Source organism: Malus domestica, chromosome 03 (genome assembly GCF_042453785.1).
Source record: "Malus domestica chromosome 03, GDT2T_hap1".
Classification (NCBI taxonomy): domain Eukaryota; kingdom Viridiplantae; phylum Streptophyta; class Magnoliopsida; order Rosales; family Rosaceae; genus Malus; species Malus domestica.
The window spans coordinates 9,551,428-9,613,607 of record NC_091663.1 but is presented as its reverse complement, the minus strand read 5'-3'; the positions used below and the strand labels follow the sequence as shown (position 1 = coordinate 9,613,607).

General features: G+C 36.3%; 4 protein-coding genes, 1 long non-coding RNA gene and 1 pseudogene across 10 annotated transcripts; 2 read left to right on the top strand and 4 right to left on the bottom strand.

Annotated features, from left to right (window-relative positions):
- Positions 1-2,057: 2,057 nt before the first annotated feature.
- On the bottom strand, positions 2,058-2,867 carry LOC103422647 (zinc finger protein ZAT3-like). Its single transcript, XM_008360705.3, has one exon. It carries the CDS (start codon positions 2,865-2,867, stop codon positions 2,058-2,060), a length of 810 nt encoding a protein of 269 aa, XP_008358927.3.
- Positions 2,868-10,475: 7,608 nt separating this feature from the next.
- LOC103413727 (diaboline synthase-like) lies at positions 10,476-11,855 on the bottom strand. Its single transcript, XM_008352166.3, has one exon. The coding sequence runs from the start codon at positions 11,853-11,855 to the stop codon at positions 10,476-10,478; it is 1,380 nt and encodes a 459-aa protein (XP_008350388.3).
- An 11,973-nt stretch (positions 11,856-23,828) lies between these two features.
- On the top strand, positions 23,829-26,828 carry LOC108169591 (F-box protein At1g30790-like). 2 transcript variants are annotated; one of them, XM_070818937.1, is made up of 4 exons: positions 23,829-23,952; positions 24,114-24,231; positions 24,391-24,503; positions 24,701-26,828. In XM_070818937.1, exon 4 carries the CDS (start codon positions 25,501-25,503, stop codon positions 26,692-26,694), a length of 1,194 nt encoding a protein of 397 aa, XP_070675038.1. In that variant the 5' UTR covers positions 23,829-23,952; positions 24,114-24,231; positions 24,391-24,503; positions 24,701-25,500; the 3' UTR covers positions 26,695-26,828. The 2 variants fall into 2 exon arrangements, with proteins under 2 accessions (XP_070675038.1, XP_070675037.1); XM_070818936.1 differs by having other exon boundaries at positions 24,391-26,828.
- Positions 26,829-31,129: 4,301 nt separating this feature from the next.
- Positions 31,130-35,187, bottom strand: LOC103423524 (uncharacterized). 5 transcript variants are annotated; one of them, XR_003772027.2, is made up of 8 exons: positions 34,768-35,187; positions 34,528-34,660; positions 33,936-34,059; positions 33,680-33,808; positions 33,052-33,229; positions 32,218-32,281; positions 31,981-32,029; positions 31,130-31,418 (listed from the first exon to the last, which is right to left on the bottom strand). It is a non-coding gene; the product is annotated as an uncharacterized lncRNA (long non-coding RNA). The 5 variants fall into 5 exon arrangements; XR_003772028.2 differs by having other exon boundaries at positions 33,052-33,119; XR_011579244.1 differs by having other exon boundaries at positions 31,254-31,418; positions 33,052-33,112.
- A 12,657-nt stretch (positions 35,188-47,844) lies between these two features.
- On the top strand, positions 47,845-48,681 carry LOC108170181 (tRNA-splicing endonuclease subunit Sen2-1-like; annotated as a pseudogene).
- A 260-nt stretch (positions 48,682-48,941) lies between these two features.
- On the bottom strand, positions 48,942-53,228 carry LOC103427184 (tetraspanin-3-like). The gene is made up of 2 exons (XM_008365255.4): positions 52,505-53,228; positions 48,942-49,449 (listed from the first exon to the last, which is right to left on the bottom strand). Exons 1-2 carry the CDS (start codon positions 53,189-53,191, stop codon positions 49,105-49,107), a joined length of 1,032 nt encoding a protein of 343 aa, XP_008363477.3. The 5' UTR covers positions 53,192-53,228; the 3' UTR covers positions 48,942-49,104.
- Positions 53,229-62,180: the final 8,952 nt, after the last annotated feature.

Below are 62,180 nucleotides of genomic sequence, written 5' to 3'. Positions count from 1 at the left end.
CAAAGTATTTAACATATTTATATATTGACAGAGCTTCTACTATTTTACAACATTATAAAATGGAAGGGACAAGGAAAATAGGCACCTAGAGCAATATGGATTACTATGCCTAATTGCATAGCTAAGCAAAAACAACGTCGTTATAATCTTTGGGCTAATTTGGTTATATGGAAATCAGATTATGATGATTTATTTTTAAAACAAATAGTTATGTTGCCAAATAGTCAATCCTTTGTGAAATTGATCCCATTCTCCAATCTCCAGAGTCCAGGGGTGATTTTTGTAATATTGATCATCGATGAGTTTATCTCCAGATTCTGAAATAGGTAATTGTTTCCTTTCTTTCTGGTCATGGTTTAGGTAGTAGATACTTGTAAACTCGTAGTTTAATTGATTAAGAGCGTTCATTCTCACACCCAAGATATTCTGTTGTAATTTAAATGAATTTAGTGTAAATTATCTTGAAAAAACAAATTGACACCTAATGCATCTTTGATTGTTTGGTTGATATAGCAGCACTCAATTATAGGATTAAATTGAAGTCATGATGATTCGCAGAATAGTAATTGCTGGTATCTTTTTTTTTTTCATTAATAGAATTGCCGGTATCTTATTAACCATTGAGTTTTTTTCCTAGAACATGGTTATTCTAAACTAATTATATATTAATAAAGTCATTTTTGTTAACTAAAAAAGAGTAAAAAGATAACTCAGTTTCTTTCACAAAATAAAATCATGGACAATGAATTTAATACACACAAACTAAATTTTATAGTTCTTTTTTAAAGTCTCACCCAAAGGTGATCCTAACATCCTCTATTTAAAAAAAAAAAATGAAAATTTCTCTCGCAACCACAATTAACCTTAAGCATTGGTGGGGTACCGACCAAAGGCTATCATACGGTCAAGTTAGTAAGCAATATAAGACTCGTGAACAAGAAAATAATGAGTATGCGATGATTGCGTAACCAGAGATGAACTCTAGATAAGTATATTTATATTAATTAGATGAGAGACCTTTTGGATATAGAATCCGTATTAAACAAGGAAAATCCAAGGGAATGTTTAGTATTAGATATTGTGTCCTCTTAGGAGTGATTAGTTAAGGAGCACGCTAATCTCTAAATTGTAGGAATATATGAGAATATACGAAACTAGTTTGATCCCCAATCGGATTAGGTTTTCGTGTCTTTTGGATCCTAGATTGTAGGAATCTCCAAGAATATACGAAACTAGTTTGATCCCCAATCGGATCAGGTTTTCGTGTCTTTTGGATCCTAGATTGAAGGAATCTCCAAGAATATAAGAAACTAGTCTGATCCCCAATCGATTCAAGTCTTCATGTCTTGCTGAAAAAGAATGGTCAATCTCATCGAGTTTGGTGAACTTCGCCTATATACCTTTTCCGTAGCACAACAGCACGTGGTGGCATTACTGACCCATTTGAGCAGCTCAACTCGATTGAAGATATTTAGTTCATGACTTGACTTCTGAGGTACACCTGTTCTGATCCGCCTAACTATGGGCTTAGAAAATTATGATCCTACAATAACTCCTTATAAAACGTTGTAAAAATTGCTATTTAAGTTTGTTGTGGGCCATTGATTTAACGAAAGTTACAAGTTAAAGGTATACATCACAAATGTTCACCCTTAGATAGTATTCTAGTATATCCGAAGTTTGAGAGAAGCTCTTGAATTTCGATTAATAACGATGATAAGATGATAGTGCTTAAAAGGTTTCAGAATAGCAATCCTAACTCAAAGGGAAAACAAATAAGAAATTCTTTAGTGAAGCGATTTGTTAGTGATTTATAGATAGTTAATTGTTAGGGAGGAGGGGAACCGGAAAATAACAAACTAACATCAGGATGCATAGACATGATTGTTTCCCGCAACTACGAGAAAAAATTAGTTATTTACTCTTTCTTTTTGTTTGAAAAAATACAGTTAGTGAATTACCAAAGAAAATTAATTGGGAGCGCAGTTGCGCTCCCCTAAAATCTAACTAATCAATTAGTAAATCAAGCTATCTATCTACACATATAGACATACAATCTAATTCGAACCGTCATCATCCTCCTTAGGAGGTTTGTTGAGATCCAAGTCTAATAATATTCTACGACTTGCAACGTGAATTGTTTCATCAGTCCAATGTTGACTTCCTGGATCTATGATCACACAATCTTCACGATCATCGGCCGATGCAACTTTGATTTTAGCTGAATCTTCAAGTCCATTGGTCGATGCAACTTTGTTTTTAGCTGCTGCTGCAGCTTTTAGAACTGGTCCTCCTTTATAGTAGTGAGATCTTTTATGGCCGCCAAGTGCCTGCCCTGTTGGGAACGTCTTTAAGCAAATAGGGCATACATGATGGCCTTTGTAGCCATCTAAGAATTTTCCTTTCTTTGATTTGGCATACTTGTAGTGCTTGCTTGCAGAATCAATATAACTATCACCGTCCGAGTACTGATCAGCTGAAGATAAGGAAGAAGATGGAGGAGGAGACTGGGCTCTTTGGCGATGCGATCCCATGTGGCCACACAAGGATTTCATTGATGGGAAAGTCTTGTTGCAAACTTGGCATGAGAGCCTACTGTTATTCCAAGAAGGGTATTCTAATAACAATTGTTGTTGCTTCACCTTAAACTTCTTGTTGTTCTTCGGACCTAGATGGCGTTGAAAGTGGATGCTTATGTGACCTCCCAAAGCTTGTCCATTCCGAAATCTCATACCGCACTCGCTACATGTTCGACTTCGATCTACTGCCTGGGTTTTATGACCATTATATAGTACTAGTTCTTTACCCTTGGTATCATCAGCACCATTCAGATATTCTATCAAGATTTTCCGTTGAAAGGTCTTCATGACGAAAAGAATAGGTTCGAATAAGTCGAACCTAAACAAAGTATGCAACTGATTGAAGGCGCAGATGTAGAAATATAGAGAGCATAGAGAAGAATTTGAACCTTGACTTTGAGGTACGATTTGAATCGTTTTCTGAAAGTATTACTTGATCTCTGCTCGAATGAGTTTTGCTAAAAAGTTTGGGAGATGATGGCTATTTATAAGGGAAGGCTACTAGAGTAACGGCCAAATAAACGGCAATCCGTTTTGTATTTGGACTGGGATTCGGTGGGTCCATCCATCGATTTTCAAGTTTCCAACTTAAAATAGGAGTCGTAGAGTGAGAAAGACAAAAGGTTAAGTTCGGAGAAGACGAACCCGGTTATGTTATGTTATATACAACGTGTTTGACCAGATAAAGTCAAAAGGATATTTATAGTAGCTACTATCTTTTGGGTACGTCTTTGTGTAGGGGGTTTGCTTGGATACTTGGGGTAGGAAAGAAATATTTGAGGATCCAACAATAAATGTTTAATGTGGTTGTGGGTCACGTGTGGGATATTTGAGATTTTTTAATGTGTTTGAAACACAAGAATGATACATCATGTATCATTATAACGAGTTGCTTGCATATGCTGGGCTAATCCGACACAGAATGAGGCCTCATGCAAAGTTATAAAATTGCCAAATTTTCTTCTATGATCTATATAAAATTACCAATTAATCGTAACAAAGATGTTCTCGAGGTCATCAGATGACCAAAGAATGTATGATCATCACTCACCATTGGATTTGATATCAAGGACGGAGAATGAATAAATACGATTTTAGTGTTTTAATCTTATCCCTTGATGTCAAATTCAAGGATGAGTGACTATGATATCAAGCAAGCTAAATATACGTAAATGCAAATAACCTCATTTTTCCTTTTTCCTTTTTCTTTCATGTCCCTTTCCTTTCCTTTCCTTTCCTTTCCTGCTTACTTGATGAATATTCATGTGTTTTGATGCCTGTGGCATTCACTAATTGCAGGACCGTTTGATAATTATTTGAATCTAATTTTTAGTACTTTTTTATTTTTTAAGTTTTTGTTATGTCTTTGTTTCTCCCTCCTCTTTCTCACGAACACCAATCTAACATTCTTTATAGAGTAGTTAGGCCGGTACTATACCGACGCTGACAGGTTTCTTTTCTCTTTTTTTTTTCTGTGTTGGACGTCGAATTGGCACCTGACATTTTTTACACAAGGAAAAAACCCAAATCTTTTCTGCTACCAGATTCCTATACACACACAAACAGGGACAAGTAAAAATGTGCCGTTCTCCAAAAATCGTTGCCTTCTTTTAACAAACACCTTCTCCCTACCCAAACCCTAACCCTAGCCCTATTTTCTCACTATCAAAACCCATATGTTCCTCCTTTTCTACACCACCATTCATTCCATACTTCTTACGCACGCACCATCAAACACAACCACAATTCCTACATTCTCACCACTGTCTACCCCCTCAATGTTAATGTGTAAATTGATGAATTGATCAAAGAGGTTTACAAGTTTGATTAGTGTTGTGTCTTAGCTCATAGGCTGAGATTGAGTGATAAAATTGTAATGTGCTAGTTAAGTCTCATAGGACTTGATAGTGGACAAGTTTCCTAATCTAAGCAATGTAAATGGATGGTTGAGATTGAATTGAGGATCTGTCTCTCTCTCTCTCTCTCTCTTTACCAACGGTTATTTTGTTGGTATGTGAGCTCATATGTTTAGTGCGCTCACTCTCAGAAATATGAAAGAAGTTGCAGAGTAACTTCCTTTGAATTTTCTTAGCTCGAAATTCCTTGTTTCGGCTCTTCTTCTAGTCTAACAAATCTGCATTTTTTCTTCTCTAATCGCTAACATGGCCTCAGAGCCAGGTTGGGTCTAAATTTATGGGCGTCATGTTTGTTAAGGTTAAGCTCAAATTCACAGGAACAAGCTCATTGCAGTGATTCAAGCTCATATCTGTGATTGGGTCTAACATGGCTGGATCTGGAGGAGGAGAACTCAGAGCGCCAGTCTTCAATGGTGATAATTTTGATTTCTGGTTAATCAAAATGAAGACCATTTTCTGTTCACACGAATTATGGGATCTGGTTGAAAGTGGGTACGAAACTCCGGCGAAGAAGGAGGAAGAGCTCACGGAGATGGAGAAGAAGCTAATGCGTGAGAATGTGGTCAAGGATGCTAGAGCACTCGGAATCATCCAAGGTGCCGGTGTGGGACATTCTGAAACAAGAATTTGTGGGTGATAAGCAAGTAAGATCTGTGAAACTTCAATGTCTTAGGCGAGATTTTGAATATACTCGCATGAATGATAATGATTCTCTCTCCGTGTATATTGCTAAACTGTTTGAACTGATTAATAAAATGAAAAGCTATGGTGAAGATTTGAGTAATCAAAGAATTGTTCAGAAGTTGTTAATCAGTCTACATAAGTCTTATGATAGTATTGCAGCTGTGATAGAGAATACTAAGGACTTAGACACCATAGATGCACAGGATGTTGTTGCTATCCTAAAGGGTTATGAACAATGGCTTGATAGACATGGGGAAAGTAGTATGGAGAAAGCATTTGCTAGTTTGAATATTGCACCAAAATCAAATAGGTTTAATAGTCAGTCAAACAGTAGCAAACACCAGAAGAATTTTAAGCCAAAAGGGAAACAGTGGGGAAACAAGGCTGAATGGGGAAATAAGGCTAGTTTTCCTGTGAAGAATGATGCTAATAATATTGGAGATAAGTGTAAATTTTGTGATAGATTACACTATGGAGAATGTTGGGTTAAGAACAAAGTCAAGTGTCACAAGTGTAACAAAATTGGTCATATTGCAAGATACTGCAATACAAACAAGGCTGTGCAACAAGTGAATTTTGCTAATCAAGTAGAGGAAACTGGAAATCTATTTTATGCTAATCCTTCAGGGGAAATGAAGAAGAAAAGTGATGAATGGTACATAGATAGCGGATGTAGTAATCATATGACATCCAGGGAAGATTTGCCTGTTAACATTAACATAAATGTGAAAGCCAAGGTTCAAGTAGGCACTAGAAACTTGGTTGAAGTGGCTGGAAAAGGGACACTGATCATTGAAACAATGAAGGGCAGAAGTTACATAAGAGAAGTAATGCTTGTACCTGTCATTACAGAGAACTTGCTCAGTGTAGGACAAATGACAGAACACGGTTATTTTCTTTTGTTTGGAGATTATAAAGTGGATGTGTTTGATGACAAGTCCCTTAGAAATCTGGTGGTTAGTGTGAAACATAAGGGAAATAGATGTTTTCCTTTGATTCTCAATATCAACCAAGAACTAGCATTGAGAACAAATGTGCAGGGAGATGCAAAGATGTGGCACAGAAGATATGGACATGTAAATTTCAGGAGCCTCAAGCTATTACAAAGTCAAGGAATGGTATTAGGGCTGCCTGAAATTCAAGATAGTAATGATGTGTGTCAAGGCTGTGTACTTAGGAAACACCATAGGGAGCCATTTTCAAAGGAGATCACATGGAGAGCACATGAACCATTGGACCTGATACATTCGGATGTATATGGACCTATGAAGGTTCCAACCACAAGTGGGAATAGATACTTTCTCACGTTCATTAATGATTATTCACGAATGTGTTGGGTCTATTTTATGAGGAATAAATCAGAAGTATTTGGGATATTCAAGAAGTTTAGAGCACTGGTTGAACTGCAATGTGGTTACTCTTTGAAGAAATTGAGAAGTGATAGAGGTGGAGAGTTCACCTCCATTGAATTTAATGCATTTTGTGAATCAATTGGGATGGAAAGACAACTCACTATGTCCTATACTCCACAGCAAAATGGAGTGGCAGAAAGGAAGAACATGACAATAGTGGAAATGGCCAAAAGCATGCTGCATGAGAAACATTTACCCTACAAACTATGGGGAGAGGCTGTCAACACTGCAGTCTACTTGTTAAACAGGTGTCCTACAAGTGCATTAAACGGTGTCACACCATTTGAAGCCTATAGTGGAAGAAGACCAGGGATTAAACATCTCAAGGTATTTGAAGCTGTATGCTATTCTCTAATACCTAGATATTTGAGACATAAACTTGAAGCATCAAGTGTAAAAGGAGTTTTTATTGGATATGGAGCTTGTGATAAGGGATATAGAATTCTAAATCCAACCACAATGAAGGTGATTGTGTCTAGGGATGTAGTGTTTGATGATAATGGAAAGTGGGATTGGGTAGAAAACAAAGTGAGGGAAATCTGTGTTCCTCTAATCCTATATGAGTTTAAAGAAACAAATGTTAGTGAAGTTGAAGAGTCTACCAGGATATCATCTCCTGTTTCTTGTGAAAGATCAAAAGCTCAAGGTGCAAGTGTACAAATACATCCGGTGGACATTGAAGCATTTGATTCAACACCTTTGAAATGGAGAAATCTGAGTGAGGTATATGAACACTGGAATCTGTGCATTGTTGAACCTGAAAGCTTTGATGAGGCTGCACAAGATGAAGCTTGGAAGGCTGCAATCCAAGATGAAACTAATATGATAGAGAAAAATCAAACCTGGAACTTGGTGGATAGACCATTTGACAAGCCAGTGATTGGAGTAAAATGGATATACAAGACAAAGCTTAACTTAGATGGATCTATGCAGAAACACAAAGCAAGGTTGGTAGCCAAGAGATATGCACAAAAGCCTAGTGTGGATTATAATGAGACATTTGCTCATGTTACAAGGTTGGATACAATAAGAACATTGATTGCTCTAGCTGCAAAGAACAATTGGCAGCTATTTCAACTAGATGTTAAGTTTACTTTCTTGAATGGTGTACTCCAAGAAAAGGTGTATGTGGATCAACCAGATGAGTTTATTTTAAAAGGATAAGAAGACAAGGTGTACAAGTTGCATAAAGCCTTGTATGGACTGAAACAAGCACCAAGAGCTTGGTACAGTGAAATTGATGCTTATTTTGAAGCGTGTGGTTTCAAGAAGAGTGATAGTGAAGCAACTTTGTATACAAAAGGGGAGAAGGGTAAAGGAATACTCATTGTGTCGGTTTATGTGGATGATATCATTTATACAGGCAGTAGCATTGAAATGATAGAAAAATTCAAGGTTGATATGATGCGTAAGTATGAAATGACAGATTTGGGTTTGTTGCACCATTTCCTTGGAATGGAGGTTATGCAAACTGAACACAACATTGTCATTCATCAAAAGAAGTATGCTACTTCTTTACTGAAAAATTTGGATTACAAGATTGTAAACCTGTCAGTACTCCACTTGTTCCAGGAGATAAACTGCGAAAGGATGATGATAGTGGAGCTATTGATGCGACTCAGTTCAGGAAAATTGTTGGTAGTTTGTTGTATCTTACTGTACTAGGTCGGATATAATGTATGCTTCTTGCTTATTAGCAAGGTTTATGCACTGCTCAACTAATAAGCACTATGGAACTGCTAAAAGGGTGTTGAGATACATACAAGGAACCTTAGACTATGGGTTGGAGTACAAGAAAGGTCAAGGTGCAATGCTGTTTGGATTCTGTGACACTGACTGGAGTGGATCCAAAGATGATATGAGAAGCATTTCAGGATATGCATTCACGTTCGGAAGTGGGGTATTTTCTTGGTCCTTAGTCAAGCAACATTGTGTTGCATTATCCACAGCTGAAGCAGAATACATTAGTGCAGCAGAAGCTACTGCACAAGCAACTTGGCTAAGGTTTGTGTTGGAAGATTTTGGTGAAACACAGACTGTGGCAACACCTTTAAATTGTGACAGCACTTCTGCTATTGCAATCACCAAGAATCCTGTCTTTCACCAGAAAACTAAGCACATCAACCAAAGGTATCATTTTATCAAGGAGGCTTTGCAAAATGGAATCATCAACTTAGTGTACTGTCCAACCAAAGATCAAGTAGCAAATATATTCACAAAGGCACTGGCCAAGGAACAGTTTTGTCATCTCAAAGAGCAATTGGGAGTAAGATCAGTTCACAATTTAGGAGGAGAGTTAATGTGTAAATTGATGAATTGATCAAAGAGGTTTACAAGTTTGATTAGTGTTGTGTCTTAGCTCATAGGCTGAGATTGAGTGATAAAATTGTATTGTGCTAGTTAAGTCTCATAGGACTTGATAGTGGACAAGTGTCATAATCTAAGCAATGCAAATGGATGGTTGAGATTGAATTGAGGATCTGTCTCTCTCTCTCTCTCTTTACCAACGGTTATTTTGTTGGTATGTGAGCTCATATGTTTAGTGCGCTCACTCTCAGAAATATGAAAGAAGTTGCAGAGTAACTTCCTTTGAATTTTCTTAGCTCGAAATTTCTTATTTCGGCTCTTCTTCTTGTCTAACAAATCTGCATTTTTTCTTCTCTAATCGCTAACACTCAAACCCGGCAACCCATCCCAATTTCGCATATCACAACACCCCAGACGCTATAATCAGGCAAGGGATAAAATGTTGAAATATCTCTCATCGACCATATCTCTAAGAAAAGAAGAGTTTAAATATCTCAACCTCATTCCAACTACATATCATAATTGAAAAGAAATTACATAATCATGCTAAGGCTTGTGGCTTTGCCCTAGCAAAGAGAATTAGTTTTGCATATTCATAATTGAAAAGCAAAATATTATTAAGATGAAAGTTAAAGGAGAAACACCCCTTTAGAACCTAAAAGCTCTATCCAAGATCTCCAATACAATACTATGTGAGAGACCCTAGCAAAACTCGGCTAAATATAACTTGGGTAATCTGGGTAGCTAAAGATTCCCCACGTTTTATGATCAAATCAGCACCAAATTAGGCTCACAAGTTGGCGTTGGAAAAAAAAAAAACCGTACCCTACAATTTTGCAGAAGGAACTTTCTCAATAAAATCTTCAATGACTTATGGGCCAAAAAATCTTAAAATGTCAATTTGGCAATACTAGGCAGTCAGCCTTCATTTAATTGCCATGATCAAACAGCTTAGGGTTGAGAATTTGACACAATCATATTGGAAGACTTGTGAACCCACTTTAGTTAGAATTACTCCAAAATTCCTTCGTTTGCTTTTTGCACAAAGTATACTTACATTTCCTGTAATTGAAATATATAGCAAAATATCAAAATTATCTCAAAATAAAAATAAATTATAACTAAGATAAGATTATTTCCTTTAATTGAAATATATAGTAAAGTATCAAAATTATCTTAAAATAAAAATAAATTATAACTAAGATAAGAATAAAGTTATAGAATAATATCGACTCATCACTCCCACAATCAACATTGAAGAGAGTTTTTTAGCTCCCACGATGTTTGCCATTAGAACAGGGCAAATCCCTGCTCTGATACCAATTGATGCAGCACAAGGATTACAATCCTGAAGAACAAAGGTTTTTGGAATCCATTAGAGAGGGATAAAACCGAAAGGTTGTTTTATTTCTGAATTGATGAATTACATTGGGATTCAAACGGCTTATAAATACATAAACACAGCCCCTGGGGAAGCTCAAAGGTCTTAAGAAATTAAACAACATAAATTCGGACGGAAATTGAGAAAGAACAAAATTTATTACAAATTTTTATTTGCGGTTTTGGAAGCCTACTATCTATAACTTTGCCTTCATCCTCATTTTCTGTTGAACTGGCTGTGAATATGCAAGCAGCTCCTTATTATTTTCAATTTTGGCGATGTCTTCTTCCTTGAAAGTCAAGATCACTTCCATGCCATCACCATCTCTTGTATCCATGAACTTTATCGCATTCTTGATATGTGCACTGCTAATAAAGACACATAACGGCTTTCCCCATCCAAAATCGGCTGAATAAAAGGGCAACCTGCACAGACTGCTGCAACTATAGGTCTCTATATCATCCCTTCTTAAGAGGTTTCCATACTCTTTGAAGATTTCAAATGCTTCTTCCCCACTAATTCCGTTGCCAAAGTTTTCTTTAAATACCTTTATGCCTTTCCTCAATAAAGCAACCAAGGCTAGAAGATCTTGATTATCAATATCTAGTTGTGTCTTTGTCATAGACAACCCCACAAGACTTCCCAATAAGTTTTTGTCCGCCAAGGGCTTAGCTAATATTTCACGCATATTCACCGCTTGGCACCATACGGAGGGCTTCATAAAACCCGAGTTTGATCTTGATGCTTCCATTGCGCATTTCCAAACGAGAACGGACACAACTTCAACGCATGAAGGATTTGGCACGGTGGAGCTTGCAGATTTGGACTTGAGAGCAGCAATCTCTGAGGCACCAAACAGAAATCTCCTTGTCATACACTTTTCTTTAGCATATTCCACGACGGGGTGGTGTGTGTTTAGGAAATCTAGTGGAGGGAAGAGCGAAGCTGGGACACCAAATATTTTTGGAGCGGGAAACTTCACCACCTCTTGATGATCACCAGTAGTAGTACTACTGACGACTGATGAGCCAAAGGCAAATGCAGCCCAAGTATTAATGAATGTGCTGCCTGTAATGGCATCGGCGACCTTGTGAGAAATACTGGCCCCGATTGCTACCCCACCGCATTCAAAGAAGCTGGCCTGGACTAGTATAAGATTGCCTGATCCTGCAGCTCTTGCTAATCCCATATGCTCAGCTGGAAGAAGTTGCTTAAATAGCATTTGATGAGCATCCGGATTGTCCAAAATCTTTGATATCGGACAGTTGACTTGGGCTTCAAGAAACTCAGCCCCACGGTCATTGCAGCCGATTGAATCATTATATTGGAATTGGCCTGCCCAGGGATAAAAGAGAGTTAGAGTTTTAGATAATGATGTTTTTAGAATATTGGATATTTCAGCAGAAGGGACTGAAGAATTATGGCGTCGATAGAAGAACAGAAGCGGAACGTAAAGATCGGAAGCAATCTGATCAAAGACAGAAAGTTTGAGGGTTTTGAAGTGGCGAGGAGTTGGTGAGGATGGTTTAATTGTTTCCTTGTGGATGACTTCAACCTTGATCTCTGAAGTGGTCATCTTTTAGTCGCTCCCACACAGCTTGAGTTCCATAACCTAATAAGCACTTCCTTTTATAAAAACAGAAGTACAGCTAGTTCCTTCGAACTTCGGAGTTTGAGTCTTTATTGATTAGTTTATTTGTATGATTGTATCTTAATTTATTTATTTTTTCAATTGAATGTGTATTAATTGGAGAGATTTTTCAGTGTGACCGTTACACGAGATGGTACATCACGTGTCCCTATATAAATAATAGGTTATGTGTGTTAAAATGTTAATAATTTAAAAATTAAAATTTTCCACCATTTGCACAAAAATACGTGCTGTACCATCTGCATTCCCGTTATAACTAAAAATTTCTCTATTAACTGGATCTGAGCATATTTTTATATTGAATATACTGATTATTTAGCAAGCCCATCGTAGGCTAACCACTCCACATAATTATTAATTTGTTTGTTTATTGCAAATTGCGGGAAGGATGCTTTCACCAGCTTCAGTGAGATCCCCATGACTCTAGCAATCTCTCCTAAATTGATCCAAGAATGGTCAACTGTATAATTTTGTACAAGCAAAAAAGCCCGTGCGATGTCGCGGGTTTACAACTCTAATTACACATAATTACAACAATGTTTCCAATTCTACTACTACATATATATATATATATATATATATATATATATATATATATATATATATATATAACCATACTCACAATCTTATTTACAAATATACTAATCAGTATTTTTTTATACAATTTTTTTGTTATATATATACTAATCAATATTTAAAACGATGCTAAATGGGGGAAGTTTTACCTCAGTACAAAGCTTGATAAAATTAAACAAATTCCCATGTCATTGGTCACTTTGACCCCTGTGACGTTACCGCCATTGGCGATGAGACAGGGGCGGATGTCCTCTAGAACCAAGTCGACGTTGGGAACCGTGAGTTTGTACTGCTTAGCGAAGTAGAGTCCCGGAGAAGAAGACTTGGCGGCAACGCTCGGGTTTGAAGCTCTAATGGCAGTTTTGAGAAAGATCGGCCTTTGAGAGGTGAGACGGTGCACTTGCGTCGGGCTGGAAACAATTCGTGCGAATTCCAATACCCAAAACGTAGTCGCTTGGTATTTGAAATCGAGTTTTTGGTTTGAGGGTTTAGATTAGGTGTGAGAGATTGCGAAATTGAATTTGTTGGTTTGAAGGTTTGAGGGGGGGTCTTGCGATGGCTGTGAGCGAGAGAAAAGGCAGCGAGGGTTATCAGGCAGTGAAAAAGGTAAACCAAACAGAGAGGAGACGACATGCACAGTAAAAGACAGAACAATTTAAACAGAAAAAGGGGGGAATGCCGTCTTTACACTGTTCATAACAGTGATTTTGGGCTTTGGGTATTAGTATATATAATTTGAAATGTAGCTGTTAAACAATATTTATTGTTCATAATTTTTTAGCCATTGTATATATTCCTTTGTAGTTTGCAATGAGTCTCTAACCATACGAAGAGACATTATACATCTTTATATTGTATACTTTACACAAAATGAACCAAGAAAATTTAGGGTGTGTATTCAATTGAGAATTTGAGATATTTTAATGGAGTTTAATTAATTTTTAGGTAAAAGACTGTTTACTATCTTCATGTTTCGTGATTTTCAACATTTAGTACATCAAGTTTTTTTCGTCTCAGATTCATACCTAAAGTGTAAATTTTGGGACAGTCTCATACATCCGTTAGTCAAACTGTTAAATTTTCCGTTAATTGTGACGTGGCGCCCATGTGAACAATGACTAGGCGCCACGTGTCATCCACATTTTTTTTTCTTTCTTCTTTCTTCTTCTTCTTCTTCCGACTGCAACTTTTTTTTTTCTTCCTCCCTCTCCTTCTTCCTTCATTCTTCCTTCCTTCTTCCTTCCCCTTCTTCTCCTTCTTCCTTGTTCTTCCTTCTCCTTCTCCTTCTTTTTCTTCTTCCTCCGAATCTGGGGAAGTGGTTTTTTTTTTCTTCTTCCTCCTTCTTCCTTCTCTTTCCTCCTGTTTGCACTCAAAATATACCCATTTTTACTTATTTGGGCAATTTGGGTAAAATATGGCATTTGGAGGATTAATATGCAAGAAAGCTAACTTGGAAGGATATTTAGATGCAAGTGGAAGGGTTGGACATTATAATATTGTTTCTCCAATTCGTTTGGGTGGTGGAGATGTGTATGCCTTCAAGTAGATTGGAAAAGCATTCAGACATTCTTGCAGGAGGCATGTGAAGAAGACAGCTTGCTTCTTTTTATTATTAATTTATTACAAGTGGTGGAGATATGTGGTGGAGATTCAAACTTGCTTATTCTAAACATTTCACAATACAAGCTGCCCAAGCTTCTTTCGGGCAAGTACAAAACCTCAGCAGGAGGGTTTCCTCCAGACCTTTATAAAAAGGAGCAGAAGCACAAGGATTATGGACACTCAAACAAACAAACAAAAGCACAAACTCTGCTCAAACCAGATTTGCCAAAAGCCTTCTTTTATCTAGCTTATTAGCTCTGCTGCTCACTTGCGGTATCGATCTCATTTGTAGCTTTTTTGTACTCATTTCCAGCCATATAAATTACAAGCAATCTGCAATTTTAGTCACTTTCCTCTGTCATTTATATTTCCAAGCAACCTTGTCATTTACATATTGTTCTATCTCTCCATATAAGTAAAGTCCTTATTTTTAAGGCAAACAAAGAACCTTAATTTGAGCAACTCCCACTCAAATGGCACAATCTCTTGATTTGAAGTCAAAAGGCGCAACCTCAATCATTCAAATCTCGTCTACTAGCGGCATCTAGTAGTGGCACGCCCGCACCCACCAATCTCGTATGTGAAGTAAATCCCCAGCTTGCCCGCAAGGCCCCATGACGGATTTAGGGAGCGAACATATTTTGGCACGCCCGGTGGGATCCTTATATGAAGTTAGATCATGAACAATCCTTATGTTCATGATTTTTTGGAGGATGACGGTGTGGAAGAGCGCCCAAGCTATGGCTATCACATAAAGCCAACCTATGAGTTGCCAACTTATGGGTACATGGCTGAAGAGTACTCAAGTCCCATGGAACATGATTGTTGGCCAAATAATGGCCATCAAATAAATAATAATCTTGCAGATTGGCCAACTTATGGCTATGATGAAGGTTATTATTCTTTTGAAGACAATCATATTCATGAATACTATGATAGGCCAACAAATGGCTTTGAGTATCAAAATGCTTCCAATGAGTACATAGAGCCAATATATGAGATGCCAACTCATGATCATCCGGATGAAAAGCTCTACAAAGAGGATGTGGGCAAATTAGAGAAGATGTCCAAACTCCATGTGGCAAGCATCGAATATGGTGAAGAGGTGACTAAGTGTTTTAAAAAGGTGGAGGAAAGCTATACAACTTTTGGAGAAACTTTGAGAAAGTTGATAGATCAAATGTGTCAAATCCCCTCTACAAAGCACACTCACCCTACTACAACCAAGGAAGAACAAATCATACACATTGATGAAGGCCAAACAATGGCCCCACCCAATGAAAAATCCATGAAAATGGATATGGTTGTAGGAGACCAAGCTAAGATGGAGATGATGGCTATTGTAGGCCAAACACCAACGCTCGGGGGGCATGAGCCCACACCTCATGTGGAGCCCGAAGAAGAAGAAAATAGCTCATACACTCTTCCCCGCCAACACGAGCATGTTGTCCACATCGAGATCTCAAGGAGGACAAAGCTTGGGATCAAACATGAATGGCCACCTCCTATGGTTCCCAAGCTATATGGCATGGCCAATTTAAATGACGGGTATGATCTCTCTACACTCAATTTTAAAAAGAGAAAAAGATTTGAGTGTTGAGAGAAAAATAACACTTGAGCAGCCAAGGGGCTTCATCCAATTTGCCCGAATGGCTAGCAGCCAAGGGGCTTCATCCAATTTGCCCGAATGGCTTTCTTTTGTGTTATTCTTTTGTGCTTTTTCTCCAGTACCCTTCTCCTCCTTTTCCTTCTCTTTCCTTTTCTTTTTTCTTTCTTTCTTTCTTTCTTCCTTTCTTTTCCTTCTTGTCCCTCTCTCTCCTGTCTTTCTGCTGCCCAAAACACTTTTATATCTATGTATCTATATTTATTATATTTTCTTATATGATAAAAGTGTTTTGCCCGACAGGGGCTGTATGTACATGTATGTTATAGTGGGGGATGGAGTGTATATATATATATATATATATATATATATATATATATATAGTAATATATTTTATAAAATGTTGCCCGAACGGGCTATATATATAGTTTTTTGATATATATATTTGATATGTTAAATTGCTTAGCCCGAAAGGGCTATGTTAATATATATCTATATATCTATATATCATATGTCAAAAAGGACAGTGGAAGTTCTTTGCCCGATTGGGCTTGTCATATATATATATATATATATATATATATATATATATATATATATATATATAGTATATTATATTATATGTATAGCTTTGAAGAAAAGACAACAAAGAAAATATAAAAAAATAAAATAAATTTGGTTTGTTTTAATTTGCCCGAGAAGGGCTCTCTCTCCTTTTTGCTTTTAAAAATCTAGGTACCCTTTTTTCACTTAGCCCGAGTGGGCATTTCTGTTGCCCGACTAAGGGCTTTCTTTTTGTTGTTTTGGTTCACCCAAAGGGGCTTTGTCTTTATGTTCTTTATGTTTTACTGTTTTAGTAGCCTGAAAAGTCTTTTTATTTATTTATTTTTATATCCACTTGCCCGTCAGGGTCTTTAATTTCCTTTTTCTGTTTGCCCGAAAGGGCTCTATTTTCTTTGTGTGTTTCTTGTGCTGTTACAAAGAAAAAGATATAAAAATTAAAAATTCCAAAAATCACAAAAACGTGTTGCTTTCTTGCTTTTGTTTTTTCTTTCTTGCTTTCTTTACCCTTTTTTCTTGTTACGGGGCTTTATAGAAAATATAAAAAAACTGAGCAGTCACCCAAAAGGTCATTTCCCTTTCTTCTATTTTTCTTCTGTCCGAATGGACGTAGTTAGCCCAAACCCAAAACCATCCAATGACTACATTTTCCACAAATTTCACCCAGAATCTTGGAATTGGAGGTTTTATAAAAGCCAAATCATGGCTTTCCTGTGCAAAAATCTATCAGACAGCTTCTCAATGGCTATTGCAAAAGAGCAGGGGGTTATCTTGCCCGACTGGTGGTGCCCGTTGGAACCATAGTCATGCCCGACGGGCATGGCATCTTCCTTGCTGACTCTTACATCGTCGCCAACAGATTCTACATGTTTCCCCAACTCTCCAGCACTTATGACCAAAGCTCGGGGTAATTCGGCAGCTACCATTAGCAGCTACAAGAAAGCTCGAAGAAGATAGCAGAAGATAGATGTTGCAGTTTGCTCGACTGGGTTCCCTTTGCATCTGCCCAACAATCTTTCACTCAAATACAGCTGGGGGAGCTTTATATTGAAGATTTTGTCACAGAGCCTCCTAAAGTCTCAGCAGCTATTACAGAAGGAGCATATTGCCCGATAGAGCTATAATCTTGCCCGATGGGAATGAAGTCTTCTCTGCTGCAGGGTGTTCTGTCAATCAGACGTGGGGCCCCATGTTTGATTTGGCATACATATTTGAAGTGTTCTTGCCACAACGGATGTAGCTTCAATGATATGTTACCAAGGTTGCTAATGTTGAGGCTGACCTGGTAGAAAAGGTTGAAAGAAACATTCCTAAAGATGACCCAAGAAACCCAGCTGAGATTGGTGACAATGTTGGGGATATTGTTGTTCTGTGGGCATCATTGTTCGTTTCATCACAACCCTTACTAGTTCTTTGCCATAACCATGGAGGATGTGGGCAGTGCAGCGCTAAAAATAGATGAAGAAGTCCGCAGGCAGTCCAATATCATTCCAGGTCTCATGGAGGGTACTGCTAGGCCCGATGGTGTTACCTGTGTCAAGATCCCCACTGAGGCATCCATCAAGGAGATGATCCCACCAGATGGCAATATCTGCTTCTAACCCTGGCAGTGCATAGAGCAATACTGAAAAGTACATTAAGGCTGGTGCTTCAAAGCATGCAAGGAGCCTTGAGCCGAAGAGTTCAGACCCACACAAGGCAGCAGTGGTTGATTTCACCCACTCAATGACGCATCTGGGCTATCACTCAACATCCTTATTAAGCCAGCGGTAATATAGAATGTCGAGGCTGCACTTGTGGGCAATGATTGGGTGGTGGCCCTCAGTCATGGTGAAGGATCTGGAGTGCGGGAGCAGCGGGTTGCTGCCTACTCTCCTCACTCTGTACTCCTTGAGGTGTCTGACGACGGAAGACGGCAGCTTGATCAGCGAGTTTGAAGTTCAACATTTCTCCAACCTCACCGAAGTAATCACAGCTTTTTCCCATAGAGAGAAACAATATAAAGGAGAAACTAAAAGCAGAGATAATTAAAATGGGAAGAGGGATGATCTATGTTTAGAAGATAATAATCTTTTGTTCAAACAAGAAGACGTGTGATCAGATTTCTCAATCTAACCCGCCAGTTCGGAGATGCTGCAATTCTTGCTCGAGGATCGAACTAGAAGGTTATGTACACAGGATTGGAAGAACTGGAAGAGCAGGGGCCGCTGACCTGGCTTACACATTTTTTTTGGTGAGCAGGATGCTAATAGTGCAACAAATCTCATCCAAATTTGGAAAAGGTTCGTGAACTAGCTTCCTGTGATGATGGGTTTTTAGATGACTCTGGTGTTGCAGAAGATGGTTACTCCTCCTGGCCATTCTCGACCATGGAGCATATGACCATGTGGCAGTACCTACTAGCAGGAACAAGAAGAATGACTCTCGGCTCTTTCCAGCCCCATGAACCACTGAGCTAGCTAGAAGAGATTGCATGGGAGCTGATGCAGCATGAACATGTTTGGAGCATACTACTAATTAAGATTACAAAGAAAGGGTGTCAATAGATCTTCAAGTAAGATTGTAACCGTTGGCTCAAGGTCGAAGATAGGATGGTTCACCACATACGGTTCCAACTGTCAAGAGGCACACGCGTTACTCGATCATGCTGCACCAGCGTGCAGCCAAACATTCAACAACACATCACCGTAGAATTCGAAATTGTCGATGTCATCGAAAAGTGTAAAAATAATGATCAAGTGAGACAATACTTCAATTGTTAGAAACTTCGTTCACCTTCAACATTTCAAATAAAATTGACTAGTTCCTTAGCCATAAAGGAATAAGGCTCTGCTCAAAGAATCATTAAGAATTGCCGATAGAAAGTGACAAGACCAATGATATTTCGTATCTCATAACACCTTGTGAGGATTTTCATTTTCCAACGATCGCAACTCTTTTGAAAATTGATGAGAATAGCGTCTACTACAAAGAGTCTCCCAAGAAAAGTATCTAATCTAAACAAAATCAACGTTCGAAGAATTTGGTGTAAAGTTGACTGTCGATGTTTAGTGAACTTGACCTCGCTGTTGGAGTAAGCAAGAAGGTTATTGGTAAGACAATCACTAAGAAATCTTTTGAGGGTCCACACAAATTCCCTCAAGGAAACAACAAGTCCGAAAACATGATTCGATCCCACCAACCAACACTTGTTAAACTATGCCTTCAACTGGTGCTTCCTCACTTTCTCCAACACGAACTTCGAATGTTTCATCAAAGTACTAACCCCCAAAGTTTATGAAAACTCAATAGTATAATATGTAATAGGTTTTCCGAAAACCTTAGCATGCCATAAAACCATCGTAAAACATATATCATGTAGTGTGCTTAGTAGTGGTATCAAAATTGCCCAAAGGCCTTCACTCACCCGTAGGCCCCTACATCACCCAACCTATCACATCCCGGCCCGGGCCTCCACCACATTCCGGGCCCCGCCTCCACCGTAACACGATATTATCCACTTTGGGCCCCGACCACGCCCTCACGATTTTGTTTCTGGGAACTCATGCGAGCAGAACTTCCCAATGGGTCACCCATCCTGGGAATGCTCTGGCCTCGTTCTCGCTTAACTTTGAAGTTCCTACGGAACCCGAAGCCAGTGAGCTCCCAAAAGGCCTCGTGCTAGGTAGGGATGAGAATATACATATAAGGATCACTCCCCTAGGCGATGTGGGATCTTACAATCCACCCCCCTTAGGAGCCCGACGTCCTCGTCAGCACACACGCGGCCAGGCTTAGGCTCTGATACGACCGAAGCCATATATAAATCTTCATTCGGCCGTAGGCCCCTACATCACCTGACTGAAGCCATATATAGATATCATTCGCCCGTAGGCACATAGTATGAGTAACCACTTAATAAGCCCATAAAAATCATCTAACATCATCTTTCCAAAATATATATCATCAGAGCTCAGTAGCTTAAACATCATATCATAAATCATATTCATAAATATCTCAGTAAAAATAAGTCCAGTGAAACATGATATTTCATAAAGCGTAAAATCCAATTTACTCATAAACGTTTCATAAAACGTAGCCATTAAATCATGCTTTTCATGTATGCATTTCTAATAATTAAATCATGCATTTTGGAAGGGGTGCACTCACATTTTGTTTTACGCCCCCTCATGACTTAGAATCAAGGCGTACAATTCCGCATCAACGCACTCACGCATCAGTATCTTTGAGTCCTCTCGGTGTAGGACACTTCCCTTTGTTCGTACATTTGTGTAATACTTCTTCTTAAATGTTCTGGATTAGTTGTATACTCTGAACACGTTTCACAATTGCATATTCATTATAGTTGAATTTATGAGTTTTATTTATGTTTGTTCTTTCTTCATAGTTCTCATGCATGTTAGTATGGCTTCGTCACCTTCGGGTGTCGGCCAACACGTGCCTACCCTAGTGTTCGAAGGATATCAGGGTCGGGCGTGTCAATGTGGTATACCAATGTAGCACTAAAATGTTGTACTAATAAAATTACTCTTTGAATTCAAGGCATATTCAAGATTGAGGGAAATGATTTTTCATTTTAAAAGGATTACACATGAAAAAACTTTTCCTTTCTAATTCTACCATTTTGGGATGATTGGAATGGATAAATTTTATTTTTGAGTATTTATCTCCCACCTCCAATTTGGTTACAATTTTTTTATTTCCTCCAACATATTTTCAATAAGATCTTATATATTCCAATCCAATATTCCTTTGTACCAAAGGAGAACTATAAATACAATGACATGGAAATGACAATGCCAATAACAAGAGATTTGAGTAGCCCAAATTTGGGCTCTGTTGGAAACAAATCTGTGCACCGCAGTCAAGAGTGGAGATGCACAAACTCGTTTACCTATAAAATAGAAAACAACCGCAAGCAGCATAGGGGTCGGTGAGGTGTCAACCAAAGGCTCTTCGATAGTCAAGTTAATAAGCAATACATTTGAGACTCAAGCAATAGGTAAATTGCGTTAGAGTTCTTTTAGAAGGGTGTATTTATACCAGTCAAGATAGAGTCCTTGTAGAGTATGAAATCCGTATTAAATCGGGAGAATCCTAGAGGATATCTAGCAATAAATATTGCATCCTCTTAGGAGTATGATTACTTGTAACGCATGCCAATCCCTATATTTTAGGAACTCCAAGAATAAACCTGACTAATTCCATGTCGGATCAGGTTTCCGTAGCTTGCAGAACAGGCATGGTCTATCTCAGTGAAATCGACGGACTTCACCCACCGCTCTGGAACAATATGATGGTGGCATTGTTGCTATGTCTGTGCAACTTTGCTGTGGAAGCTTTTAAGTCCATGATCGGACTTCTAAGGTAATGTATTTCTATCCACCTTATTCAGGCCCTAGAAAATCATAATCTCACAATTGTCTCTAACTATGTATTTGAAAGGACTATTCCCCTTGAAGATGGATCTTTATCCAAAGACCATACTTTTCGAAGTAAATCAGATTACATATCGTATCCTAATTTTCAAACCAAAGCATGGCTCTTCTCTATTCCTATTATGCTCTAGTTTTCATACCCATCCCCTACTTTGAGCCTTCATTGATTAGGATATGTAGTCAAGAAATTTGCGACACTCACATTTATTGTTATCAAGAATCATTAGGTGAAGTAAGGATGAGCCATAACCTATCAACAATGAACTTTCCTCCCTTATCGAGTTCTTTAGTCTTCATACTCTGCTCCATGGATAAAAGCAACATTCTCCTTCCAGTCTTTGCATACGAGTTCAACTTGAGTAAAGTGTCAAGATACTTCAGTCGGTTGCTCTTCATTGGAGCCTTCTCGGCATCCTCTTGAAGTAAGTCGAGGAAGATGGAATAACAAGCATCACTACTTAGAGAAATTTTTTATATAGGGGTGAGGGTGTGTCTCCCCCAAGAATCGTACTTTTTTTGCTTTATTCATGGGACTTTGATAATGAACATGTGTTTACACAATTTGTTAAATATTGCTTTACTCAAGTCATTAATCTTGTTATAGTAAGACACTTGAAACTTTTCAAGTAAAGTCTTCCACAAATGATGATGTACGTTAAACCCTTTAGACCAATTTCTTGGCTAAGTGGCAATCTTTAGGAAGTTTCTCATCTGGGATGTAGCCGATGATCACGTCTATCCAGTTATCTTGTACTGATAGTAGTAATCACGTCTAGCTCTGGTTCATGAACACTTAAGGTGGCGAGGTACTTAAAGGAAATCGTTCGTCGGAATAAGCAGTCCACAATGGAAGCGATGGTTGCTAGTGCATCGGCATGGCTATTCACATTTTCTAGGACTTGTTGAATTTTGTGTTTCTCAAATCCTTCAAGTAGTGCCTTGGCCTTGGCCAAATATAGCCCTATAGTCTGATTGTGAGCAACATAAACTGTTTTGACTTGGTTGACGATCAGAGTCGAATTGCAATGAATTGGAAGTTCTTTGACTTGGAGTTCTTCTGCTGCCCTAAGTCTGGCGAACAGTGCTTCATACTCTGCCTCGTTGTTACTTGCTTGAAATCCGAGCTTCAAGACTTGCTTAAGTATGGATCCATCTGGCGTCATCAAGACCATTCATGATCCTGCTCCATTCACGATCCGTCCACGTAGAGTGTCCAGAGACGAGGATCTCAGGCATTTTCCACTGATCCGTGAAGGACAAGACATCTTGGTTAGCTGTGGTGAATTCTTTTACGAAGTCTGCAAGTACTTGGGCCTTGATTGCAGTCTTGGGCCGACAAATGATTTCATGTTGCCCTAGCTCGATGGCCTACTTGGTAATTTTGGAGGATGTGTCTGGATTGTGTAGGATAGAATGAAGTGGGTATTCGGTCATATAGACGACCATATATTGAAAGTACAGTCAAAATTTCTTCACTATAGTCACCAACGCATTAATAAGTTTTTCCATCTTTGAAATGTAGTATCTGGTTCGAGAAGAGCTTTGGACTCATAATATATCGGCTTTTGCTCCCCCAAGTCTCCTCGAATTAGAGCTACGCTAGCTGTACACTTTGATACCGCAGGTACCAGTACAAATCTTCTCCATCTCGGGTTTCGAAAGGAGTGACGGATTAGATAGGTACTCTTTCAGCTTCGTAAAACCCACCTTGCATTCATCAATCCATAGTAGACACTTGCTTTTCTTTATTGCAGTATAAAAGGCTTGCATTTATTAGTAGACCGTGGGAGGAATCGACTAAGGGCGATTGCTCTTCTAGTTAGACTTTGAATTTCCTTCAGTCTGACGAAATTTCATTTCCATGATGGCTTTAATCTGGTTCGGATTGGCTTTAGTTCCGCTCTTTATGACCAGGTTACCTAAGTACACATTGCACCACTTGGCTGCCTAGAATGATAACCTACAATGCACAGACATGTTAATCCAGTGTTGCATCCTGTATCCAATGTAGTATCGGATACGCTACTTGATGGATACGGTTGGATACTTCTTCTGGTCAAGAGATACGGTCAACTTCGACAGACACGCGTATCAAAACTTCGGGATATGGGTTTTCTATTTCCGGATACGTCTGGCCTTCAAATGAAAACTTTAAGAGGAGAAGCTCGAAATTATTTGAAACTCTGATTCAGAGAAGTCCCATACAATTCTTCTTATGTCACGTAGAGAGAGGGATACGAATGTAAATGCTCTGCATCTTTTTTCCTATATATCAAGATTTTCATCAGCCATCATTCATATTATAATGCTCGAGACAAACAATATATCGCAGACACAGCATATATGTCCATTTTTTTCTTACAAATAGTATAGTAACAATTGATATTTTTGAATAATCTTCAGGGTTTATGGTTGAACTTATGCGAGGATCAGTTGTTTTGTTTACTTGGACCAAATGGAGCTGGGAAAACCACGGCAATTATTCGTCTAACTGGCATCACACCAGTGACGGGCGGAGATGGTAATAGTGTCATTATTTTAGTTCATTGATAAAGAAATTCTGGGATGAAATCTATACAGATGATAAAAGATTGTAAATTGTCTTGTAAGATATTCTACTCGAAGCTCTGTTGGCATGGTAAAAATCAGAAAAATGATTTAAACTTTTTTTCACCCACAGAAAGCTTGATTTCGTGGGAAATTTTTTGACAGCGTTTGAATGTTGTACCGAAAGAAGAGAACAAAGCCTTTCTGACTTTTGTTATTCCTCATTACAGAGAGGGCCTTTTGAAGGTAATCATTTCGCTTTCTACTTTCTTGTATATACTTTGATTTAATGAAAAAACTACGAATTACTTGTTCTTTACAGAAGTCTCAGGTACGAAGTTCGCAGTTTTCTTCTGTTCTTATTCCTTTGGATTTTATAATCTTCTGCCGATTTTTTTTTCCGGAGCTATATGGAGCTAAGCACAATTTCTCTCCCTTTGTAGTTTTGTGTAGCAAGATACACTGGCAACGACAGTAAAATCCCGAGTAAGTTAACGTCTTCCCGTTTTACGCTTGTTGTATTTCAATGATTTTGCAGATACCTGTAGGAGCTAGGTTTGTGCGGATTCCAGGGACGGCATCTGCAGAAAATCCAAGAGGAACTATGGTAGAAGTTTACGGGAAGCAAGATGATTCCGGTGGCTTCTGCGTATCTGGCACTCACCTGCAGCTCCAACACCTCCTAAGTTATAACCAATGTCTTCCTTAGCTCCAACTTCATGCAGAAGCAGCTGGTCACGACGAGTTCGTGGAATTGTGATTCAGCCCGACCAAATCAGTAATACTAATCCTCATTGATACTGTTTGACAAGTTACCAGAGGTACTTTTTCTTCTGTACATTCTGGAAGCACATAAGACATTTTACAGTTTATTTAAATAATTGGTTGTGAAATTACACGTAAATTACAATTTGTCAAGAATCTTGTATATATATACTGCTATCTTTCAAATAATCGAAGTCTAGAAACAGCCGTTAATTTTGAATGGGTAGGTGAAAGGTTAGCCATCGTTTGATGTTTCTTGGAAAACAGAAGAGAAACGTGTAGGATGTAGCCTTTTTAAAGTCAAGTCAGCCAGAGCGGGTTATTCAACATATGGCGATGAATTCAAACTTAGGATTTGCGATTATTTAAAAGACTGTTGACCTTTTGGTTGCCTTCTGATGGTTAAACAATGACCATTACCTCTACAAAACTAGTTGTGATTAGTAAGGATAATTTCCCATGAAGCTAGTAGAGATTCATGGAATCGGATTCAGAGCTCCCGAGCGAAATTATTGGCTTTCAGATACTTTCGAGGATATCCGCGAAGTCTCTGATGCGCTTCAAATCCGTATGCAAGTCTTGGTCATCTCTCATCCGCAACCCTTCCTTTGTCAATGCCCATCGGAAATTCTACCGCAACAAGCACAGTCACCTCCTCCTCACCACCTGGGACGAATCTGCAAGGCAGCAACACTTCTTTTCAGTAAAAATCAACCAAGAAGGAAGTCCAACTCTTGTCACCCACCTTCTAAAACTTCCAACACCGCCAGGCAAGAATGTTGAACGTCTCTACGAAGCACTGAGTATCAACGGCTTAGTCTGTCTTTACCTTTCTGACTCCTTGTTTCCCAATCAAACCGATCACAACCATCCTGTTCGAATATTCAATCCGTGCACCCGAGAGTGTATAGTTCTTCCTCATGATTCACCTGCGTACCGCACCATCCGTGTTACGCACCACTTTGGGTTCAGTTCTCATACGAACGAGTATAAGGTCCTTCAAGTGAAAAGGTTTCAGCCTCTAAATTCGACAAGGGACATGAGTTTCATGGTCAATATTTTCAAACTAGGTACAAGTTCATGGAGACGGATAGAGGCAGACATTAACGATCTCCCATTTGATCCACTGAAGTGCCAGTTTGAAAGGAGAAGTGTGTGCGTCCATGGAGCCATACATTGGATGCATGACTCAACACAAAATATTATAGCGGTTTTCGACCTTAAAGATGAGAGATTCAGAGCCATCCCACTCCCTGAAGACTACGATTACAGAATTCATGGTATTAACGATAAGCTTGGGAACATATTTGAAATGGAAGGGTGTTTGGCTCTAATAGGTGACAAACAGTTGAGGCAGATGAATACGATGGAATTATGGATTTTGAAGGACTACCAAAACCAGGTGTGGGTTAAGGAAACTATCACCTTTCCGTTTAGTTGGACGGAGTTAGGGTACCCTGTTCCTTTCTATACAATTCACACCAGCGAGCTCCTCCTCCTCCAATCATCGAGATTACTCCGGCAAGATTCGTCAGAAGCGAGGGTGCTTTTTTACAATTTGAAGAGTAGAAGTTTTAGAAGTGAAAGTGTTTTTCCAGAATCGATACTTCCTAATGATATTCGGTTGAAGTTACTTGCTCATTATGATGACAGTATTGTCCCTTTAAGGTGAGATGACTTATTTCATCCTCAAGCTTCAATTCCATATTTTTCTTTTGAGTTGCAACTTTGTTCATCTGTTAAAAAGAATGCATTTGAAGAAACAGAGGACCTAACCTAATTAAGGTTCGGTGTTTTAACATTTTATTCAACAATTGTCGTTTATGAAATATGAATGTAGAACTTCCCAAGGAAGTGGAAACTTTGGTGTCCAATTAGCTAAGATACAGTAAGGTAATGGTATTAGAGTTAGCAATTAGACCAAGGCCAAAAATTGAGAGCAAACAAATGCAAAGTAAAATCAATGTGGTTTTTGAATGAACAACTAAACGTTTGTACCGCTGTCATTCCAGATTCTTTAAGCCAGCTCCGCCACTGTGGATGAATGTATGATTACACACAATATAAAGGGAAATAGGAAAATTGCAAAAATACTACCCGACCATAACCACCCAAAGTTCATATACGCCGTGGTAATTGATACAAAACTAACAATTTGCCACCTACGTCTACTTTCATCTAGCTTAAGGGTTAGGTGTTGGTGGAGTAAATGGCTTCTGGTAGTCACAAGAAATAACGAGAATATCCTAAACATCACCTCTATTCCTTCTTTTCATATGCATCCCCGTCAAGGTTTTTATCGAGGCACATATGAAGGCACAGTATCTGTTGAGAGTTGTCTCATATCGGTAAGGGACAAAGTTTGCTATGTACTTATATGGTATTGGGCTACTCCCCATATTGCCAATTGGTTTTATGGTGAAACTTCAATTTCATTAGTATCTTACTATGTACTTATTCATTCGCTACTTTAATAAATATTGTACTCTTTCTTTTCAAAACAAAAACAAAAGGAAAGAAAGATAATAATATCTTGATTCATTGGCATCAAATAGAGAATTATTAGTAGTTTTATCTGTTCTTGTTTTACTCTTCAAAGTTTTGAACAATTCAACAAAAATGAAAACATAGCTGAAGTTACATTGTCTTTTTTAGAGACAAGCAAACAAACCAAAGCAGCTTACTCTATAGCCTACATCCTCACTTAATTCTTAGTCTTCTTCTGATAAAAACCAGGAGTGTTCCAATTCCCATTCACCATCGATATGCCGATACAAAACTAGCTGCGACTAGTAACCTGCAAGGATAACTTGCATCCTAATCCTAAGAAAATAGTATAGACTATAGATCAATATGTGAGAATGTGAAGGTAATTAAAGAGTCCCACATTGGTGAAGGGAGATACCTTGCAAAGGCTTATAAGAGGTTGAGCTACTCCTTATATTGTCATTTGGTTTTATGGTGAAACCTCAACTTTCTTCACAATATAAATGGAATCATCAAGTGGTCCAGAGCTCATCCCAGCCAAATTACATGCTTCAAGATACTCGCAAGGCTACCATCTAAGTCTTTGATGCAATTCTGCGTATGCAAGTCTTGGTCCTCTCTCACCCGCAACGCTTCCTTTTTATTGACACTTATCACCACTTGGGCTTCAACAAGCACACTCACATCCTTCTCACGGCCTGGGACAAACCCACAAGGAAGCACACTTCTCCTTACAAATTAACCAACAAGGAAGCCTAACACACGCACCTAGAATAAACGTCTGTACACTGCACAGTGTTTCAACGGTTCGGTCACCTCACCTCCCAATCAAACAGATGGAAACCACCCCGTATGCATATTTAACCCCTGCACACGAGAGTCTATATCTCTTCCCCACACTTCACGCGTGTCCTGCAAAGCACATGTTACACTCCATTTTGGGTTCAGTCCTCTTACAAATGAGTATAAAGTTCTCCGAGTAAAAGAGCTTATCCCTGCTGTGTGAGATGTGCATTTTATGTTCAAGATATTTAAAATGGGGACAAGTTTATGGAGGCACATAGAGGTAGACCTTAATGATCTCTCTTTTGAACCTCTTAAATTCCTGTTTCACAAGCAAAGTATGTGCGTAAATGGGGCCATACATTGGACGTACGGGACACAGTCCCATTGTGGTTTTCGACAATTGAGATGATAATATGGATCCCACTTCCTGAAGATTATACTTGTTTTACGCGTAGTGTTAGTTATCCAGTGGGAAATATAGTTGGGGTGGGTGGATATTTGGGTCTCGTAGGTGGCAGGAGGATGATGAATCATGAAACGATGGGGTTATGGATTTTAAAGGACTGCCAAACGCAGGACTCGGTTAATGAGACCATCGTTTTTCCTCGTTGGGCGGAGTCAGGGTACGCTGTTCCTTTTTGTATCATTCACACAGATGAGCTCCTCCTCCAATCTTCGCGGTTGAGCAGACAGAAACCTGCCTATATGTGGGTGATTCTATACAATATGAAGAGTCAAAGTTTCAGGAGAAGTGAAATTGTTTTCCATGAATGGGCTCGTTTGGGTTCAAGTTATTTACTAGTTATGAGGATAGCATTGTACCCCTTAATAAGATGAGAGTTAAGAGGAGCAATTTGCGTCGCAAGTATTTTTCAATTTTGTGGTTTGGAGTCCGTTATTTGTTAGGTTGTCCTCATTATAAATTTAAATTTCTCGGTTTCTCTCATCCTTAAAGTTCTTAAATTCGATTTAAGTATGGAAGCATATAATTCTTGTAGTAGAGCATTTTTTTTAGTTCTAAATTTGCGCAAGTCCAGCAATACCAGTTAAATTTTAGTTGGTGGAGTGAAAAGTTTACCAATTTCTTTAATTTAAAGTCTAAACATGTTTAAGCTGCATAATTAGTTGCATTGTGCCCTTGCTATATGATATAGGTGAGAATTGTTTCAGCAATGATACTTCATGCTCGTTACAAGAAACGAGTTCTTCATTTTCGTCGATCAGATACAACAACAACAACAAAAATTCCCTCACACAATTTTTCTTTTTTTTTTTCACAAACAAGAAGAACATATGTATAAGTGTGAGAAGGGCATGATTGTTAACACATTATTTGAATGAACGTTGCTTGTTCATATGTCACTAAATTCATTTATAACTGGTTTTTTTTTTGTTATAATAACAAAAGATTTGGACAAATAATCCAAGGGTTTCAACGACGTGAATTTTATAACAAACTAACTACAAGAAAACCAAATAAGATATTGGAGAAAATTAAATGTCCCTCAAAAGCAATGTTATTTGGAGTTCAGAACATTTAGAAATGAAAGAAAATAAAATGCTACGTGGCTGTCAAGCAATAGTTGTTGTTCTGATTGTATTCATGTCTTATAGGTAAAACCATTAAAAGTATTAATAACAATATCACAGTTTGATACCAGTGAAAAGAGTTTTGCTAAACAAAATTTTTGTAGGTCGGATTGCCCAACCAAGATTACAAGGGAATTTAAGAGGGGTAGAAAGTGACTAAGGGATGAGAAAGCCCTCGACAAGTGATATATTCAGGTGAGGGCATATATGGATCGTAACATTTATTCTTTGATGTATGTTACAATTGACTTTTGTACTTGTCCTTGTGATTGTAAATTTGTAAATAGCAATTAATCTAACATAATCTTTGATATATGTTTCAATTGCTACATATTATACTTGAAACTATAATCATGTTGTTAATTCAATCTAAGCTATTAATTTAGCTATGTCTAATCATGATTTCTATAAATTTACCTATATTATTCAATCTAATCATGTTGGATGCGGTCTCTAGTCCCTAACACTCTTTGACTAAAATCTTACTAGTATTCAAAATTTGATCAAAGTCTCTTGACTTTCAACACCTCATTATATTACTGTTAATATTTTTATTTTTATACTTTTGACATTAATTGTTTGATGAGATTTATAATCTTATAAATTTAAAATCTCTCATTATAATACTATTAGAAACGGCTACAATAAAAAAATTCAAACATTTTGATTGAATAAATAGATAAAAACTATGTAACAATAAGAAATAATAAATGGCAAAAGAATGTATCCATAAAATGGGTACATTTTAAATAAATTAGGGTACAAATAAAAGATTAAAAAATTATGAGTACAAATGAAATTTTAAAAAATATGGGCACAAAAAGAAATTAATACATGGGTACAAATTAAAAATAAAAATAAAATACTACAAATTAAAAAAAAAAGTTTGCAAATTAAAAGTGGGTACAAACTAAAAATATAAATGTTACATCCCACATGGTCCAAGGGAGTGGATCATATAAGCCTTATATGTACATTCTCATGTCTACCTAACACGAGGCCTTTTGAGAGCTCACTGACTTCGGATTCCATCGGAACTCCGAAATTAAGCGAGTTTGCGGGAGAGCAATCCTATGATGGGTGACCCACTGGAAAGTTCTCTTGTGAGTTCCCAGAAACAAAACTGTGAGGGCATGGTCGGGGCCCAAAGCAGACAATATGGTGCTACGGCGAAGTCGAGCCCGTGATATGGTGGGGGTCCGGGCCAGGATGTGACAATAAATATATGATACAAAGTTTAGCCATAGAACATAAACTAGCTAGTAATGCCCGCGCGTTGCTGTGGGATTACAAATTGATCTTATAGCAGTGTATAAATTTGAGTTAGTATCAGTGTAACATTAATTAATCTAAACAAAATTACCATAGTGAAGGAAAAAAAATTATTTGCTATAGAAAAATTATAGTTTTGATACCTTACAAAGGTAATTTGTTTTAAAAGATTGAAAGCCAGCGGTTTTCAATCTTGAAATTCCACAGCATCCTTTGACTTTGAAAAATAGCGACCATCATCGGATAGAACTATTGTACCACCTACAGGAAAGAAAAAACAATGAGTTACTGAGATATTCTGATACACAAAAAGAAAACATTTGACACTGAATGAACAAAATATTCAAACATGGAAAGCACATCATGAGGGATAATCTATCATTTTTGGCCAAGTGAGGAATGATATCTTGAGTACCGAGAGAGAGAAAAAAGTAGTTCTACATTATTTTATGATACATGTTGGGTTAGTCTTGTATTTCACTTTATTTATAAAATCGACTACTGATATGGTTACAACCTTGACAACATCACCCCTAGTATTGGATGTCCATCTAATTTAACTTAAATTTCTTCTTCAATCTTGGATATACATAATGTTTCAGTTTATGTTTTACCACACAAAAAAATTGTGAGACTAAATGGGTTTTATAAATAGATGATAAAACTGCATCTCAGTAGAATCTAAGACAATGAAAATTGAATATTATTTACCATAAACTGACATGCAAATTTAAATGCAAGAATGCAAATGAAGAGATTTGCTTCATCATGTTCAGCAAGGAAATAAATAGCAACAAAAATAGTATGATTTGGTGACCCTTACCTTTAACTTATTCCGATGATAAGGCATTAAAGGTTGACGAAACCAAATTCTGCAAGTAATGAGGTTGCATAAAAAATTTTGCCTCAAAAATTAAAGCCACTATCATACAAAGGTTAATAAGAAAAATCCAACCCAATAATCACATCTGTCTGAGAAGTGTATTTCAGCTTAGAAAACATGTATGCTGTGTGTGTGTGTGTGTGTGAGAGAGAGAGAGAGAGAGAGAGAGAGACGTACCTTCTTGTGGAAAGCAAATGTTCAGGGCTGGACAAAAAGCTTTCGAGATATGTACTTGAGTTTTCTGGTGAAGTTCACACATTCAGTATTGAAATTCATATATTCATATATATATATATATATATATATATATATAACAGAGTAAAAGAATTCTAAGATAAAAAAATAATGATTAACTTAAAATGATCACACAGTTTCCCAATAGTCATTTTTCTAGGCTTTCCCAATTTTGCTGAAAAGCAAAGTTTTTTGCTCGGTTGAGTGTTTGTGAATCACGCATAGTACTAATTAATTCTTCAAAGCATGAATATCCCAATGTTCCTTCAGTTTAGTATAGAACTGCCCAAGGTAATTGTAAACGTTACTTCGATAACAGAGTTAGTGTTGTAGGACTCAGCATAAGGAAAAATCAGAAAGATGCAAATGCAGAAAACTAAATTAGCACCTATAACACATGGAACCTCACTTTCTCACAGTGGCTTAATCTATCCTCCACCATTTAAGTAACCTGTTTAATTCCAGTTAATATTACTTCCAAAATCCCAAACCCACATGATGGATAATTCAACATATCAAACCACATATTTATTTTTTGAAGCATTAATAAGTAGAAAAATTTACAACCACCAAAATCAAATCAGGATTGAGAACCTGGAATTTATTATAGAATTAGGGATCCATTAATACAACCATGCCTCAGTCCAAAACTAATTTTTTTTTATTTGGCCTAAAATAGAAAAAAACCCAAAACTTTAAATTCAAATATTAGACAAATATATTTGAAAAGGATAAAGATTTTAGAGACAAAGTGAGGACAGAGAGATGGGGGAGCACCTTGGGCAAGGAGGTGGTTGACAGATTTGTTGGAGGAGTCAGTCCAATTTTTCACAATCTCCTTCAAGCTTGCACCAACAATTAAAAACAGACAAACACAACATGATTGCAGAACGTAATTAGAAACGATCTAATTTTGGGAAAACCTAAGGCTCGAACGCACGTCCAATGACAATTGCTGCTTGAGTTTAGTAACATTAGTTAAATACAATACAATGTTTGCTTGTATAATCATGTTTAGTGATGCATTGGAATGCTCTCGAGGAAACAACTAAAGAAAATACATAACTTAGTATTCGATAATGCAGATTATTACTCATTTTTATGCAGAAATTAAGGTCCCATTTGATAACCATTCTGTTTTTGTCAACTTAAGTTTACTTCTCAAAATGTAACAGAATGCAAGGTTCTCAACTCAAACACACTTAAGTTGACATCTGCAGGTGTAAGAGTAGCACTATAATGTAACAAAAGACTTAACACTACTCAAAAGATTGCTGTTGAAGAATCCATGTTCTAATTAGCACTAATCACGACACGAATACACTAAAGTCGAAACTTAAGTAAAAAACTATGGAAAACAGATGCATAATGACAGGGAGACATGAACCTAAAAAGCAATCAATACCTTTAACTCTTTGTTCATAAGCAGCTTGGTAACGCATCATTAAAGCTGCAGCCTCTCCGTTTAAAGCGTCAGAAGGATTGGGATACAGCAGAAGTTGTGGCAACAACACTTCAAATACGTTTGCAAGATCTGGAAACACAAGCAGATGTAAGAGAATTAAACTTGGATTTCGGTACTTTCCCCATGCTTATAAGAGAATTTATTGTAAGTTTGGTCTTACAGGGTACAAATAATGATAAACCGACTATAATCCTACCTGCACAAATGCAGTTCTGTTCCAACACGGTTTCCTCAGAGGATGCCGCTGCTGCAGATCAAGTTCAATCTTGATTCTGTTTTGTATTTAGTTCACATGCTGCTATTTATTTGTAATCCTACTTCTACACGTATATCAATTGTAATTAGTGCAATGACCAAACAACAAATTCCATTAAAAAAAAAAAAAAACTAACCAAAAAAATCAAATCATAAATCTCAGAAAGCCCAATGCACAAAATTGCAGAAATAGGGAAGGAATCATAATCAAAACAAATGATACAAACACACACAGAGAAAATATATACTTTTATGTACTTAGCTACTATAAACCGCTCATTCAATTGCCTCATTCCCTTTTCCCCTACTAAATAAAAAAAGGGTCAGTGAATCAATACAAATATTCATTGAAATAAAAAAAATTAAAAAAAATCCAAGATTTTCCTCAAGGGATATCCCAGAATTTAAATTCACGCTAAACCATTCCCTAATTCTATTAATTGTAGGCAACCCAGAAACAAAAAAAAATCAAAAACTTATTCTCAGTATCCAAACAGCTCAAAACCCAGAACCAAAAGAAAAAAACATAATACCTTTGCGGGTTTGGAGCTCTTTTCTTATAATTGTTACAGTATTGGTGTTGCGGCTCAATTCGTTGTGTTTCCGTCCGTATCAATCGAAGGTGGGGCAGCTGGTTTGGGTGAAGAAGAAGAGGAGGATCCGAGCCTACAAACAGAATCACAAAAAGCAAACATAAACATAAAACCCATCTGCAAATCTAAAACCCCAAAAAAAATTTAAAGCACCCACACTGAGAAAGCTGTCAAACTCACCAGGAAACGCCAACGTTTCTGGGTAAAAAATTGAATCGGATCTAATTGCACCGTTGTGGATAATTCCTCAGAGAAAGATGGAAGGTTGGAGGGCGAGAAAAATCGCCATTTTGGAGACAGAAAGCTAGAGTTGAGAATGGCGAGAGAGAGAGAAGCGAAAGCAAAGAAAAGTCGAAAGCAGGTCCAGCGATGATCGACGCGTGGGAAAATGGAAACGGAAGGGAAAAAGGGAGAAGAAAAGTGGAGGAGCAGGCGTTGCACAGCGATGGTCGACACGTGCATCCAATGGGCAAAAACGTAATCTCACTGTTCAAAGCAGGTCACAAAGGAGGAAACCAAGAAGAAATCCAGGGGTAAAACTGTCATCACACTGGTCATCCACAGTGATCAGGGGGTTTGAGTTTTAGTATATATGATATACCATATTTAATTTTTCTATCATTGATTAATTATACAATGTCACGTGACAGTAAACACATGGGCACAAATACAAAAAAAAACTTTAAAAGATATGGGCACAATAAGAAATTAATATATGGGTACAAATTAAAACTGAAAAGAAAATTGCTACAAATTAAAAAAGGTTTGCAAATTAAAAATGGGTACAAACAAAAATAAAAATATATGATAAAAAATTTAGCCATAAATATAAATATACTGATTGTAACATTTTTAACACTAAATGAATATATTTAGAAATAAAAAAAATATTTTATTATTGAAATAATTAATGATGTTATTAATACCCAAGTACCTTGATCAAAAATTCAAAAAAAATAAGGTTTTAATCAATGAAGTAACAAAAAGATAGATAAGAACCTAAATTCTCTTTTATGGAACCTAATCCTTTAGGAAATTTTTCATTAAAGTCAGCAGCTATTTTAAAATTAACAAGACACAATTCCATTTACTAATAATTTTCTTCGACATGTTTGAAACCTTGAATTTCCACTTACAATTCAAAAATTTGTTACTTTTTTGTGTAAAAAAAAATAGCCTTAATACTAAAGCAAAATTATCTAGTTTTATTGACATTGATCATTCTTGTCCCATTTGTAATCAAAATTAAACTAAATCTTTTTGTTTTTTTTTTAGTACAACAATATTACATAAAGAGATGATTGACTGGAGCTAAGACACAAAATGAACCGGCTATAATAATTTGATATCAAATTTAATCTTTGATTTTATGAGTGTAGTTTTGCCAGACAAATATAGGTGGACTCATCTCCATAATTTTCTAGATTATCCAATGCCTATTATCATCAATATGGTTATAGAAATTTGAATACATTGCCTTCTGTGACAACCCGTCCCAAATTTTATTATTTTATAAGTTGTAGAAGCATGAATTTACGAAAATGCCCTTTGAGGCACGTGCTTTGTTCGAGGTTAATTGCTATGTCGTGCCACCTAAGATTTGTTTTCTTGGAATATCCTCGTAGTACTCATCGCTATGGACGCGTGGGCGCAGACAGTTCATGATTTGGAGCTATATCGAAGAAGTTATTAACGTTTGAAGTTTAGGCATTTTAGGAATTATAATTTTAGTAAAATCTGGAATTTCTTTTATGAAAGTGGACAGCCCAGATTTAATGAAGAAATAAATGGATGGCTGGGATGAGAAGAAAGGAGGTTACGTGTGTGTGTGCGTGGCTGGTGGAAGAAAGAAAGGAAGAAGAAGAGATTGGGCAAAACTGCCCAACCAAAGAAAAGGAAGAGCTCCGGGAGAGAAGGGCCGAATTGGGAGAAGAGAGAGAGTGAGACTGACCAATCGGTTAGGAGAACTTGTGACCCGTTTCGACCCGGCGGTGCTCACACCCAATTTCGACGGATTTCCGTCCAATTTTCTAGCGTTTTACAACCTTCCACCTCTACCAATCAACTTCTTAGCCTTTCCTCTACCTATTACATCCCAAAATTTGGAAAGTTTGGAGTTAGAAACTGAGAAAAACGCACCGGTGGTGCGGTGGATGGGTGTTCGAAATTCTTCCATGTTTGAAACAATTTCTTTCAATTTCCACCACCACCCATAGCTTCCTCTTGAGGCCTAGAACAAAGCCCAAGCAATGGTTGGGACGGCATGGTTGTTTTGGAGGCGGATTGAAAACACCCAAAATCAAGGGTTTCGTATGGTTTTGGTGAAATTGGAGCCCTTCTAGGCCAAATTGGCCAAAGGTATGAAAGTTGTTCATCTCTTTGAGATCTTCAATTCTGCAATTTTTGAGAATTTTTTAAAATAGTTGAATTTTCCAGCGAGCCAGGGCGGCCGATCGCCACCCGCGGCGGCGGGTGCGGTGGCGCTTGGCCTGAGGGTCGCCAATGCTATTTTTAGACTATATGTGATGTCTTGAATTCAGTTTTGAGAAGTGAATGATGTAGATTGATCGTTAGAGCCAAAATTCTCTAAGATACGTTAATAGGCCATTATATGAATCGACGATCCGACCGTTGGATCATCATCAAACTTTGATAGATTATTATTCATAATATTTGAGAATATAGGAACTTACGGATTGGGAATCCGACTTATAGATCTCCTCGAATTGGATTTGTAAGTTCGTAAAATAAAATGCTAACCGCCACTTGGTTTTGGCAATTGGCGGAGATCCGACCGTTGGATCGTTCTGAAACTTTAGTATGTTGTTCTAGAAGCATAATGTGTATCCTTGGAAATTACGGATCATAGATCTGATCTGTGGATCTTCTGGACCGAATTACATAGACTTATATGCGATGTAAGTCATGTATTATATCAACGAAAATTCTGAGATATGGTTTGATAATTGGTCACAGGCGCCGATCATTTATGACGCCTCGATGTTCGTGCTAGGAAGTTGTAGTGCGGACTCCAGGTGAGTAGATCTTTCCTTGCTCATCTTATGTTTCATGATTGATAATTCTATAAATGTTTTTAAATAAAACTAAGAAATTTATGCCGTGACATATATATATATATATATAGATATATATTTATAAGTTGTAAAATACTATGAGATGGTTGAGTTAGATTTCATCGTGATCTATCCATATGCGTATTACTATAAATGATTAATGTGAACTACGAATGACTTGATCCTTGTTTAGGGTACGTAGACGGTTTAACGAGACGTTAGATGCAGCCATATAAGAAATGAGATTAAATAATCGAGACCATAGCCTTATTTAAGGAATTGAGCAATGTGTGTGAGCTTTTGGTTTTCAGTATATATTTATATACTTGATATTTTTCCAGAAATATGTTTAAACGAGATTATGCCTTGAATGACATGCATATAAGTTTATATTTCGTATATGAATTGGTATATGATGCATTATATATATATATATATATATATAATTGTGTTACTGTGAGCGCTCTGAAGTGCAAAGGTGAACGTAGGACATTCAGGTAAGTTCAGGTAAGTTTACGTAAATTCAAGTAAGTATACGGTGTTAGCCATGATTGATGAGATATGTGATGAGATATCAATATGTCGTATAGGTCACTAGAGGTAACTCCGACTATTACATGCTAGCCATAACTGATGAGATATGTGATGAGATATCAATATGTCGTATGGGTCACTAGAGGTGTCTCCGACTATTATATGCTAGCCATAACCGATGAGATATGTGATGAGATATCAATATGTCGTATAGGTTACTAAAGATGACTTAACCGATGAGATATGTGATGAGATATCAATATGTCGTATAGGTCACTAAAGGTGACTCCGACTATTATATGCTAGTCATAACCGATGAGATATGTGATGAGATATCAATATGTCGTATAGGTCACTAGAGGTGACTTAACCGATGAGATATGTGATGAGATATCAATATGTCGTATAGGTCACTAGAGGTGACTCCAACTATTATATGCATACATAACTGATGAGATATGTGATGAGATATCAATATGTCGTATAGGTCATTAGAGGTGACTCCGACTTATATGCTAGCCATGATTGATGAGATATGAATATGTCGTATAGGTCACTAGAGGTGACTCCGACTTATACGCTAGCCATGATTGATAAGATATGTGATGGGATATGAATATGTCGTATAGGTCACTAGAGGCGACTCCGACTTACATACTATTATCATATATTAATCGCATGATTATTTGATATTATTGTTGAGATGTTGTGTTTTGGTACATTATGATTGCCTTGGAAATTATACATGTGTTGTAACGAGGGATTACATGTGTTATATGTTTTCTATTAGTAATTTACTTACATGGTCACTCACCCTTGTCTTGTCTTCACCCTCCAGGTATTATTAGTTGAGTTTTATTATCACCAAAGACTCGCGGCAATTCGTAGTATCGTAATCTATTTCGAGGGTACGATTCTTATATCATTTTTCTGTACTTGCTTATGCTCTAACATCACGTGTGAAGTGGGTTCATTCCCGCTCCCCAATGCACTCTGGTATTTAGGCACTCTAAGGTTTAAATGTATTCACAATTTTCCACACCATCACACTTTTTGGCTTCGTCACCTTCCAGGTGTCGGCCGGCACAACTTGATTCGGAGTCCTAATGGACATTCCGGGTCAGGGTGTGTCACCTTCTTTACTAACTCATACAACTATTACTATTTGTAGGAAAATTTGGAGTCAAAAGAAATTTCTTATTAAAGGATATTCAAAATTTCTTATTATTCAACGATAAAAGGTTAGCTCAACCTCCATGGAAACAAATAGTTCAGAAACGCATCAATATCTCATTACATCAGCACATGCTGCAATAAACACAAAATGTTAATTGAAACTACATTGAGCATTATCAAAGTTTGAAACAAACTGACCTTAACAAAACGCACCTTTACATGTAGGTACAACACCTGATTCCAAATTCATAATAATGGTTATTTAACGTCTTTTCGAAGATTTCTTCGTCGCGCACTGCTGATATCCGGTTGATTATTGGATCTTCTTCCTTATTTATGCACAATCTTCATTTCTTAAATTCTTTAATTAACCTACGTAGTAGAGGGCGAATGGTACATATCACTTAGTCCATGATTTAACCCCTCAAATCCAACTAAATCAAAATTATGCACTAGGTGTAGATAGGACAGTATCCACTGTGTTTCGCCGGGCCACAAAAGGCATGGCGCCAGATAACAATGGACAAGATACTACTACACGGCACGATAAAACAGCTTTATGAGCTGAAATAAAAATAAAATGAAACATCTCAGCTAAACTTCTTTTATATATATTTTATTGTCACATTCTTCGCGAATATACAAGAAATAAAACAACCTATGAAGAATTGTTTCACTTTGACTAGTTGGAGGAGCATCTTGGTTGCTGTATCTTTCAGTTTATAGTTTTGAGTCACTTATTTGTTAGTCTGCCATTATTATTTTAAACTTCTTTTCTTAGAGTTGATACGTTGTTTCTGTTTAAGTGAGGAAATATCTAAATCTAGTAGTAATACTTCTTAAACGTGGGGCAGAAAATTTCAAAGTCCAGCAATATACAACAATTATTTTGTAATTTTAGGTTGGCAAATTTTTTTTTTAAGTTCAAAAAATAATAAGAAAATTATAAGAGAACTTGAACTTTATTATTTTGTAGTTTGAGGACTTTTTCAAGTTATGAACACGAAATTGTACCTTGTCAATTCTTTGTTAAGACCCCTGATGCGCTACAAATGCGTATGCAAGTCGTGGTCCTCTCTGTAAAACTTTGTTCGAATGACAATGAGATTACAGATGGATTACTTGGGTGGCACTTAACTAGTTGTACTGGTTATGTGAAATACAAGAAGTCTGACAGCCTTAGTAAGATAAGATAAGAGTCGTGGAGTTTTATATATTGCAGCTTATCTATTTAAATCCTTATTGAGTATATATTGATATGTAGAGTCGTGATGGGACTTAAGGGAATATCACTCTTTCTGATAATAGGTTGGACTGAGTGAATCTCTAGCCATCTGTATGGTTGTATAAATGGATGAAGTCCCTGCTTCCACACACACGCTCTATAGACATATAAAACCCTATTCGCTTAGAGAGGAGTATTATTGAGTGTTGGAAGTAAAAGATTTCTTCTGTTGATTCAGTTGAAAATTAATAAAGGGTTTAGGATAAATTAAAATTCTCTACAATCTCAAAATTCTCTACAATCTCAAAATTCTCAATACTACTTCAATAATTTATTCTTCTCCATAAGGAGGTATTTAAGATTACAAAGGAGCAATACTAGGAAATAAATCAAAACAATCTTTTGTCTACAAGACAAGGAAACCTAGACCAAATCAAATCATATCAAAACCCTAATTAAATCATATAAAATCACTAATTAAATCAAATCCTAAAATATTTTCCTTTTTATTTTCCAACACCACCTCTCAAACTCATGATGTGAAATCATGAGTTTGCCAAGAAGGAAATCTTCATTGATACGATGAAATTAACGTCGATCTTTTTGAAAGCTCAGCAAATCACAATCCATCAGAACTAACGTCTCTTTTCGAATGCCCAGATGGAACTAGCACCAATCTTTTCGAAAGCCGAACTAGAACAAACGTCTCTTTTCGAAAGCCCCACGAACAAATCATAACCTTCGGAACTAACGCCATTTTTCAAAAGCCCAACTAGAACTAACGCTAATCTTTTCGAAAGCCCAATTAGAACTAACGTCTTTTTCCGAAAGCCCGATAAATAAATCTCTTGATATGTTGGAACCAATGCCTCTTTTCGAAAGTCCAATTGGAACAAACGCTAATCTTTTCGAAAGCCCAACTGAAACTAACACCTCTTTTCGAAAGCCCGAACCACCAAATATCTCTTTTTTATATCTTTTTTCTCATTCTTTTTTTTTTCCTCCTCCTTTTATCTCTTCTTCATTGCAGCGGAAATTTATCTTCTTCTAACAATTGTAGACAATCTTCACCCTCACGTTTATAGAGTGTGGGTGCACAAAGAAAATTAGCTTCGTGCACCCACAGGGAAGCGCTCACAGCAAAGCTCAACCAAGAATCGAACTCTGCTCTGATACCAAGTTGAAAATTAAGGGTTTAGGATAAATTAAAATTCTGTACAATCTCACAATTCTCAAAATACTACTTCAATAATTTATTCTTCTCCATAAGGTGGTATTTATAAGATTACAAAGGAGCTATACTAGGAAATAAATCAAAACAATCCTTTGCCTACAAGACAAGGAAACCTAGACCAAATCAAATCATATCAAAACCCTAATTAAATCATATAAAATCACTAATTAAATCAGGGGTGTGCTATCCACACACCCCAAATTACTTCTCACACACCCCTTGTTAATTTCTATCCGTTGATTTTCTTCAATTCATCCAATCCGACGGTCGAAAATTAGAAGGGTGTGTGAAAGTAAAATGGGGTGTGTGGATATCACACCCCTTAAATCAAATCCTAAAATACTTTCCTTTTTATTTTCCTTCAGATTCCTCAATGGCGATACCTCCAGGTAAGTTGTTCTATCAGATTGCATGTTATTGTACTTCAGTTATTGTGAATCTGATATTCAATTGGTAATCCTAGTGTTGTGTTGGTTTTTCTACATTGTTGTAGTTCATATATTTATATACTGCTTACACTCTCTAGTTCGCAACCCTTCTTTTGTCGATCTCATCAAAATTTCCACCTTCTAAACCTTCCAACAATGTCCAATGAGCATCGTCTCTACAATGTGTATAGCACCAATGGCTTGGTCTGCCTTTACCTGTCAAACAACTCGTTTCGCAATCATACTCTAGCATATCTTGATCCTCCCAATTACATACTTACACCTAGGCCTGGCAAACGGGTCGTGTCTGTTATGTTCGTGTCGTTTTCATTTAACACCTGTTATCTTAACGATTCGTGTCGTGTCACACTTGTTATCTTAACAGGTCGGATCACTTTACCCAACGGGTAAAGTGACCCGACCCGTTATAACCCGTTATGACCTCGTTAAGAAAAATATATTTTTTCCTAAATTTGCACATACCACACTTTGCCACATAAATATTACTTCAAAACATTAAAACACATAATTTAATATATATATATATATATATAATTATTTTAGTTTTTAGGGGTATAAAATTGTTAAATTAATGTATATAATTATTATAGTTTATTCATACTCATTAAGTATAACATAAGATTTTGTGGTATCCACTAGTGTAATTTTTTAAATTGAAGATCGAATTCATTCATTGTATTCATATAGGGTCAAGGAGTGTAGCCGTAAAAAATCATCAAAATCGGAGTTAAAATAACCGTTAAATCGTGATTTTTCGTTTTATAACCGTCGAAAAGTTTTGTTCAATTACTTAATCTCTGAATGTTTGTTTTTTGCAATTTTTAGCGTATGCGATCTCGAAGTATATACAAACATGTTTGATGGTTGGATCGTTGAAACTAGTTTGGTAGAATGCGTATCCTATCAAAACAATAGATTCACTAACACTTAAAGAGTTTATTCATATTTTCATTAAGTATAACATAAGATATCCACTAGTGTAAATATTTTAAATTGAAGATCAAATTCATTCATTGTATTCATATAGGGTCAATGAGTGTAGCTGTAAAGAATCATCAAAATCGGAGTTAAAATAACCGTTAAATCGTGATTTTTCTTTTTATAACTGTCGAAAGGTTTTGTCCTGTTACTTGATCTTTGAATGTTTGTTTTTTGCAATTTTTGGCGTATGCGATCTCGAAGTATATACAAACATGTTTGACGGTTGGATCGTTGAAATTAGTTTTGTAGAATGCGTATCCCATAAAAACAATAGATTCACTAACATTTAAAAGTTTATTCATACTTTCATTAAGTATAACATAAGATTCACTAGTGTAAATATTTTAAATTGAAGATCGAATTCATTCATTGTATTCAATTAGGGTCAAGGAGTGTAGCTGTAAAAAATCATCAAAATTGGAGTTAAAACAACCGTTAAATCGTGATTTTTCGTTTTATAACCGTTGAAAAGTTTGGTTTGGTTACTTAATCTCTAAATGTTTGTTTTTTGCAATTTTTGGCGTATGCGATCTCGAAGTATTTACAAACATGTTTGACGGTTGGATCGTTGAAATTAGTTTCATAGAATGCGTATCCCATCAAAACAATAGATTCACTAACACTTAAGAGTTTATTTATACATTTATTAAGTATAACATAAGATATCCACTAGTGTAAATATTTTAAATTGAAGATGGAATTCATTCATTGTATTCATATAGGGTCAAAGAATGTAGCTGTAAAAAATCATAAAAATCAGAGTTAAAATAACAGTTAAGTCGTGATTTTTCGTTTTATAACCGTTGAAAAGTTTTGTTCGGTTACTTGATCTATGAATGTTTTTTTTTTGCGATTTTTTAATGATGCAATCTCGAAGCATATACAAACAAGTTTGACGGTTGGATCGTTGAAATTAGTTTCGTATAATTCGTATCTCATCAAGTTCAATGGTATATATATATTTATTAAGTAGATTTAAATCTATTTATTATGTACGTATAATTATTATAGTTTTCAGGGGTATAAAATTTAATTTAAAATTATATATATAATTATTATAGTTAATATTTTGGGGGTATAATTATTATAGTATATATAATTATTATAATTATTATAGTTAATTTAATATATATATATATATATATATATAATTATAGTATTTTTTAGGGTTATAAAATTATTAAATTAATATTCTGTTTATCGTGTATCGTGTTACCCACGTATATACTCGAACCAACACGTTATCTTAACAGGTGCTTATCGGGTTACCCGATAACAATCCGATTCGTTATCGTGTCGACCCGAACACCTGTTAATTTCGTGTCGTGTCATGTCGGGTTATCAGGTCGTGTCAGGAATTGCCAGGCCTCCATGCCCCGATGTGGACTTGAATATATTCTTTAGGGAAACTTTGTATGTATGGATCAAATTTTACATTGAAACCATGTTGGTTTAAATATTTTAATTAATAGACAAAATATTAAATTTCAGTATAAATTAAAAAATGTTACAGTCTTAATTTAGTTAAGAATGTGATTGTGTAAATCCGATTAAATTTTTATGGGATTCTATAATATCTTTTAGATAATTTTCTGATTGTAATGTATTCATCATTCTTTACGACTATAATAAAGTATGAAAAGTCACACTACAGAATCCACTTGATTCTCTACTTTTAAAACACATAATTGATATTTTATCAACCTCCGATTGCATAAAAACATTCACCATAATGTATAAATCTCAATCTATTATATATAGTTTTACTATTATATGTATATGACACACCCTGACCGAGATCAAGGCATGCTAGCCGTTACGTGAGAGTGACGTAGCCATGTGCACAATGTGGAAGCAATAATGATAAGAAATATAAGAATAATTAAAAACCGAACTACTAGAGTGCACTACTAAACAGGAAGTGTTAGGAGTAATATACAGAAGTAAACACTCATAATCAGAGCATAGAAAGTCTAGGTGCAGTTCAGTAGGACAAGTACTAGTTATATAGTACCATAAGATGTCCTACAATTATTTAGATGTATCAGAACCGCCGAAGTCCTCGCACTCAGCAACTGCAAACTTACCTTAAACCTGGAGGGGCGCAAAACAAAAAATGTGAGTGGGTAAAAACAAATGTTTTACAAAACTTTTTCATTTATCAACATATCTAACCTCTCGCTGTAAAACATGTATAATTTTTCCCAAAATCAAGATATATGCATATACATAAATATATATCAATTCAAATCATGTTTCACATAATCATATTCATATGTATGCCATGCCAAGATATAACAGAGTAAGCAATTCAGGTAATAATAATTTCATAGAAATATAACATGTTAACCAGAACCCCTGTGGTAATCTGTACGGCTGAATTCATAGCTCAAAATCAATCTAGCCGGAGTCACTATAATGACCTATACGGCAATATACTGCACAATAGTCAGAACCAAATGAAAAGGTCTGTACGACAATAATGGGTGTAATTTAATCATGCTCAATACTACTCTTACATAATAGCTGGGCGATAATTCGCTAGTCACCTACGAGTCGGAACCATAAATAAGGTATGTACGACAAGACTGTGCACCTAAATTTGATCCAATATGAGCATATGGTGCGGGAGGTGACATAATAAACAGGCATGTGCCATAACTCTGGCTAAATCACAATCACCATAAGTGCAGTTTTATGAGCTCAACATTATTCAATCACATATCGCATCATTGACAATTCACATAACCAAACATAACTCACCTGAGCTTACCTGAGCATCCACAACACGCATCGCATACCAATTCATATATGAATTATAAACTTATATGCATGGCATTTATGGCATACTATCATTTAAACACATATTTCTGGGAAAATATCAAGTATATAAATATATACTGAAAACCAAAAGCCCACTCACTGGTATGTCGAAGGGTCGTAGCCCCCGAGTCGACCTTGGATACGCTCGTCCTCGGGATAAGTCTCACCTATATGCGAATTAACTATAAAAACGTTATTTTAAAGCACATAGACAAAACTAGCTAATAACTTCTCATACATAGCTCAAAATGGGTATATGAATATACCACAGTGACCTACACAACCTCAGGATCATCCCTAAATTTTTAGATTAATTTTTGGAACCCTCACGTGCCGCCACGCGCCGGCGAGTGCACGGCAAGACGCGCCGCCACGCACAGGGAACCATGACGGATTATCTAACTGCCGTTAGGAATATTCCTCGAAATATTCCGTTAAAACCCAACGGTAACCGTTAACCCTAACTGACAGCGTTAGCATATTCCGTCAAAACTAACGGAATATTCTCCTTCCTTCTCCAGTGAGTCGCCGGCGACTTCACCGGTTTCTGGGTAAAACTTTAAAACCACTATTCTCCTTCGTTTCTTCACCATTTTTCATGAAATTGGTACCAAAATGAAGCTAATAACATGTAGAATCACGTTATACAATTTTCAAGGCTTAAAATCTACTAGGTTTTCCCCGAGAAAGCTCGATTGCTCGGCTTACCTAGATAAACGTCGATCTCAGCCCTCCGACGTCCAAATCCTTCCAACGAAGTACCCCAAGACTCGTGAGGACCTCCTTAAGCTTCCTATAAGCTTCAAATTCCCTGAAACACAAGATTTTATGTGTGCATGAACAGTGCACAAAATCGGGGTTAGGGTTTCTCAGGTTTTTTCACGGTTTCAAGTTCTAAGAATAGTATAGATGTACTCAGGGGCTTGTAAGGAACAAGAATCTCACCTTTAGAACGTCGATCCGTGCTTGAGTGTGGGATTTGTAGCTTGTCCGTACGAAGAAGGGAGAGAGAGAGAGTCCGAGAGAGATGAGAGAGTGCGGGAAAGAAGAGAGGGAGTGAGTGTCGTGTGTGTGTGGTCACCAATCCAAAACCACAGAATAACCTCTAAGTCTCATAATATGACACACACATACACTACAGTCTCAACGTCTAAGGATAAAACCGTCCTTTCACGTCCTCGAGAATAAAATAATGCACATCTCCAGGACGGACTGTGACAGACAGTATATGTATTGTATATTGCATATATTTTTCAATATATATAAGGACACTCATGCACACGATATAATACGAAGCATGCGGAATTATGGTCTACAATATAATCCATATTAACAAAAAACCAATTGATAATCCTGATGACAAGACAGAACTCAATGATTAGTTATAAGGACTATTTTTTACAAGACGAAAATGATTGAGAGTTAATATGAACATCACAACAAACGATATAATACGAAGCATGCAGAATTATTGGATAAACAAAATGCAGCGTAAATATATAACACAATTTTGATATTAGTTCGTAACTGCGAAAGAACTCATGATGGTTGAGTTCAAACTTTGATCTTCTCTTCTCTTAGATTTGACACAGTTCTTGCTCTCAATAGGACGAGCACGTAATGAGCAACATAAAATGAGAAGAGAGACAAAAACATGTCTTTAATAACTCCCTCTTATTTCAAATTGAATTCTTTAGTTTATGCAGTTGAGTTGGGACATGGATGCATCGTTCACTGTTGACAGAGAAGCTGAAATCCTGAATTCCGGTGGCAAACAAGGGGGTGAAGTATCGTTTTATTCATCGAATAGGGCCTAGATGGAAAGGAAAAGGCGCAGAAGCTAAAGCGCTTGCAAATCCGATGTCAATGATAGTATTGCAGCTTCAGTCTTCTCTAATACAATCAGATGCTCAGGGAATCGTGCCTACTTTGGTCATCCGATTGTTAATGCCGATAAGGATAAGCACTGGTTTCAGTTGGGCATGGAAGAGGCATTTTTCCTCTGCTATACTTTAAAATGCCTCAAGATAGCCGGCGAGCATAAACACCCGAAGGACGATCATGAGCTTTGGCAGTACATGACATCCCAAAAGGCAGCTTTTCCTGTCTTTTACAAGGCGTATTCTCACCTTCGAACAAAAAATTGGGTTGTGAGACCCGGACATCAGTATGGCGTGGACTTTGTTGCTTACCGTCACCTTCCGAGTTTGGTCCATTCTGAATAAGCTGTGCTTGTGTCATCAGAATGAGATGCTGAAGCAAATGGGAGATTGAAGATGTGGTCTGTTGTTCATTGCACCTTAAGGCTTTGTTTAGGTGTTGTAAAGACATTGCTAGTTCTTACAATTAGTAAAAATGGTGATGATGCTGCCTCTCCGTCATGTTTGGCCAATTACACAGTTGAAGAGCGCACAGTTACAAGATGGAGTCCGGAACAAAGCCGCGAGGAAGATACAACAGATCATGTGGAATCACAAGCAATAGACTAGTCGAAACTGGAACGAGGTCAGTGGTCAAATAGAATCGTATTTCTAATATTAGAATTTCCATGTTCATGTTGCAAGTTAAATGAATGTGTTTCACATCTGGGGATTTTGATTGAGTTGATTTTCTGCGTTTCAACATCATCTGTGCAATTTACGTAAAAAGTAATGCAAACTTTGCTTTTCTTCATACGTATCTGTACTGTGTGGATACTTTTTCACATTGTCAGAGTAAGTACAACACAACACAACTCGACACTTCCACGTCAAGCACCTACACTACCAGTTTCCGCATCGTGTTTGCAGTTGGCGTAAACACATACCGAAGAAAAAAAATTCTCCAGTAGATGGTTAATACGGTCTATACACAGACTATAGAGTGTCAATAATTCACATAGCCAAATTATAAAAATTAAAACCAAATTCATGATGTTCACTTGACTAAGACAAATAACCCATTGACTGCAACCCCGAAATGCCTTTTTAACATACACTTTTCACATAGTTTTTCCTCGTATTAAATTCGCTACCATTGTAATTAAAGTTGGAAAGCACTTGGTCGTGATTTTGTCATCCGCGCCTGGCCGTAGGGTTCATCGTTGTCCATCCGACGGTTGTTTCGGAATGCTGCACAACCTATCACATAGAAGATAACTAGGATGATTAACACAACAATGTTGATCACAGAGACCTTCCTCCAGCTCTTCTTGATGCTGGCCAAGACACCAGCTTTGCAAGAGTTGCAGGAATAGCAGAGTTGCTCTTGGTCATTGCTCCACATTGTGCAGTCCGGATTGGTCCCGACCAATCCTCCACCGGCAGTCCAGGTTGTCTCGTTCACATAGCTATAGCCACATTCTGTAGGGGGCTTGCAGCAGCCAGACTGTAGAACAAGTGGGGAAAAAAATTGGTATTTCAGTCACCATAGTAATACAAATACTCGCTCGCGCGAACACACACATATTACAAATATATCTTCTTTAGGAAAGAAACGTTTCTGTTTTCTGTGATTTTCAATTACGTTTCCTTTATATTTTCCTTTGTTCTCCTAATAACTATAGATTCTAACTTGAGCAAGTGTAACAGATCACCCTTAAGTAATGTCATATGAAAAAATTAAGCTATTGTCCTTAAGATGCAGCAATTAGTTAACTACAGGGACCAAAACGGAACCTCGCTCAAAAGGATAAGCATAAATTATACAAGAAATAAAACAAAGGGATATGAATGACTATGGACTACAACTAAACTAGAAGAAGAAATTCCATGCAACCGCATAAAAATCCGTCTGTCGTGGCTTTATTGTGGTTAACTAGTAAAAATCTTAGAACTAGAAGCGATCTTAGAAACAATCAAGCCCCGGAAAAAAACTCTGAATGAAATAAGTGTCTCACATTTACTATATTATGGGAGCAGCACAAGACCATGAATGTGAGACGCCTTTTTTACTTGAAATTTTTTCTCACCCAACTAAAATCAGATTTCCAGGTTTCCAATATCTTTTCTATTTGTTATGAAATATTATGTGAAATTAAATCAGATATCAGCATATCGATACAATTAGGTGTCTTGCTTAAACTAAAGTTCCACTGGTTTTAAAATTTTGGCTTAATTAGTATAATCCAGAATTTGGGGAAAATAGTATGTAATATGGGTGAAAAGTTTTATTTCTTTATTTATGGAAGAAAATTACTTATTTATTCCCTAGTGATTTTAAAATTGGATCAGGATGGTCCAACATGTGAAGAAAGTATGGAACATGCTAAAGGCATGCAATAATTTCTGGAGCATTGTAATTCTTTCTACCAATAACTTGGACACTTTTTCTTCTTTACACCAATAATGTGGACTTTTTTTTTTATGCCGATAATGTGGACCTATAGACAACAACAAAAATTAAAATAAAAAAGGAAGTGAGCCCAAAAAAGAGAGAAATTTTTCAATCTGCCGGTAACACAGCTCGGTACACCAAGTTTAGTAATACAATTGGTTGGATTTTTTTTTTTTTAATTTCTAACCAATTATATTAGTAAACTTGGTGTATCGGGCCGTGTTTCCACACACTAATAAAATCTCTCCAAAAAAGATGTGAGAAAGGAGGAGAAAACTTTAGGTCAATTCCAAGTTTGTTCTAAAGGTGTACCAGAAAAAAAATGAGAAAGGGAATTCCACCTAAAAGAAAATCTGTTAGGATAAAGCAAAAAAGGCCAACCAATTTCCAAACATTCCCAAAAGAGAACATGTGAACATTCTTTCTTAAGAGATTTTGAGGACACTGACTTCATGTAATGAAGTACAATACAACGACTACCATGTTGTAATTAGTACCTAAATAACTTTTAAAATGTGAACAAAGATAACCCAAACCCAAAGAGTTGCTTAAATTTAAGTTAAGTTGGTTTTTACCGTCTAACTCTTTTTTTAGTAGTATTTCTCTTTCTAATTATATAGACATCTCAAATTTGAATCTCGTTCTCCATTGGTTCATAAAAAAATTTCTACTCTTGTAATGAGTGTTCTTAGAGTCTGGTTTAGGGTTGTTTTAATTTTTCTAAGCAGTTTTTTTATTTTTATGTTGAGGCCAAAATTGTGTGTGTTTATGAAGAAAAATGTTTTTATTTTTTTTTCAAAATCATGCTTCTAAAAAAAAAAGCTTTTTTAGGAAGCAAGTGAAAAATACAAATTAATGAAAGTTCTATATTGATAATCCTACCCCCCTTGGGTCTTTTATTTTGCCAAAAGCCCTTTAAGCACTATAATTTAGCAAACACTTGTTTTTTTACAACTGTTTAATCTTACCGCACAACAAATGCAATTTTGAAAAGAAAAAAACTCAACAATTCCAAACCAGTCCTAATATCCGGAGATTTAAGTGTAAACCCTGCAAGGCTACAAGTATTGGTATCTTGTAAACATCATTTCCAAGTTACACCGCATAAACAAGAGACACAATTATTGAGATTAGCTATTTCTCGATTGCGGTCAACGCCCCATTGGGGTTTTGTGGTGTCAAAAAACCCTTTAATATGTCAATAATTTTTTATAATCCAAATTTTAATTGATGGATTTGGGCTTAGAAACACAATGTTATTCTTTTTTGTCTAAAGAAATATTTAAAACAGAAAAAAAAAATTATCACAAAATGAGCCATTTCAATCCCTGATCAATTAAAGCACGATTTTTCTACAAAAGTTTTGTTTTTTACAATAATCACATGATTAGATAGGATAATGCTAGGAAGCATAAATTTTTAAACAAAATTTATAAATCAAATTATATGCCACCAATAAAAAATAAACGCGTTAATTCCCAAAATAAGCGAAGTGGGTGGGAGCACTATTGTTCTATTTGTTGGTGGTTTTCCATCATTATCAAGAAAATAAAAAAACCAAAACAAAACAAAAGATGGCCAACAAAAGGCAAATTTCCATTGGTACAATACAAGAATCCCATAATATATTAATGTTTAATGGGTATGAATATAATATAACAAGATGGAGGACTCAACCTCAAACCCCACCCCTGGTTGTCAGATTGTATCTGCCCATGTGCCATAAACTTCCCTACCAAATTTGAAGGATCTCATCAATAACCAGATCTACCACTAACCCACAAATTAATCATCTTCAACTTCAACTTTAAAAACAGAAGTGAAATAACCTTGCCCCATGCAATAGAACCCTAAATTTTTAATTCAACTACTCTCCGTCAAAACTTGAGATTAAGTGTCACTAAATCAAATAATCACTCAAACAGTACTAAAACTTCAAGTATTACAGGCCTTGACTTTAGTCAAGTTTGTTATTTGCTCCCCTTTTGGATCCCAAATTTGACTATCTCTGTAATTTAAATAAATTTAGTGTAAATTATTATTTGCATGAAAAATCTCCAACTAATATGAACATAACCATAAAAATAAAGTTCCTAAATTCACATACCTGGATAGGATTGAGTTTTCTGTTGTAGAACATGTCAGCAGTCTCAGGCACACCATTCATAGTCCTCCCCATCTTTTTACAGGTTTTTGAGTCCCTCACACAAGAGGCTATCTTCCCCCAGTAGCTATTGTCCGCCACGCGCTCCTCCAGCCAGCCGGAATAGTCCTGCAGGTAGTAGTCCAAGTAAGCTCTATTCATCACCGGCTTGCCGGAGCCCTTGTCGGTGACCGCGTAGGCGAAGATGATGAAGCCGATGAGGGCGGCGATGATGAAGAACATGACGAATAGGTACGCCCACATGAGAAAGGTGTTCCTGTAGCACGCACCCGCGAACCCAGCAAGAGAAACCACCATGATTGCGACCCCTATGACGATGAGCGGCCATTGGAGGAACTTGAGGCAGTCGGTGTTGTTGGCGCGGCTGCTCAGCCAGATTCCTCCGCCCAGGATGGGGATCGAGAGGAGGAAAGTTATGAAATTTAGTAGTCCAATCAAGTGGTTACTAGTCCTCATGATTTTTTTTAATCTTTTTTTTCTTCTGGGTTTTGTTTTCTCTACTTCTACTCCGCTGCAGCTCTGCTTTGATTGTACTTCTGAAGTTTGTTTGAAGTTTTGATGAGGTCTAGCGGTGGTGTTAGTTTTATAAGGGTTTTTAGGTTTTGACATGTAATAAGTTGCATCTGACATCCTTTGAAATGACTTGAATACCCTTGTGTTTTATTGGTCTTACAACTGCCTAACTGCCTTTGTGTTGTCATCTTGCATTGTAAGAGTGTTGGTGTAGTTTGGCCGGAGAGCTGATTTTTCAGGCATCTTTTTGTTGTTGGTTATCAAATTACGTAATTTAAATTTATTTTTAAAACAAGTCTACTTAAGAAAATGGATTTGCAAATAATATTGTTTATATTCATACGTTTATTAGCAATTAATGAAATGAAAAAGCATAAATTTATTTTTAAAACAAGTTTACTTAAGAAAATGGATTTGCATATAATATTGTTTATACGTTTATTAGCAATTAATGAAATGAAAAAGCATGTGACTCTCATTAATTTTAAGTATTGTCGCATCTGAAAATGAAGGCATGAAATAACTAATGGATTTTCTTTTTATCCATATTCGGCTCTTCTCATCATTATTCGTTTTCATTTATAAGTAAACATGTCATAAAAGTATATAATCTCCAGTACTAATTGCACCAAAATCTTTTGAGATGAAACTTTTCACCTAAAATTCATTTGGCCTCATTTAACTAAGTATATAAGACCTAAGTAGTTAAAGTGTGAAACCACCATGGGATGCCCTAGTGGTTGAGACGAATTCCAAGTCTGTATTCCACACGGCACGTATTGGATTTGATTCCTGATATTGTGAATTACCCAATGATGGCTAGATAGAGGATGAAATATCTCTAAGAATCCTTCCAACCCCCAAAAAAAAAAAAAGTAAATTACCGTGCAAAACTACTAGCTGAAACCCTTTCTTGAACCCAAAAAAAAAAAAAAAAAAAAAAAAAAAAAAAAACTAACAAAATGTCCCCAAAAAAAAACTTCAGCTTTAATGAAAAATGACAAATAAAGGTGTAGTGAATAGTATTATAAATATTTCGTTAAAACTAAAAAAAAATAAAAGATTAAAGTGTGACAATATCGATCCATGGCTTGGACTCATAAACACATTAAGGTGTAGTGAATAATGCTTGATTGCAGAGTACTCCAATTGAATATACCGTGAAAGTAGTTGCGTACTAGAGGATCTACTGTTTGACTATGTGGGTTGCTTGTGGTAATTGAGTGAAGATATTGATTTGCAATATATATTAACTGTTGAGGGTTGACAATGACCTTCAAGTTTTATTCAGCCAAATAAAAAACAAAGAATTTTAAAATACACGTGGATGACTTTTTAGGGCATTTCTTGTTCATCAAGCTCAAAGTTGCCAACTTTGTATAATTCGTGGAAAGCCCATATAGATTGGGTTTGATTCCTTAGACCATCTCCAACCCTTGGGCTAAAAGTCAAATTTTTTAGTCCGGAAAATTTGGCTTTTAGCCCAGAAATATCTTTTCTGCTACAACCCTTCTGCCCTAAAATTTTAGTCCGGAATTATTAAAGAATGAACTTAGGCTAATTTTTTTCTTAAATCAATTTTTTTTAAATAAATATGTAGATTATTGTAAATTAATTTCATGAACATTTTAATCTAAAAAAATTTAAATTCCGATAAACATTTGGAATTTAGCCCGGGGGGAAAGCTGTGGGGTATTTGGCCCAGAAATAACATTTGGCATTTAGCCTAAAATTTTAACATGGGTTGGAGAGTGTTTGGGGGATAATTTGGCTTTTAGCCCAGGTTTGGAGATGGTCTTAAGAATTGTTGACCACTAGATTTTACGATGCATTTTTTAAAGAATAATGTTATTTACATTTTTATTTTTATTTTTCATACGTCTTTCTTAATTTTTGATCATCTGTTGACCCTAAAAACTATCAAGCCTATGTGGCATGTAGGCCGTAATCTATGAGCTAACTACGTCCTTAGGTGAATGCGGGGCGTGCCAACTCGTCGGCCGAGGAGCAAAATTTGTTGATGATGCGTTGGGTGCGCGGCTGACTTCTGCGTCTTGCGATTGCAGCTAAGGAAGGAACACGTCTCGACCTCTTGGGTTCTCGAACCTGAAGACAAGGCTACTATTCTTACGAAGTTCACGAATTGTCGTCGTCGGATTCGGTCACAATGATGGTATTCGTCAGAGTAAACTCATGCCGAATCGACACCAAAGTGTAAGGGTACAAATACTCAAAGTGGATATTAACACTTGAGAGTATCCAATCATAAAATAACTCGGCGTGCAATGCGCCGAGCTCAGTAAGCTGTAACACCTCACTTCGCCGAGAAGGATAATGAGATGACCTCGATCAATAAGGATTCGGAAATTCTTCTCGACCGAGACTTGGATAGGTAACCAACCGTCCTCGCCGCAGTGTTGTTGATGCCAACGGAAGATGCTGCGAGATCGGCTGATTCTACGGCGACAGAGTTATCTATGCCGACTGAAGATATCACCGGTTGCTTTCACAGTGATGTTGATGCCAACGAAAGATGTGTCGGCGAAAAGAGAAAATAAAAAATCTCAAAGTTGTTGAGAAAGTTTGCGCAGGGCAGTTGTGTGTTGAATTGGAGCCCTTGCTTGTTGCAACGCACCTTGTATTTATAGCATTCACTTAGCGCAAAATCCAGCCGTGACCATCAATAACCACAAATAATAATCGTTATGCGAATATGATTATCCAATAAGAGTCATCGCACTTGACGTCTTTGGTGCTAACCACGCTTTTCAACCAAAACCACGTAACTAATGATGGCATGCCAATTCCATCTTTGCTAAAGATAAGCATTGTCGTTCTGTCCATTTCCAAAGCCTCGGCAAATCAGGCTTTATCCACTTCATTTGGCAGCCACGAGTTTGATAATAATTATCCCATGCATGCATCACATTGGCGTAACTAATCTTCCAAGTTGGACTCCACCTTGGTTACCAACTGATGCCACTACATGCTAGGACTCTTCTCATAATGCATGATGCTCAATCCCCGGGTTGAATGCTAAGAATCCCAAATTAAATTGACCTGTTCTGCTTGCTTCAATATAGTTTGCTTCACATTTATCTCGTATAAGAAAATATCAAGATAATTCATCATTAAAAAATAATTATTATGATAAAAAAATCATAATATTATCCTTTAAAAAAAATATCTTCACTTTTCCATCCGACGGTCGAGAACTATGTTTACTCGACGGCCTTGATTATACGGGCCGATGGTGTAAATTTGGATCCAAACACCATCAGAAGAAGATAAATGACAAAAAATTAACAAAGCATGTGAGAGGTAAAAATAAGTAAGCGAATAACACTATTCTTTTTTTAATTGCAATATGATTGCTTGACATTAGGACAATTATATAACGTTGACAGTGTAATACACAAACTCTATCACAAGATCAATTGTTATGCGTAGGTGTGATTATATTACATAATTATTGCTCAAATTAAAATATTTTTTCATATGGTGCGGAAAAAAATCATGATGATACCTAATAGTATGGAATTCATCCTTTCATCGAAGTCGTGCGTGCATAATTGATCTCAATAAGAATTTTGTTCAACGCATGAATGAAAGTACATCGTACATATTCTCATATACTCTGCTAATCCACAAGGCAAAATGTTCTTCTTTTTTTGTTTGTTGACAAAGAAGCGTAAAAATGTCGTGAAGTCAAGCGATCCCTAATGTATCAACAACTAGAAAACGTCGACAAAACAACGGAGCCTGCTCATAAATAATGATTAATGATTAATATTTTGGGATGAAAATCATGGGAAATTTTGCATGACTCAAAAGTGATAAACGTAGAGAACAAGTAGCACAAGAGAAGCTGACAAGGGAATATGCAAAGAAGGTGGTGGGCCCATGATGAACGTTACAATTGGAACATGCAAAGGAGGAGAAACTGCCTAATAATGTAGAACGTGGTCGGTGCCTCGGTGGTAACGTACTAACGTTCTCGTGGACTTTGTTGGTCAAAAACTCCACTCCAAGCTTATCTAGTCGGTGCATTTTTTCTTATCACCTTATACTTCGGTATATGTTTGATGTGTAACTAATTATTTGTCACGTATTTTTTTATTTAATTTTAATTATTTTTTAAAAAAATTAAAAAAGTAAAATTCAATGTAAATATTAATTAAAATTAGATGAAATGATACATAATAAATAATTAGGTATATAATAAGCATATCCTGTGATTATCAAAAGGACATAATAATAATATATGATATTGTTATAAGATAATGTGATAATTTGGAATTCTAATGAAAGTCGGTGGAAATTCAACTCCACTGAAAAGTCAAGTAAAAGGCCAAAAGAGGACAAGGCACTGATGCCCATGTAACAAAAGCATGTTAACAACAAGCTCTATTTTTTCTTCAATACTCACACGTACGAGAAATAAACGGTTGTATCGTATTAAGAAAATATTATTTTCGCTTACATAATTTAATAGATATAAAGTTGAACTATCAAGTAGTTTGACTATTGAGGACTTATACTTAAGATCAAACTCAGCTCTGGGCTAAAAGTTATTTTATAGGTTTTATTCTCCTTCCAAATCCAACCCAATCCATGCTAAATGTGTGGGTTAAAAGCTAAAAGTTAAACAAAAGCCAAATTCCCTCCAGGATTTAACCCAGAAAATGGTGTGGGCACCATCAGCGAGACCCCACCCACATGAGCATGTCTCCCAGGATTGATTGAATCTAACGGCTGATATCGAATATAATCAAATCTAACGTAAAAAAAAATCTAAGGGTCCAAATTTAAATCAAACGGTTAAAATAATTAAAATAAATTATTTAACTCAAAATTCACACAAATTAATGATTTTTCAATATTTATCGGAATTTAAATATTTTTAGGTTAAAATGTTCATAAAATTAAATTATGATAGTGTACATAATTTTTTTTTAAATTACTTTAAAAGAAAAAACTAGCTTAAATTTATTCTTTAATAATCTCGGGCTAAAAAATTTAGGCTAGAAAGGTTGGAGCAGAAAAACTGTTTCTGAACTAAAACCTAAATTTTCTGAGCTAAAAATTTTAGATTTTAGTCTAAGAGTTGAAAATGGTCTAAAGAGCTCCACTAAAAATTGCAATCTAATGCTATAACTCTTGTGATAACGAGTTTGATACTAATTAATTATATCTGAAAATAGAAAGGCCCACTGAGAAAACACACCAATAAGCAGCAGCAGTAAAGAAAGCACTCAGGCTGAAAGGCCACCCAAAGAAAACCCAACAAGAGAAACGGGTGCCGAGGTGCCGAAGCCTACACTTAAAAATCTTTGATTTTCTTTGTTAGCTACAGCCCACTGATTCCTACCCAAACCAATAATGACATGTTTATTTATTAAAAATTAATTAGACTCTTTTGTGCATTTTGCACTTCTTGACTTCATTTTTCTCATAAACGATAGCATTAGTACGGTAAATTGTTAATTGTTAAGAAGAAGAAGAATTAGTAGAGATCGAATTCACATTAGAGTACATAAGTATCAATATTTTATACCACTGCTATAAAACGCCATCTGCATGTTCGTTACTTCTCTTTTATTTATTCATGATAGCAAAAAATAAAGAGGAGGGTGCATGAAGAGAAAAAAGTGTTTGTATTGATCATACGCATGCTAATTAAGAATGGATATGCAAGGTATGAATATTATTTTGGGGTTAAGTCTGGATAACTACTTAACTTTTTAGGGTGATTCTTAACATTTTAAAACATTCCTAATGACTACCTAACGTCTTGAAAAGTGAATATATGTTAGGTCCATTAGCGTTAAGTGATAATGTGAACAATTATTAAACTAGGGTTTTACTCTCAAGTCATCTATGGAGTTTTGAATCTCCAAACAGACCAACTTTAGTATTTGTTTACCTCATCATTTAATGCTAGAAATAGCTCCAAAGACGATGACAACTAGTACAGCTCCAAAGACTATGTCCAATTTTTAAAACATTAGGTAGTTAATTAAAATATTTAAAGGGTTGAGACTAATATAATATCACCTTTACAAGTTGGATAATTATCCATACTTATCCATCATTTGAATTCATGAAATATCATATGTTCACTAACAGCTAAAGAATAAAAATAAAAATAAAATCAGTATCCATAAACAATTAGGTATCAAATCATCAAATGGGTGGTTTATCTTAAGCCAAGTATCATTTTGATTCACGACTTCTTCGATTTCAAATAATTAAACATGTTATCATAGAGTGGTACGTACAATTAATTTTTGGTGTTTCTAGATTTATATACCATTGTTTCTATCACATTAGAGTGACTCGCACTATGAATAGTGACAAGACAAATGTATACACATCTAGTTACAAGATATGTTGTCTCAAAATTACCATGCTAGAATGAAAAGGAGAAAAATGTCATGACCAGTACCAATTGTCAACAATGTCTAGCTAAAAAATTGTTTCCCTATAAACATGTTTTGATTTCAAGATGTTATATTTGAGCAGACAGATATTCTAATTTCATGAACAATCCCTACAAGAATCTCCATGTAACGCAATGAGTAGCAAGTCAAGAATCACATTCAATTTTAATTAACCAATAACCATGCTAAAACAATTAAAAAAAACATGTTGTAACACAACCATTAACAACTGATCCAGAGTTACGTGCCAAATGTTTTCTAGCAATACGGTGGTAACCATTAGAATTAACTTGACTCCTCAATGAACAAGGAGGAGTTTCTCCTCAATTCAATATATGACCGATGTACATAACTTTATATTTATAATTGGAACCGTTCATATTATAAAACAAGTTGAAAAGTTTACAAACTTTAACCACCCGAGATGCATTTGGTTATTTACTAAAATCTTATTTGCAGGAAAATGAATGATGAAACAGAGTTTAATGTTATTGTGGCATTTTGAACCACTAATACAATACATGGTTTTATATTAAGGGAACTTTAACGAAAAGCACCCGGTACTGTTCACTTTAACGAAAAACCACATTTTTACACTAAAAAGTCAATCCTGGTACTATTCACTTTACCATTTATTTTGTCCTTATCATTAAAACTCAAAGTTTTCAAGCTCTTTTCATTAGTTTTCCTTTATATTAATTGCCTGAAAAATCATGGTCATGGTAAAATCGTTTCATAGATCTTTATTTCCATTTGTACAAAACAACAACAAATTCTTATCGCATTAAACGAGGTATGTATGAATCCTAGAACATCTCTGTGTTCAAATTTGCGTCAAATCTTCCTTTAACTTCAAGTACTCCATGTCTACCTATTTCCATTTGTACATTAAAAAAAGGGGTGTGTCATCCACACACATCTTTTTACTTCTTACACACCCTTGATAATTTATATCCGTTGATCTTCTTCAATTAATCCGATTTAACGGCTGAAAACTAAAAAAATGTGAGAGAAGTAAAAAGGGATGTGTGGATATCACACCTCTAAAAAAATTGTTCTACAAGATTCCAAGTAAATTTTTTTTTTAATTTTTTTTTTATCAAGGATTCCAAGTAATTTTAAATCCAGATAAATGCTTTCTAGTGGCCAAACCAATATTGCCCATAACGATTCCACTAGGACCACAACATGATTTTCTGAATAGAATGGCATGGATTGCAATGCTTTTCCATAAATGCCAAGAAAAAAAATACCATTTGGCATGGAGGATTGGCGATGGGGCCTTCAGAGACTGAGTTGGTGGCCACCAACAACACACCTAACCCACCTGAATAATGAATGCAGATCACCATGTGAAGAACATCACATTCTTTTAAATAGATGATCAATAAATTCAATTTCCTATGGACCATGGCAAATAGTACAGAGTTTAAATAAGAAGTGTTTGATATGCATGTTTGTCAAGCTAAAATGGAGGAGAAAAGGAGAGAGCAATATTTATATAGCTCCCAATCGAGAAATACAAAAATAATAAACAATTTATATGTGAGAGGTCTAATTCTAATATCACCAAAGTTTTTATGATAAAACTGCATACCTAGCAATAGATCATAAGTGGTTAAGTGAGGTAGCGGCGAAGCTAGAGTTACATATCACAAGGGTCTTAAAAGTCTCACGCTTAAACTCATAGTGGCGTCGTTTAACTGCACATGAGCCACCAACCTCAAATCGAGCCCAGTGAAGAAAATAAGGAAAAGATTATGGTTGTGGCTCTAATCCTATGAAAATCTTCGTAAATCAGAGTGATAACTCTAGATTGTTTTGTGCGAAGAAAATGTCAGAGTAGGCCCGAGACCATTTTGGTCCCTTCATGGCTCTACCCTTAAAAGTGAGGACAACATCGGTGATGTTGGCAGTGGACTATGTTAGATCTGAAAACTTTATTAACTTCAATAATTGTTGTTGAGAAAAAGAGCAACCTGCGGCTTAAGGTTTCTTGGCGTTGTTGGTTTCAGTTTCACATCAAATCGAACCAATGATGAACCATGAAAGCACATTGCGTTATTGGTTTCATCTCTGCTCAAACCAATTTTGACCTCCACAGTTAGTCGTCAACTGTATAACCAGCAACAAACTTCATGCTAAGTTTGATTAGCAACTCTCTATTAGCCTTCTACTCTTTCCCTTTTCATATATTTTCGCTCATCCTTTGGTTTGGTCATTATCTAGTGACCAAAATTATGTGTCCATTGTGAAGTGAGTATATCTTTTATCGTTATCTTCTTACTTTCTGATAAAAAAGAAATGAAAAATGACTACTACAATTATACACCCTTTTGTTTTTTGGTTAACAGAATCTAACACATCTAAGATCTCATAATTTTTGTCCTTTTAAAATTTGAAATGTTGTAGAACCAACGAAAAATAAAGAATAATTTCTTGTTCATACTCTTCGTCTTTTCCAGCATCTCTCTGGTTTTTTTCCCCCATTTCTCGGACCTACTATATGAATGCACATGCAGGTAGTATAAACTTTTTGGTCTTTTATAGTGATATATTATTACAAAATATGTATGTATTATGAAAGTTGTCTTTAATGATAATTTCTTATGTGCTTGTAGTACAAACACATGAAAATAATTGCATACTAAAAATGAGACATA

Bases quoted from the DNA above. Each gene is read 5' to 3' on its own strand.
- LOC108169591 (XM_070818937.1), top strand. From the start codon at position 25,501: ATGGAATCGGATTCAGAGCTCCCGAGCGAAATTATTGGCTTTCAGATA.
- LOC103422647 (XM_008360705.3), bottom strand. From the start codon at position 2,867: ATGAAGACCTTTCAACGGAAAATCTTGATAGAATATCTGAATGGTGCT.
- LOC103413727 (XM_008352166.3), bottom strand. From the start codon at position 11,855: ATGACCACTTCAGAGATCAAGGTTGAAGTCATCCACAAGGAAACAATT.
- LOC103427184 (XM_008365255.4), bottom strand. From the start codon at position 53,191: ATGTCAGATGCAACTTATTACATGTCAAAACCTAAAAACCCTTATAAA. The intron at 49,450-52,504 runs GTATGTGAATTT...CTTGTTCTACAG, and splicing joins GAAAACTCAATCCTATCCAG to TCTGGCTGCTGCAAGCCCCC.